The sequence below is a fragment of the Capsicum annuum genome, chromosome 7 (genome assembly GCF_002878395.1).
Source record: "Capsicum annuum cultivar UCD-10X-F1 chromosome 7, UCD10Xv1.1, whole genome shotgun sequence".
Classification (NCBI taxonomy): Eukaryota; Viridiplantae; Streptophyta; class Magnoliopsida; order Solanales; family Solanaceae; genus Capsicum; species Capsicum annuum.
Genome location: NC_061117.1, coordinates 146,546,099 through 146,618,187, shown reverse-complemented (window position 1 = coordinate 146,618,187; position 72,089 = coordinate 146,546,099). Strand labels below are relative to the sequence as shown.

Sequence of the window (72,089 nt, the reverse complement as noted above, 5' to 3'; positions counted from 1 at the left end):
GGTCCTCACCTACTTTTGACCTAAAGAATCTAAGAGAATTCATTCTCATGAAGGAACGAATTTTGACTACAGCTAAATCACCATTATGTTGAAGTGGGACTACAGCCTAATAGATTCCCTGAATATTAGCAGTCACAGCTTGGGCCAACGCCTGAAAGGTTGCCCAAAATTCAGCGTGGGATACATTCTTATTTAGATAATCAATAAGATAGGGTGGCTAGTAATTATTTCTGCGTGAATTAGCTCGGCGAAGAGGCATATTCTATCATGTAAGAGCACGAGTTAAAGAAAATAGTGAAAACTATAAGCATGGTAGATTCATGAAAGAAAAGAATGATTTCCTAAATCATTTCGTAGCCTCTTGCTCATAAATGTGGTGCGCTTCATACCTATGATCAAGACTCTACGTAACATGACTTGTCTAACTCCCTAGGACTCTTTAAACCTTAGGCTCTAATACCAAGTTTGTAACACCCTAAAAATGTGTCCCTAGATTTCACACGGTGTTTGGGACTATGAGTAGACCCAACCTAACCCTGTAAGCCTTCTACAGGTTCTAAAACTCTAAACAAGGACAATATAGGCATGTGATAACACTAAAATACTGAGTACTATCTAAACTGAACTGAATTTAACTGAACATAATGTCTAAATATATTTAACATAAAAGTCTAGACAATTAATACTTGAAATCTAAAACATAACTGACAGTCGGACAAGCCTTTACTTCTACTAGCTAGAGATCCACTGGAACAGACCCCCAGCTGACTCAAACTAAACTAAAAGCAACTGGTCAAATACTATAATAAGCTGAAAATCTGAATAATTGGGTCCTCAAACTATGAGGACTCACCAACTGTCGGGATGTATATAGAGATACTCGAGGTCAATCACGATACTGGAACTGAGCACCTGAACCTATATTATTAAACAGTGTAGCACATAGACATGTATATGGATCAGTATTTTTTAGAATGTACTGAGCATATAGGGGTGAATGCATGAGTAAAACAAAAGTTTAATATTCGTACAAAACTTTCACAGGAGGCATGCTAAGTGTAAATGACTCACCTTGGCTCAAACAAAACATGTACTTCAAAATAATAAAACATGAGTATGTAAACATAGATAATCTTTGTGAGCTATATCACTTAGTTTTAAAAGTTGTACTTTTCCACTTTCTATTGGGAGTTTCTTCTAATCGACATAAACCATGTTAGTTGCCATGGAGTCCAATGTGTTACCCACATTAGGGAGAGCTATTATACCCTTGCTATCAGAATAGAACCTTGTCTTACCTATAGTGGCATGTAGTTCTGGGGCATAAGACCTTTGGAATAATACCCAACTTAGTGCTAAATACTACTCTCATACTTATCGCTCAGACTTTAGGAAATCCACCTTAAATAGCACAAGGGTTTGTAAGGAAAACCAGCTATGCTCCTCTTTTTGCTTTAAATCATAAACTATATGAATAATGTGGATTCCTTATCTTAGTTTAGGATCAAAAATCACATCTTTCTTAAATCTTAGTAAACAACTTATAAAAGAGGCTTAAGATCATAGTCTTCTTGAAATCTCAAAACTCATTCTTGGGTTTAAAGCATATGTGCTTAAATTTTTAGAATTTCCATAATAAAACTTCATCCTCAACAATCATCTCAAAATCATTTAACAATCTCAATTCATGATAAAGAAGTGAAATGCATGGCATAAATCTTCCTGTCCAAGCATTAATAACTGAGATAAACATGCACTCCAATACCAAACCACTTGTAAACTCATAAATTTAAAATAAAATAGTATGGGTATGAACCCTAATTCGCAAATAATGAAACCTTAAGTTAAAATCAAGTTTTGGAAACAAGAATGAAAGAGTAGCCTTGTTCATAACCCCACATACCTTATTAGGTTAATTTGATGAAAAACTTGACTTTGGATTCCTATTGATGTTTTTGAAGGCTTCTTCTTAAAGTTCTTAAACCCAAAAACTTGGATTCTTGATTATCTTCAAAAAGGTGTGATGAAGCTTTGGATTTATTAAAGTTAAATTAGGGTTTCTTAGAGAGAAATTTGATGAATGATGAGTGCAATTTTCTTAGAATAACATCTAATCTTCTATTTTTATGACTTAGGATGGGGGAAAATAACCTAAATACCCTTCTGGGGTTTAAAGTCGCAACTGAAATGCCATTTATGGGTTTGGCGTGATGCAGTGACCGTCTCACTGCTATTACTGGCACGACGTAAGCTAATTGTATTGAGCTACTAAAATTACATTCCAAACATGGCTCAAACCTCGTCTAAAAATTCCAAAACTTTTTTGAGACATGCTCCTTACACCCCTGAACATGAATCAACTCAAAAACCATCATCTCGGAGCTCGAAAGGTCAACTCAAAAATCTTCTAAGTTAAGAGGTCAAAAATGAGACTAAGTCCCTAACACTTAGTTTATTTTCAGGTTCTAAGTATCATAAGTAAGTACTAAAGGCTGAGCTAAACTAGTAACATACAGGGTATTACAGGTCTTAAGTATGAAAATATTTGTATGATTGAAGTTTAGATAAAAACAGCTAATTAGTGTGTGTAATAGATTTAGGAAGTGTATCTCCTCTAAAAATAGCTTGTGCCACTCCTAATATATCATTCTAAATTATACTCTATCAACATTGAAAAACGTTACTAGCTAAACTATTAGGGTCCCCAGTACTAGATCTATCTAATGAAAAAACTATCTCTTTAATTTCTTCTATTCTTGGGATTGAACATATATTGTTGTTATCTTCTTCTTTCAATATATTTAAGGAATATGCTAGAGTAAGCTAAAGTTTGATCCTTCTTTGTCTTGTGTAATTGAGACTGGTAAATATTAATTGGTAATATTAATAGTAGCTTTGACTATCTCTTGTTCTCCTTCTATCTGATCATTTTCTTATGAAGTGATGTTACTTATATTCAACCTTCTTCTTCTACGTTTAACTAGACTGGAAAAATTCAAGATCCTTCCTTCTTCAACATGCCAAGAAGTTTTGGCCTTCTGCTTTTAGAATTCTTCTTCATAATGGTGATATTTTATCAACTCAGCTTGTTCTAATTGAAGAACTTGCCTATTAGTAGTTGAATTATCCCTCAAATAATTTTTTCTTAATCTGAATAATTTACTTGCTAAAAATCAATTGCTTGGATATATCTCTACATGTTTTCTTGCTTTATTGTAAAAGATCTTTCTTTACCTGCTTGATTTTATGATTGAAAAGCAAAAAAGAAATGGCTCTCAAATCTTTTTTCCAATGTTCCTCCGCCACATCTTTTAACTCTACATGTTCCAACCAAAATTTTAAGAACCTGAATGGCTTTATCATATTATGCACAGTACCTCCTAAAGAAATAGATAATGGAGCATAGTCAAACCATGTGCTTAGGATATGTTCTACTTCATCATGAGCAAATAAAATCAAAAGATCTTGATTTGCTAGTATTCTATATAAACTTTCAAATATACAATCCTACCATTACATTAAGTGGAGGGTTTTCCTTTTAATCACACATCATATAATTCACATAAGTTAATATAGACAACAAAATCATTTACATCCTGAGGCTGCAAAGTATTTCCCTCAATCTTTTTCTCTTTATTTAGAACAATATCAAAATCCCCACTCACTAAAGGAGTTTAATGTTACTAAATAATTGATGCAAATCATTCCGAAGTTGAACTTTTTCAACATCATATTTAGAATAAATAAGAGTAACAAATATCTGAGAGTTAAGGAATCATCAAGTATAAAATTGTGGGAAAATAATACCCATACGTAAAAAAAAATTATGTTGTACATCAACCACTATGATGGCTCTCTACCAGGGAAGAGTGGCACATCCCAGGTATGCTCACCATACTACCTCTATAACACACCTTCTAATAAAATTATTAGCACATATGACAAATAAGTATGACTCTTCCTAAGGATAACTACCCACATAGTGCAAAAATTTATTCTTTTAATGGAAGTTCAATTACTCTAACATCATATCACTAAACAAAATGTGAGAAAAATCTGCAAACCATAGGATTAGATCAAAAGAAATAATTACTACCTATCATCTAGAAAAAAGTCATCTATCTCTAGTTCATTCTTCGGTCTTTCCTCTTCATCTAGCCTAGACATATGGTCAACCACTTGATTTTCACATCCCTTTTGATCTTTGACTTTAAATTCAATTTTTTTAGCAATAATACCTATCTAATCAATCTTGACTTTGCATCTTTCATGGCTATTAAGTAAAGAAGAGCTATTGCAATACCCCACAAACTCGTAGCTAATTTTAAAATCATTCATCATATGTTTAAAGATCCAAAAAAAATTATTTTAAACCATACATAAGTGTCATGTTCATTCCTCTAGTGTGTAAAGTGATTTTGATGAGAATCATGGTATGTGAAGTATTTAGAGCAAAGTTGAGTTGAGAGCATTTATGATCGATTGAGTTTTAGCATTTGATTCTACAAGGGTAAACATTAAATGTATATACCTTCTATAATATATAGAGTTTTGGATCTGAAGATCCATCAAATTAAATGTATTTAAGTCCTCTTTCCAACACATCTAATTTCACTTTAATCCAATCTTAGAGTAGAAACCTATTCTCATTTTACATAAGGTGTCTGTTTCGCAAAGTTTGTTGACCTGAATTGATGAGCCATCAAATGAAGTCATCAACCTTAACTGGTAAATATAAAAAATTTCCATATATTGATGACCTGATTTAATGAACAGTCAATGGGTAAACGGGTCGTCAACCAAGTCGTCAGATGGGAAATTTCTGCAATTGTGTTTGTTTTCTTAGGGGTAGTTTGGTATTTTCCTTAGTTCAAAATTCTCTCCCATGACTTACATCACTCAAATAAATATTATTTACTCATTTTTTACTAAGTTTTCACCTCTCTTTCTGCTCATCACTCTCAAGAGAAATGAAATTAGGGTTTCCTCCTAAAGTTCAACTTCCAAGACTCCCAAATCAATTTCCCCTTCAAGATATCTATTTCATCCTTGTGCCTAAAAAATTTAGTTTACATATGAATTTAAGGATTTGATTATTAGGGTTCATACCTACTTAACATGATTTTGGAAATATGATGCTCTCTTTTGAATTAAATTTTAATTATTATGAAAATTCGTGGCTTACTCATGTTTTTACTCGTATAGTTGGTCTCATGAAGTAAGTATTAATGCTCTTGACATGAATTACCATAAGTTGGTAAATGTACATAATTTTGACATGACTCATTTAGTTGATAAGCAATTCAGACTTATTATTTCTTATAATGGACCATTACAACATGATTACAGTTTTAGTTAGATCTTATGATCTTAGACATGATACAAAATTTACATATTTACTTATGAACATGATTTATCAATAGTAACATAATTGGTTTTCTGACTTATAAATCTATATGCTTATTTTATGATAAATTTTGTATATTATGAGCACTAGTATGTTTTAGAGTAGTATAACACTGAGAAGAGGCGAGTTCAGCAAACCCAAAATCCCAGCCCTATGTGCTATTATTGGTAAAATGGTCCTTGCAAGAGAGTGTCTCCCTTTCCCAAATAGGATCAGCTTTGTGATGAGTCGAGTCATGGTTCTATATCGATGGCCAAGTATAAATCAGCTCCACTCAACGTGCGTTAGATTTTGGACTCCATGTTTCTCACATAATTTATGTCGGATGTAAGAATCTCCCACAAAAATGTAGATGTTACTAGATTCACTGACTTTACTAGATTATACTTTACTACTTATGATTTATGATATTGTAGATTTTAGTTTTATTCATAAACATGGTGATTCTATCTACACTTAGCATGTATTTTTAAGCTTATGATTTATAAAAAATTTTACTTATTGCATTCATACCAATATACTCACTACATTTTAAAGTACTAACTAAATATACATCAGCGTGGTTACATTATTTCATATTGTTGGTATCGGTTGTAGCTCACAGAAGGATGATCAGGTTTTTCGCAGCTTTTACTCATCAAATGATGAGTTTTCTTCATTACAGTTCTAGTATTTTATTTTGATTCCTTTATATTGATTAGGGATAGCTAGGTCACATCCCGACTACCTATAGTTACCTATAGTCAGTATCAGTGAAGGCTTCATAGACAGTTAGTTAGAGTTGATCTATTTCATTCCTGTTTTCTTTTGGTATAATCTGTGTTGTAAAATTTTAATAGCAAGGTACTGAAATAGAACTATCTCCTAATTAATCTTCCACTTAGAAATTTTATCTTTTATACATCTTTAATAATTTGCTCATGCATTAGGCCAGTACCATTAGTTAGCTTGGGATTACTTATAGTCCTAAGCACCATGTGACATTCAGGGGTAGTCTTGGGGTGTTACAAACTTGGTATCAAAGCACAAGGTTCAAATGTCCTAGGGTGTCTAAATGATCGTGTCTAGTAGAGTTTTGTTTATGGATGTGTTGTGCACCACACTTATAATAAGGCTACAGGGCATTTAGGAATGTTCCTATCTTTAATACTCCAGATCATGCAGTAAAGTTGTCCCCTTAGAAACTTGTTCTAATTCGTGTGTTACTCCAAAATCTACTACAAAAAAACTCTCTAAAGGTCCAAATTTGGTCATAAATGATCTTTCGGGATGGAAAAATATTGGTTGTGGATCATCCTAATAGCCTCCTTTGCTCAAGGTCAATTGTAATAAGGTACTATAGTTGGCCGTTAAATGTCATTAAAGAAGGTATCATATTCGGTCTCAAAAATAGTTTTAAAGATTCCATATCTCATCTAAAATAGATGATTTTAATCATTAAAAAGTAGTTATTTGCTGATCGCTACACCTTTTATGTAATAAGTAACTACCTATGTCACGACCCGAACTAGGGCCTGACCGTGACGGGTATCTCAAGCCCCTTGTGGATCGGAGATCACCCCATATCCTAACAACCTGAGCACAATAAAATAATAGCAGAAACAAAACAACCAATAAGAATGATACATAAACCAATAGGAAGGTTCTAAATATCCAAAACAAATAACCAACCTACACTTCGTCCACAAAAATCTCTAAACCAGAATACCAAATTTGGTCAGAACATGCCGTCGACCGTGACAATGGAACTCTTCAATTCCCAAAATATGAAAAGAAATATTATGAAATGGTAAAGCTTTTTGGATGATGGAGGCTCACCACTTTATAACAACTCAACCGGTATTCACTCCACCAAATACTACAATGAGTAAACAAAGAATCCTCAGACCCTATATTATGAAATGATATAGCTTCCATGGACGGTCAGTGGGATAAGCAATGGTATGTAACTCGGGGAAAGGGATTAAGTAATGTGATGTCTAAAATTAGTTAAAACCACATGCACACAGTCATATATAAATATATTGATGTCGAGGTAGGGTACAAGTTGATGACCAAGAGATTTTAAAACCATTAACCTGGACTGTGTAGCTCTATCCATTCTAAGGGCACCTACAGGCTATATGGGTTTAGCTCTCCTGCTGAAAGGGCTCCGGCACATGTTAGCCGTATGATCCAAGGAAATCTGAAGGAGTTCTAGAGACACCAAGGCTCCAACCATCCAAAAAATGAATAATATATGAACTATGCATATGATCATAATGACTTGAACGTCGGCAAATGTCGTTTCTAGTATTAGTCCCCACGGGACCTCCACCTTCACGACAAGCTACACAACACCCTTTAAGCCCAAATTAAAATATTTAAACACAATCTCATTCATTAACCCTGGAGTCATTTATTAAGGCATTCACCATTGGTATCGCCATATCAATTATGCTTGCAACATAAGTCCAATTATGCCTTTCCAATTCGATTAAACCAACTGACTCCCAAGTTTCATTTAAAAACCAAACCGTGGCCACCAAGGATATTCAAATATATTTTTAATTTGTTTTTTCATTGATACGATACAATAGCTCAAAAGGTGAGTTAAGTCATGCAATTGCCATATTTTAAACCAAAGTTCATGAAGGTGGGTTGAGGATATTTCCATTGTAAAGTCAAAATACAAAAATTTGGGGAAACCCGTGTTTCAAATTTCAAATTCCTATAACCATGTACCCATTCAATTCAAGAACCACATTTTAAAGCATGAATATCATATTCAAACATGAAGAAAGCAATTCAGTAGTAAACAATCCAAAATTATCAACCCAAATACAACCCCATGATCAAATTCACATGAACACTGATTAAACATATGCCCTTATATACAAATCAAGTTTGGGAGAAAACTTGCCTTAACACCAAAGAAATTTGAAGAAAAAATCTAGAGTTTGGAGTTTGGATGATTAATCCCTTGAAACCCCTAATTTCTCTATCTTGGAATTTTAAGTGAAGAGAATGATGTTTATAATTTGATAATCGATGTTAAAAGGGACCCTTAGATATTTTAAGGTCATGGGTAAAGTATAAAGGAAGTAAAAGACCAAAATACCCTTACTGAAAATGTGCAGGAAAATTGCTCCCAATCGTTATAGGTCAGGTAACGACTTGTGTTGACTGGTCTCAAGTCATTGTCTGGACTAACAGTTGGGGCAGAAACCTTGGGCACCTTCACTATTATGATCTTGAGTCCCTCACCATGGCTCATGATCTTACCCTACGACACATGAGGACTAAGTTATGATCAAGATGGTAATCGGGGAGCACTTTACTAGTGAGACTATGAGTCTCACCCTATGACTCGTGATGATTTATAACGACTCTTCACCTGAGTCATAGTCTGGGCAGTGTTATCAATACTAAAATAAATTCAGTGTCCAAGACCTGGGGTATATAACCTAGTATTAAATTACTCTATAACGATGAGCAACTACTCATCCTAGATTAATCTTTAGAGAGGAGTGATTGCCTCATTCTAAATTAACCTTTAGAGGAGAGAAACTAACTCATCCTTGATTAACCTTTAGAGACAAGCAACTAACTCGTCCTAGATTAATGTCTAGATCAAACAATATTCATGTATCTAATTTACTATGTCCTGAAACTTCATATCTTAAAAGTATATAGTTCATTGCTAAATATAAAATTTCTACTGAAAATGTCAAAGTATAATAAATATAGTTTCAATATTTGCTAAATAAAAAAACTTAATCAATTATAACCTCCCGAGCAAGAATATTATCAATACTTTCAATATTTGCTAAACAAAAAAATTAACCAATTAACATCCCAAGATAGAATTTGATGTCGAGCTTTACATAACGTTCTTAGCAAAATAATAACGAGGTTGTGCATTTTCTAAACTTGCATTTCTGTAAGAATAAAATTTTGCAAAGACAATTAATAACTATCGATATATAATATAATATATGTAAGAATCAAAGAGCTGGAGAGTATAGTTGAATAAAGCACTCACCATAAAAGAAGCCATAAATTCATCACTTATCCAAAATCATCACCAAGATGCAATAATATAAGAAATTATTAATTAGAAAGGCTTATATGCAAAGGAAACATAATAGGTTAGAGAGTCTAGGAACATATTAAGTCATATAGTTCACACATATCATTAGATTTCATGAATTTTCAAGAATCTGGGAAACCACATTAAGTTGCAATCTGCATACTAACTTTCAAACTCTTTTCTTCAGAATTGATAGTCCACAGATATCAAACCTCATATAGTTCTCCTCTTAAGATGGGTATTCACTACAATAATTCAATCAAAATTATCCTTCTACTGAAACACAAATGCATTTCACATAGTCCCAAAAATACCACATAAAATAAGAATGGACAATAAATCATAATTCAAATGCTTAAAAAGTGTTAAATCCATAAAAGAAACTATATTGGAATCACAGAAAAAAACTTTTTGGTCCTATACGCCCCAAGCTCATGAAAGAAAAAAACCATGAAACAAAAAGAAATGAAGGCAAGAATGAAAAGGGGAAAAAAGGAAATGGTCTCTTTGGATGATTATTGATTTCATTCTTATGGAACACTATCTATTAGAAAGGTTCTTCTACTTGAGGTTAATCTAATTTAGTCATGAGACTTGTTTTTAAACCCAAATTCATTCACCTAGAAGTATTCACCTCCTTGGTGATGAGGGATCTGGTAAGACCTTTACGACACTCATTAAACTTTAAAAACAAAGATACAAATATTGGAGGGGGACATACACTCTTACTTCCTTATACAACTTATGACAAAAAAAGAAATTATAGCTATGGGTGAACCAAACAAAGCTAGATAAAGTGCATTCAGACTAGCTATGCCATCAATCAATGTCGATAAAAAAACATGGAGTATGAACTCTCTTTGTCCAATATCTAGAATCCTTTTGAAGATTCAAAGTGTTTTTCTTTATTGTAAGCCTTAGTCATCAACTAATATAGAAAGTCATCTATTTTGTTACATTTATAATGATGTATTTATAAGTGACGAGTTAGGATTAAACTAGAGGACTAAGGGGCTAATTAGCACCCTTTATGGGTCTTGGATTTATCCATGATCATGTTTATTGATGACATCTTAGTATATTCTTAAGAGTGAGAATAATTATGTCAATCGTCTTCGAGTAATATTGCAGACTCTTAAGGATCAGTGATTGTATGCCAAGTTTTCAAAGTGTGAGTTTTCGTTGAATATTGTCACCTTTCTGGGTCATGTTGTGTCTGGTGAGGGGATCAAGGTAGATCCACAAAAAGTTGGGGCAGCTAAGAAGTGGCCTAGACCCATGAATCCAACTGACATTCGGAGCTTCTTGGGTTTAGCCGGGTATTATAAGATATTTATGGAAAGTTTTTCATCTATTGTTGCTCCATTGACTAAGTTGACTCAGAAAAAGGTAAAATTTCTGTGGGCCGATGCTTGCGAGGGTAGCTTTGAGAAGCTGAAGAATAAGTTAAATTCTTCTCTAGTTTTGACCCTTCTCGAGGGTACTGATCGGTTTATTGTTTACTATGATACATCACATGTGGGACTAGATTGTGTCATGATACAGCATGGCAAGGTTGTGGACTATGCTTCTAGGCAGCTGAAAGGTCATAAAAAAGAATTATCTGACTCATTCTTTAGAGTTGGAGGTTGTTGTGTTTGCATTGAAGAGATGATGGCATCATTTGTATGGGGTTCATGTTGATATCTATTCAGATCATAAAAGCGTGTAGTATGTGTTCACCTAGAAGGAGTTGAATCTTAGGCAAAGAAGATGGCTTGAGTTGCTCAAGGACTATGACATGAGTCTTCATTACCATCCAGGTAAGAATAATGTTGTTGTTGATGCTCTTAGTAGGTTTTCCATGGATAGCTTGTCTCATATGGATAAGGAGAAGTGAGGATCGATGAAGGACATTCACTGGTTGGCCAATCTTAGAGTTCGTCTTTTAGATTCTAAAGATGGTGGTGTGATTGTGCAAGAGATGATAAAGTAATTTTTTGGTGCAGAGGTAAAGGAGAAGCAGATTTGGACCCCATCTTGATGCAGTTTAAGGATGATGTGGGTCAGCATAAGGTCATGGCATTGAGATTGGTGGAGAAGGTATCTCGAGGTACCAAGCTAGATTGTGTGTTCCTGATGTTAATGGGATTTGGGAAGGAGTTCTAACTAAGGCTCATAAGTCAAGGTATAAAATTTATCCAAGATCAGTGATAATGTATCATAACCTGAAAGAGATTTATTGGTGGAACACTATAAAGAGAGATGTAGCTAACTTTGTGGCAAAGTGTATTATGTGTCAGCAAGTGAAGGTTGACCACTTGAGGCCTAGAGGTATGTCTTAAGAGGTTGAGTTACCTATTTGGAAGTGGGAGGTGATCAACAGGGACTTTATTACTGGTCTTCCACAGTCTCGGTATCAGCATGATTCAATTTAGATCATCGTGGATAAGATGACTAAGTCTGCTCACTTTTTACCTGTGAGGACTACTTACACTTGAGAGGATTATGCGAAGATATTTATTTTAGAAATCATCAAATCGCATGGTGCTCCAGTTTAGCATTTCAGATTGAGGTATGCAATTCTCTTCTTGTTTTTGGGATTTGTTTCAGCAAGGCTTGGGCACACGAGTGAATCTTAGCACCATATGCCACCCTTAGACGGATGGACAAGCAGAGAGGACTATTCTGACTTTGGTAAATATGCTAAGGGCCAATGTGATCGATTTTTGAGGTAGTTGGGTGGATCATTTTTCTCTCATTTAATTTGTGCATAGTAATAGTTATCACTCTAGTATTGGGATGGATCCTTTTGAAGCTCTTTATGGCAGGAGGTGTAGATCTCCTATCGGGTGGTTTGATCTTAGTGAGACCAAATTGTTCGGTCTGGACTTGGTTCACCAAGCCATAGAGAAGGTGAAGGTGATTTGAGATAGACTTAAGACTTCATAGAGTTAACAAAAGTCCTATACGGATGTGAGGCAAAGAGAGTTAGAGTTTGAGGTAGGTGATTAGGTGTTCTTGACGGTGTCTCCTATGAAGAGAGTGATGGGGTTTGGGAATAAGGGAAAGCTCAGCCACCATTATGTTGATCATACTTGATTTTTAAAAAAGTGGGGAAGGTTTCTTATGAGTTGGATTTGCTTTGAGTTTGGGTTTCGTTCACCCTTTTTCCATGTTTCGATGTTAAAGAAGTGTATCAGTGATCCTTCTTTGGTAGTGCCTATCAAAAAGTGTTGGTATCTTGGATTCCTTGTCTTATGAGAAAGTGCCGATGGAGATTTTGGATAAACAAGCCTATCATTTAAGGACTAAGGATGTGGCTTCTGTAAAGGTTCTATAGAGGAACCAAAAGGATGAAGAAGCTACATGGGAAGGTGAAGAGGACATGAGTCCAAGTATCTATTCTTATTCCTAGGATTGGATAATCGTTCTTAAGGTATGGGTTTTCCTATTCTCTTTGTTTTCTGACTTTGTTAATGGAATTGTGGTCGTGTGTTTGTCTTACAATGGTGCTAATGGATGCGTTGACTTCTTATTCGGGGATGAATGATCCTAGAAGGGAGGTAGGGTAATGTAACACCCTAGATTTTTGCCTATTAAAATTTCTTGAATATAGGGCTCACTACTCAGACTATGGCTTACCTAACAAGTCATAAGGTCTCCTTATGGGTCACAGGGCTTGAGTCATAGGGTGAACAGTGAGGGTTTCCCATATTTTAGTTGTGACTATGATAGGGATGTCACGAGCCGTAATGACTCTTTGCAAGTCGTAGGGTGCTTTCCATAGTCAAACCAGTGTAGGTGCCCAAGTAACTATTGTGGTTACAACTAGGACCCTACGAGTGGCAAGGTCCGTGTACAAGTCATAGGTATGACTCATAGGGTAAAATGTGAGGAGTCCTCATATCTATGCATAGACTGCGAGTCATGGCGAAGACCATCTACCACACACCATAAGTCATTACGTGACTCATAGTCAGTAGCGACAATTTTCATATGTTTTAATTGGGGCACTTTGATCATTTCCCTCTTTCCCCAATTGTGACCCCACAACTTAAAAATACTTTAGGGTCTTATTACTGCTCTAAAAGAAATCAAAAAACACTTTTTTTCTCTCAAATTCCTCAAAGAAAGAACCAGTTTAGGATTTCTCAAGGCTGATCATCTAGGGCTCAGAGGTTGATTTCCCTCCGTATTTCTTGGTACTTTTAGGCATGTACCTTTCCCCTTAAAATTGTTTTACTTAATGCATGAGTTTAAATAGTTATTCATGTGGATTTGAATAGGGATTCTGAATTAGGTTGAGGGTTTTGGAAGGACTGTGTCACGACCCAAGCTGAGGCCCTGGCCGTAACGGGCATCCCAAACCATCAAGGACTAAGACACCTCTATAACTCGCTAACCTATTAGTGATATTATCTGCTTTAGGTCCAGGACTGCACGGCTTTAAAACGCGTCACTAAAGAGTGAGGATTGCTTACTTATATACCCAACATCCCCCCTGTGTTTTTGCTGATGTGGGACTCCTTATCCTAAGTTAGGGTGTCACATACACTACCACTTATGGACTCAGCGTCCTCGCTGAGGTTTGCCCCACCAAATGAGATTTGCCTAGACTCAGGACTGAGGTTTTCCCTACCTTACCGGAATTCGCCTATACTCAGTTTGAACTTTGGCCCACATCGATAGGGCTGACACAGTAACACCCCAAAATCTGGTTCCCAGGATGCGACACGATGCTCCGAACTACAAGTAGTCCTGAGCTAACTCTGGTTGCCTTCTACTAAATCTGAATCTCAAAATAGGGGTATACGAATATAAAATCATAATAAATGCAGAAAAAAATTGTTTGAATTATCTGAGTATATCTGAAAATGCTAATCTCATTAGTCTGGCAAGGTAAATACTGAAAATTTGAATACTGCAACTAAAATCTAAAACTGAATCTAATTGTTCTACAAGCCTCGACTGACTGAATATAGAAAGTCACTAGGATAGGCCCCATCTAACTCAAACTGTCTGAAATGAATACTGAATCAGCTACTAATAAATTGGAAAGCTGAATAGCTAAGTCCCTGAACTATGAGAACTCACCAACTACAGAGATATAGATGAGATGCTCAAAAATCACTCACGCAGCTGAGACTAAGCACCTAAACCTATATTATGAGACAATGTAGCACATAGACGTATATATAGATTAGTACTTTGGAAATGTACTGAGCATATGGGGGTGAATGCAATAAGTAAGAAATATCATCACAATTTATAAAATCATGCATGCTAAAGGTAAATAACTCACAAAGGCTGGAGTAACCTAAAAACTAAAGATCATAAATCATGAACAATAAAGCATACAGTATAAAACTTTTGAGCCATTACACTTAGTTCTGAAATCTGTATTCTGTTCTTATTCTTAAATCATACAGGCTAACTGAAATCTGTAAGTCTGTATCTGAAGGCTTATGCAAAGAAATATTTTAAACTCAAGAACTTTAAAGTTGTAGATAAAAAACTTTATCTTAGGGGTTTAGAAATCTGAAAACTTATTCTACATGGGAGGCTCTTCTAACGGACATAAACCATGTGAGCATTCATGGAGTCCAACATTCTTGTCCCCCTAAGAAGGAATCCTCACGTTAGGGAGAGGAGTCATACTCTTACCTGAAAGTATAACCTATCTAAGTGATCACATATCTATCATCCACGTAGAAGTGGGAACAATCAAAATCCTACGTCGGCACGTAGTTCTGGGTTATAAAACTGTAGTAACTACCCAACTCGGTGCTAAATACTATTCCCACTAAATCTGTATGCTCATTCTGATGGAAATCCACTTTAAAATAGTATAATAGTTTATAATGAAAACCAACAGTATATTTGTAAAGCTAAATTTGTAATCTAAATCTATAAAGTGGATTTCATAGATATTCTGAGACCAAAAGGTCAAATCTTTATCAATAATCTGAAATGGAATCTAGTCATAGGGTGCTTATAGCACAACAAATCTTGAAATAGCAATCTTTAGTTAGGGCTTAATGACTCATGCACCAAACTCATGTTAAAATATCATAATGTTCATGCTTGGTAATGTAAACATTTGTAAACTAATATAAAATATGAGAATTTCTGCAATATGCATCGAAATATGAACATAATCATGTAATTCAACTTCCAAATCACTGGAAATCTCATAAGCTTATAAATAAGAATATTGGGTATAAACCCTAACTTGAATTTCATGGGAAAACATATAATATTCAATAAATTTGTAACTAAAATAAGTTTTTGAGCACAAGGATGCAAGGATTACCCTTTCTGAAAACCCCACATACCTTAATCGATGATCTCAGATGAAAAGCTTAAATCTTGGACTCCAATTGTGTCTTTGGAGATGATTTCTTAGATTTCTTGAATTGTAAATCCTTACTCTTGAATTGCTTTGGAGATTAATGGAGGAATTGGATTTCTTGAGGAGTAAGCTTTGATGATCTAAGATTTTGCTTAAGAGTATTTTGGGGGAAAATGGGTATAATATGCTTAGGATGGGTTAAATTATCTGTTATTCACGACTTGGGGATATAGAAAAGACCAAAGAGCCCCTTTTAAAATTCTACTTGGACAGGGAAAAGTTCCCAAAATTGGTCTACGGCGCAACGCGCCGTTATCGCGGTGATAAACTAGAAACTACCAACTGGGACCTAGAAAATCTCCACGATGCAGAGCTATCATGGTACGCTTATGGATTGTCATTTTGGCCACCTCTGCGATGCACCACAATCGCGGAGGCTCACTGGAGAGAGACAATTATGAAATGGGACATCATTGCGACGCGGTGGAATTGCAAAGTCTTATGGAAATTGACAATTGGGATTTTGGACCTCTCCACGATGCGCCACAATCACGGAGTCTTACTGGAAATTAAAAATTGTCATTTAAATTGTCTCCGCGATGCGCTAGTGATCGAAATAATGGTATTTTACGACTGAAACTTAAAATCGCCATAACTTCTCATCCGGTTATAGGATTAATGTGAATCTTATATCATTAGCAAGCAAATTTAATTTCCTACACATTGGAATGTCTAAATCTGGAAAATTATACATTTATGAAAAGTCATTCACTCTTGAAGCCAATGCTTGACATTATCAATGCCAAATTGAACTAGGAAAAGTATGGGGTGTTACAATATCTCCCCTTTGGAAACATTCATCCTCGAATGTGGCTTTCTAGACTAATAATTCTGAGGAATCTGAGGATATATTATAGCATGCACAACTGAAATAAATTGTGAAACTGAATCTAAATCATTCTGAGCTTCTAAGCTAATTTTGTGAGTGCATGAACGTACACGAGGACAACTATATAGCTGACTCTGTGATTAGAAAAGAACTGAATTAAGGAAGAGTATTACGTTCGGCTAGATTTGAGCTTTCTAAAGGAACTACAATAGTAGAGTCACCGATGCACTTCTTAAGCATAGAGATGTGGAATACATAATGAACGGCTGACAAGTTTGCATGTAACTCAAGCTCATAAGACACTTTCCCAACATGACTCAAAATTCTATAAGGGCCAACATACCAGGGACTAAGCTTCCCCTTTTTTCCAAATCTCTTCACCCCTTTCATGGGTGAAATTTTCAAATATACTAAATCACCAACCTCAAACTCTAGGTCCCTTCTTCTCACATCTGCATATTATTTCTGACGACTATGGGTTGTTTTCCATCTTTCTCTAACCAACTTAACTTTCTCCATAACTTCAAAGACTACGTCAGGCCCAAGCAAAGCGGTTCACCTACTTCAAACCAACCTATGGGCAATTTACATCTCCTCTCATAAAGAGCCTCAAACGGGGCCATCTGTATGCTAGAATGGTAACTGTTATTATAAGTGAACTCAATCAATGGCAAATGCTTATCCCAACTACCTTTGAAATCAAGAGCAATGCCCTCAACAGATCTTCTAGAGTTTGGATAGTCCTATCTTCTTGACCATCTGTCTGAGGGTGAAAAGCTAAACTAAGATAGACTTGGGTACCAAGACCCTTCTGAAAGGCTCTCCAAAACTGGGAAGTGAACTGAGTACCCCTATATAAAATGATGGACAAGGAAACTCCATGCAGTCTGATTAACTCTGTGATGTACAGCTTTGGATAATCCTCAGCTATGTAAGAATGTGAACTGGAAAGAAATATGCTGACTTAGTCATCTTGTCTATAATAAACCAAATCGAATCATGCTGACGGCGCGAATGGGGTAAACCAATCACAAAATCCATATTCACTGTCAAGTAGAATACCTAACACTTTAAACGAACCACCAGGTCTTTGGTGCTCTACCTTAACCTATTGACAAGTTTCACACTTGGCTATGAACTCTTCTATATCTCTCTTCATACCACTCAACCAATAGATTTCCCGCAAGTCGCGATACATCTTGGTGGCTCTTGGATGAATGGAATAACACGCACCATGCTCTTCTTCCATAATCCGCTACCTCAATTCATCAACCCATAGCACATACAATCTACTTTGGTACCTCAACACGTCATCTCCTCCTTGGGAGAAAACCTCTACCTTTTGGTCTTTAACTGACTCCTTTAGTTTGACCAAACTAGGATCCTTATCTTATTTTTCCTTTACTTCTGAAACTAGGAAAGATTTAGAACTACTCTGAACCCAAACATTTCCTTCAACCAAATCGACTAATCTAACACCCAATCTAGCCAAATGGTGAACTTCCCGAGCTAACTCTTTCTTAGAGAACCACTGCCCATCGACAACCTACTAAGGGCGTCTTCCACTACATTGGCCGTGCCCGAATGATATAACACACTCATATCATAAACCTTCGTAATTTCTAACCACCTTCTCTATCAGAGATTCAACTCTCTCTGAGTAAATACAGACTACAAGCTTTTGTGGTCTGTTAACACATCAACATGCATACCATACAAATAATGTCTCCAAATTTTTAAAGCAAACACAACAGCAACTAATTCAAGATCATGATTTGGGTAGTTCTTTTCATGAGGCTTAAGCTGTCTAGAGGCATAGGCTATGACTTACCTATCTGCATTAGAACACAACCCAAACCAACTCTAGAGGCATTATAATACACCATAAAACCATCCATACCATCAAGTAATGCTAATACTGAGGCTGAAGTGAGTCGAGTCTTCAACTCCTAAAAACTCTTCTCGCAGGAATCTGACCACAGGAACTTAACTTTCTTTTGGGTCAATCTATACATAGGAGATGCAATAGATGATAAACCCTCAACAAAACATCTATAATATCCAGCTAAACCCAAGAAACTCTAAATATCTGACGGAGAGATAGGTCTAGACCAATTTCTTACAGCTTCTGTCTTTTGGGAATCAACTCGAATACCCTCATTGGAAATGGCATGACCAAGGAAAGCTACTGACCTTAGCCAAAATTGGCATTTTCTAAATTTGGCGAACAATTTGTGATCTCTAAGAGTTTGCAACAAAATTCTAAGATGGTCTGCATGATCATCCTCACTACTAGAGTAGACAAGTATATCATCGATAAAGACTATGACAAATATGTCCAAATACTATTTGAACACTCTGTTCATCAAGTCCATGAAAGCTACTGGGCATTAGTTATCCCGAAAGACATGACTAGAAACTCAAAATGACCATAACGAGTTCTGAAAGCTGTCTTTGGGATATCATATTCCCTTACTTTAAGCTGATGATAGCCAGATCTAAGGTCTATCTTTGAGAAATAACTTGCACCTTAGAGTTGATCAAATAGGTCATCAATTCTAGGGAGAGGGTATTTGTTCTTGACTGTGACCTTATTTAGTTGATGATAGTCAATACACATCCGCAAATAACCATCTTTCTTTTGCATACCAAGTTTGTAACGCCTCAAAATTTGGTTCCCGGGATGCCACATGATGCTCTGAACTACAAGTTTTCCTGAGCTAACCCGACTGCCTTCTACTAAATTTAAACCTCAAAATAGGGGGATACAAATATAAAATCATAATAAATGCGGAAAAAAATTGTCTGAATTATCTGAGTATATCTTAAAATACTAATCTCATCAGTCTGATAAGGCAAACACTGAAAATCTGAATACTGCAACTAAAATCTAAAACTGAATCTAATATTCCAAAAACCCTATACTAACTGAATCTAGAGAGTCACTGGGACAGGCCCCAGCTAACTCAAACTATTTGAAATGAATACTGAATTATCTGCTACTAAATTGGAAATCTGAATAGCTAAGTCCCTGAACTATGAGGACTCACAAATTGCATACATGTAGATGAGATGCTTGAAAAGCACTCACACTGCTGAGACTGGACACCTGAACCTACATGATGAGACAATGTAGCACATAGTCATATATGTGGATCAGTACTTTGGGAATGTACTGAGCATATGGGGTGAATGCAATAAGTAACCAATATCATCACAGTTTATAAAAGCATGCATGCTAAAGGTAAATGACTCACAAAAGCTGGAGTATTCTGAAAACTGAAGATCATAAATCATGAACAATAAAGCATATAGTATCAAACTTGTGATCCATTACACTTATGAAATCTGTATTCTGTTCTTATTCTCAAATCATACAGGCTAAGTGAAATCTATAAGTCTATATCTGAAGGCTTATGCAAAGCAATATTTTAAACTCAAGAACTTTAAAGTTGTATAGAAAATACTTTATCTTAGGGGTTTAGAAATTTGAAAACTTATTCTGCATGGGAGGCTCTTCTAACCGACATAAACCATGTGAGCATTCATGGAGTCCAATGTTCTTGTCCCCCTAAGGAGAAATCCTCACGTTGGGGGAGGAGTCATACTCTTGCCAGGGAGTATAACCTATCTAAGTGATCACATATCTATCATCCACGTAGAAGTGAAAACAATCTAAATCCTATGTTGGCACGTAGTTTTAGGGTATGAAACCGCAGTAACGTACCTAAATCGGTGCTAAATACTACTCCCACTAAATCTTTATGCTCATTCTAATGGAAATCTACTTTAAAATAGTATAATGGTTTATAAAGAAACCAACAGTATATCTATAAAGCTAAATTTGTAATCTGAATCTATAAAGTGGATTTCATAGCTATTCTGAGACCAAAAGGTCAAATCTTTACCAATAATCTGAAAAGGAATCTAGTAATATGGTGCTTATAGCAAAATAAATCTTGAAATAGAAAACTTTAACTAGGGCTTAATGACCCATGCATCAAACTCATGTTAAAACATCATAATGTTTATGCTTGAAACATTATCATGTAATTCAACTTCTAAATCACTGGAAATCTCATAAGCTTGTAAATAACAATAATGGGTATAAACCCTAGCTTAAATTTCATGGAAAATCATATAATAATTAATAAATTTGTAATTAAAATAAGTTTTTGGGCACAAGGATGAAAGGATTATCCTTGCTGAAAACCCCACATACCTTAATCAATGATCTTAGATGAAAAGCTTGAGTCTTGGACCCCTATTGCGTCTTTGGAGATGATTTCTTAGAGCTGTTGAATTGAGAATCCTTAATCTTGAATTACTTTGGAGAATTAATAGAGGAATTGGATTTCTTGGGGAGTAAGCTTTGATGATCTAGGGTTTTGTTTAAGAGTATTTTGGTGAAAAAATAGGTATAATATGCTTAGAATGGGTTAAATGATCTGTTATTCACGACTTGGGGCTAGAGAAAAGACCAAAGAGCCCCTTTTAAAATTTTACTCAAACTGGAAAAATTTTCCTAAATTGGCCTACGACGCGACGCGCCGTTATCGCGATGACCTACTGAAAACTGCCAACTGGGACCTGTAAAATCTCCTTGATGCGGAGCTATCACGCTACGCTTTTGGATTGATATTTTGAACACCTACGCGATGCGCCACAATCGTGGAGGCTCACTGGAAAGTGACAATTATGAAATGGGACATCACTGCAACGCAGTGGGATCGCGAAGTCTTACTGAAAATTGACAATTGGGATTTTGGACCTCTCCGTAATGCACCACAATTGCGGAGTCTTACTAAAAATTGACAATTGTCATTTAAAATGTCTCCGCTACGCACTAGTGACCGAAATGACGGTGTTTTACGAATAGAACTTAAAATCGCCATAACTTCTCGTCCGGCTATCGGATTAAGGAAAATCTTATATCATTGGCAAGCTAATTCAATTTCCTACATATTGAAGGGTCTAAATCTGGAAAATTCTACATGTATGAAAAGTCATTCTCTCTTAAAGCCAGTGTTTGATATTATCAACGTTAAATTGAACTAGGAAAAGTACGGGGTGTTACAGATTGTTACTTGATTTAAATTCCCCTGGCTTTAATGCAAGTTTTCATGTTTTATTTATGTATTTTGAAACCCATTGGGATGCATGGGTATGGTGAATGTGATGGGGATCAAGGTATTCTCCCAAATTGATGATTTTAGTTTTGGAATTTGGTTTGGAAATTGTGTTTCCCTAATCCACTTGCATAATTGGATTTAAAATATGGCTAATCACATGATTTGGCTTATTTTCCTAAACTATTTCATTGCATAAATAGTTAAACGAATAAAAAGGATTTTGAAGGCATTATTGGCTTTATTTCTGATTTTAAACTTTAATTAATGAATAAAGGGGGTCGTGGAATTCCCCCAACTTGATTTAATGAACAAGGGGGGCGTGATATTCCCCTCAAGTGGATGGAATTGGTATGGCATGATTATAATCTTGCAAGTACAATAGTATAACGATACATATGGTAGATGCCTTAACGGATAATTTCTTGGTTAAATAGATGGATTATGTTAAACTTATTTTAATTGAGCTTAAAAGGGGTTGTATAGCTTGTCGTTATAGGTGGAGGTCCCGGGAGGACCGATACTGAAAACCACATTTGCCGGGGTGTGGGTCTTTATGACCGTATGCATTATTCACACTTATTATATATATTTTAGATTGGCTAGGGTCGAGGCATTCCCTGGCTCATCTTTGGATTTTCCTAGTTCGTACGGCTAACATGCACTGGAACTCTTTCAGCAGGGAGAGTTGAACCCATATAGCCCGTGGGTGCCCTTAGGACGGTTAGAGCTACAAAGTCCAAGTTAATAGTTTTAAATCTCATGCTAAAACTTGTTCCCTTTCCGATCATCTTATTTATATATGTATGTATGCATGTATGTGAACATAGACACTGAGTTTGGACTTGATTTTGAATTGAGTTACATTTTAGCACTTACCCTACTAACCGTCTTCGTACATTATATCCCCACATGATGCAGGGAACGAAGGCACTTCTACTTTCCCTATGCAGTGATAGGTGATTTTTGGATAGCTTGTGAGTCATCTTTGAAATGGTGAGCTTCCATTCTCCGGAAGACCCTCATTTCATGGTCTTGTTTCATTCACGTTTTGGACTATTCTTTTTGGACTTATTTTTCCTATGGTCGGGGGCTTGTCCCGACTTAGGTTATTCTTTGTTACTAGAGGCTTTATGGATTACTTTGGATTAGGGTGGATGTTAAAGTTCTTAGATTTCTTTCTGAGCTAGTTGTTTAACTATCTTGTTATATGTTCGGAACTCAGCTCTATCATTTTATATGTTTGGAATTCATTGGCTGCAGGTTGTATTATGTTTTGTTTAGCTACGCAAAGAAGGTGTCTCCGGTCTTCAATGGACTTGAGATACCTGTCACGACCAGGCTCTGATTCGGGTCATGACAAAGAACGTGTTTGATGAAGGGCCAATTAGATAGAATTATAATTAGAGTGATAATTGATGAACTTTTTATAGTACATGCAAGTTTGAGGTAATTTTAAAATTTGAAAAGAACACATATTAGATTTAGACCCAAAAACCATTTTTTCTAGATTTTGAAATCTTAGAAAAAAAAACCATTTTTTGACTATCAATTCAACTGGGATGTTTGAAAAAGGCTATAATGCAACATACATAGCAATGATTCCTGAGAAGATCGGAGGAAAGAAACTCAAATACTTCAGACCAATCAGATTAATTGGATCTTTTACAAGTTGATTTCCAAGGTGCTGAGAGAAAGGTTGAATAAAGTTAAGGATAAGTTAGTAGACAAACAGTAAATGGCTTTTATCAAAAGCAGACAGATAATGGATGTAGTGCTCATAGCTAATGAAGCAATTGATTCTAGAGTGTCCCAAACAAAATCTGGTGTATTACACAAACTCGAGAAAGCATGTGACCATGTGAATTGGGAATACATTCTAAGTATGCCGAGACAAATGGGATTTGGTGGGAGATGGATCGGGTGGATCAAGTTCTGTATGTCTACTGTGAAGTTTTCAGTGCTTATCAATGGGTCACATGAATGTTATTTCAATGCACACAGAGGGAATAGGCAGGGAGACCCCCTATCCCCCTTCCTATTCATCATAATTGTGGAGGGGCTAAACAACATGTTGAATATAGCCAAAATAGCAGAAAGAATTCAAGGATTAGAGTAACCAAGCTTGTTGAAACAGTATGGAGATCACACATTTGTAGTATACTAACGATACAATAATTTTGATAGGGTTAGGGAGGAGCAACTGATAATCTTAAGACATATCGATTTACTTTGAAACCATATTTGTACTTCATATAAATTAGAACAGAAATCATTTGTACCCAATTAATGTGATTTCAAAAATGGATCACCTTTTTTGAATTTTAGGATGAGTGGTGGAAAATTTGTCATCAATATACTTGGGAATGCCTCTAGGGGCAAAATCAATGTTCATAGAAATGTCAAAAGAAGTTAGCTAGATGGATATCCCAATATCTATCTTTGGGGGCTATACTAACTCTGATAAACTCAGTTCTAGATGCTCTTCCTACATCTATATTATTTATATTTCATATACCTCAGTCAGTAGTTCAGAGGTTGGACAAAATCAGAAGAAACTTCTTGTAACAAGGCTTCAAGGAAAGGAAAGGATTTCGCTTAGGTCAAATGGAAGAACATCACTAGTAGCAAGAAACAAGGTGGCTTAGCTATCAAAAACCTCAAAAATCAGAGCAAAGCTCTTACAGTGAAGTAGCTATGGAGGTATCATCAGGAGTAGCAAGCACTTCGGTGTAGAGTGATCAAGAGCAAGTATGAGGAATTGAACAAATAGGTGATGAAAGAGGTAAATACTTCTATGGTGTTAGCCTTTGGAAGTCTATCAGAATCTTCTGGCCTTTCCTCAATAATCAGTCAATTATCAAGGTTCTAGACAATAGAAAAATAGTTTTAGGGCTAACAAATGAATGGGCGCTGAGAGCCTCAAAGATCTCTTTCTCGACAACTTTGTTTTGGCTCAACATCAACAGAATACAGTCACTGAACTATGGTCGCGACAAGTATGGGATTTGGTCCTGAGAAAATGATTGAGAAATTCCTAAAATGATTGAACTTTACAAGTTATTGGAGAGTTTTCATGGAACACAAACTGGTGAGGATTATTTATGGTGGTATGAGCACAGTAAAGGTAGGAACAGGGTAAAGACGGGATATAAACAAAAAAGTCTTAGTGATAATCAAATGGCCTTAGAAGCATATCTGGAGAATCAAAGTACCACATAAAGTGGCATGTTTTACTTGGTTGCCAGCTAGTGTAGTGAAGCAGTTTTGATAATGGATAATGTTGCTAAGAGAGGTATCTCTCTATGCAACAAGTGATCCTTATTTGGCAAGGGTATAGAGACAGTGAGACACCTCTTCCTAGACTACAATTTCACTAACCAGCTATGGCAGATTTTCCTTAATCTTACAGGCATTTCCTGGAGTATGCCTAGTAAGATTGATTCAATTGGTAGGAGACTGGACTTGGGGCTACAAACAAAGAAAGATGGAGGATGATCCCTATTTGTATATGGTAGACTATAAGGAGAGAGAGAGAAAAATGAAAGATGTTTTGAGAATAAGGACAACAACCTACAAGATTTGTTATTGATGTACCAATGTTTACTCCAATAAGACCGAGTCAATCATAATGTTTTAAGGTCCTACTTCTTTCTCTTATTTGTAAATATGGTTTTTCAGTATTACCTAAGTACTGACCGAAATACAATGTTACCACTGTCACAAAACAAATATTAAAAAAAAAATTAGCCAAAACCAACATTTTATGGTCAAATAAATTTTGGGAAAGAATTCCTCAAAAACTAGTTTGCACAGATGCAATATCTATGGTCAAACGGTCCCAAGAAATGTAGGAATAATTACCAACATTAGCTTTCCAATTATAATGTCTGGCTTGACATATGTCAAATGACCAGGGTGTGAAGACCTATCCAGCAACGAAGAATAGAAACCTCAATGAACGACATTTAACTCGGAACTGTAGCAACGGTTACGTGACCTTACTAGGAATTGTCCGCGCTCACTATTGTTTTTACGAGAGATTCAAATGTAAATCATCGTCAAACTTGGGCTTGCATCAGTTAAACTACAGACACAACCTAAAATAATCGTGGCCTTTTCACCCAAGGCTCTAAAGTTCATCCACAAAATAACTAGCCTCAGACAAATGACGTATTTACCAACGCACGAGGATAAGTTTTCCAAATTAGCCGACTTGACTGAAAAAACAAAAAAAAAAGAGAGAACCTCGGCAGACTGCGACCGCCAAAATTTCTTTATAGCCATTACATGACCGGTAAATAAGGATATCTGTCCAGAATGAAGTACAAGTGCAAGGAAAAAGAAGTGCACAGGCAACCCCTTCGACTCAACACATCAACCTCCACTTCCTAACGCCTTTATCTCGAGTTCCTATTTTTTTTATCTTGTAAAATATGAAGACAGCAGCTGAGAATACAAGTATACAGGAGGTCACCAAGATTTAGAGCAGAACAATCTTTCCAGATTCCAAGTGCAACTATCAAGTGCTACAGCAGTTCTAATAAGTGTTTTTTACATAAACACTGTTGTCAGTGAAAACTTTTAACGTTGAAACATTATGAGATGTCAGATGCAGGAGTCAGCATTCCCCTAATATATGCTCGTAAAACTTATTACTCAACTTTCTCCATCTTCACCAAGCTCACCATCTTCTAGCTCTTCATTACCACCATTTCGACGTGATCCATCCCTCTCTCTTCTGTGTCTTTTATGCCGACTTTCACCATCTGATTCAGGTGAATGTGCATGCTGTCAGAAAGCAGAAAAACAATATCAATATTGCAGACTGCCAAGAGCATAATAAGAACAGAGAACTTTAAATGGAGAGATTAGGACCTTCTTTGACTTTTTACGATCACTGCTATGTCGGCGGGACTTTCTAAATTCCTCTTTCTCGTCCCTGTCAGATGTCACTTCATCGTTAGAGTTATGATGACGCTTCCGGTGCTTCCTTTCTTTGTCTCTTTCAGGCTCCTCTTTATCATCCTTATCAGAAGTCAACTCATCGTTAGAGCAATGGTGTCGCTTCCGATGTTTCCTTTCTTTTACTTTTTTCCTCTCTTCTTTGTGCTCATAGCTGTCAGTTACATCCGTAGTCACGCTATCTGGCTCATCTTTTTTTGATCGTTCTTTTCCCCTTTCTCTCTCTTTTTCATGCTCTTTTTCCTTCTCTCTCTCTTTTTCCCTTCTCTCCTTGTCCTTTCTCTTATCTTTCTCCTCTTTTTCTCTCTCTTTTTTGACCTGCAAAGTAGCGAAATCTAAACAATGAACTGATTATATAGAATCTAATAGTAGTTCAGGAGTTTGTCAAGTATAGAATCCAGGCCAAATACATTAACACCTTAAAGTTGGCTCCAATTTTCATTTTGAAACTTCAACTAAGATCAGTTTCTATTGAACACTCAACCTTACAAAAACTGTGCCTATAAACACAAATTTGGCATCCCAATCCAATAGAAGGGGTGCATGAGCGCACTCTGTTATATCGTCGAAAACCAGATAAATTCAAAACAAAATATACATATCAGTAACAAAAGTTCAAAAAAGAAAGAGGAGACACAAAGATACATATCAATTAGACCTGCCTTGGGTGCTCATGGTAGGCATCCTTCGATCAAATCCTTCATGCCAAAAGGATAAAATATCAATCGATTATTCACCACAATTTAGTGATCTAAAGTGATGGCATACTGAGGGCGGGTATATTTGGAATTGGAGCATAATTTTGTGGGTCCACATTTCCTTAACACTTGCGTATCATATCTTCTCGATGAGCACCTACCTCTTGTGGATGCGTGGAACTCAATTAAGTATCAAATTATATTTTTAAGTAGCTTTCTTTATTATTCTAACATAGGATTTAAGTGTCCTAGTTCCATAAGGATTAGGGTTAGGGTTTTATGTTTCCTACTTTCATAAGGATTAGACTTTCTAGAACGGGGTTTTATGTTTCCTACTTTCATAAGGATTAGACTTTCTAGAACGGGGTTTTATGTTTCCTACTTTCATAGAGATTAGACTATTGATGTAACATGATTGAAGAATAAATCAATGAGTCAAATTTCAGCAAACTGCAAGAGATTGGAGTTCTCTTTATTGAACTCTAAGGTTTCAACCTCCCTTATACGAACTGAAGAGATCGGAGTTTACATTGAACTCTAAGGCTTCAGCCTCCCTTTAACGAGCTGAATTTATATATCGCTTTGTGACTCGATCCTTCTCTAAAGATCCTAACAATTTGGCACCAAAACCTAACACAATAGGCGATGAGATCAATTTCAGATTCCAGGAAGAGCATGAGATTACAGAAACCCTAATGGACTTTAAAATAGCAGCAATGGAACAACACACCTGCGAATGAATTGTCCAAGTCATCCAAGAACAATTGTCAAGCTTGGGAATTGGCTCCACAAAACCAGCAATCCACAGACTTGAGTCGAGTAGCACCCCGACAATTGGCACATCAACAATTTATTCTACTAAAGGCAATACATCGCCTATTCAACTAGCCGATCAGAATCATCCAACAAGTGATAATTCCCATTCAACCGTACCAAAGTATGCAAAGATGAATTTTTCTACTTATAACGGCACCAACGATCCATTAATTTGGGCACATCATTGTGAACAATTTTTTGGAATGGCTAAGTTTTCCATGTTCGGAAACAGCCTTTCTACTTCTCTTTAAGTAGTGGTATGGACTATGTACATCCAAGACCACACTATGCGGGAATACACTGGGTTTGTTGTTGTTGTAAGTTTCCCATGTTGGGAGAAGCGCAATTATGGAATTATCAACATACGGGCAAATTAGTCATGTCCCGGCAAACTGGTACAATTGAAAGTTATCAAAGTTGGTTTCTAGATAAGTTAGTTGGGGCTGGAATTGGATGATTCAATTGACACTATTCCAGAAGTTTGAGATGATTGCCATGAAATTCATCTCTTGCTTAGAATTAAGGTCTTTCAAGTATCAAATTATATTTTTAAGTGGCTTTCTTTATTATTCTATAATAGGATATAAGTGTCCTAGTTTCATAAGGATTTGGGTTATTGAACTCTAAGGTTTCACTAGGGTTTACATTTTCTACATTCATTAGGATTAAACCCTTTAGAAGAGGATTTAATTTTTCTTACTTTCATAAGGATTAGACTATTGATGTGACATGACTCCTATTTAAAGAAGTTTATGAAGAACAAATCAATAAGTCCTATTTTAGCAAAAAGCGAGAGATTGGAGTTCTCTCTTCCATTGAACTCGGAACTCTAAGGTTTCAGCTCCCTTTAACGACCTGAATTTATGTATTGCCCTGTGACTCGATCCTTCCCTAAAGATTCTAACAACCTCACTGGAATTCTTTCTTTTTCTCTCCTCTATCTTTAATGAGAAACTGGGCTCTCCAACACAGACTAATTCGCAAGCAACTTGTCCACTAACTGAAAATCAGTTAAGATCACGATGCGGTGATCATTTCAGTCATGTCTACTTAAAGCACCTCAAATTCATTGCAACTTCATAGTGTTTATCCCTCAAGTTATTTTGCTTCTGTTTTCTTTAAAGCACCTTATCATTTTATGAAATTGTTCTACGATGAATACATAATTTGTTAAGGATTCCAAGATGTTACATTCCACTACTTTCTCATGGCATCTGTTGAAGTATTGAGTTATTTATTGTTAGTGTTTAGATATTTACGGTTAAAGTTTCTTTTTAATCTGGTACTTTACTTCAAAAATTTACTTGGTTAGTTGAGATAGAATAGGAGTTTGTTTAGTACCCTAGTTGAAATAGAATAGGAGACGTGAATGAATAATATGAGCAGAATATTTTGGTTCTCGTATCTTTTCTTCTTTTTCTTCTTCTCTATAAAACAACAAATGGTATCAGTAGCTTTTTGATTCCAAGGGCTTTGAGTTAAGAGAAAACCTGCGCAAAAGCCAATTTTGTTATGGCTTCAAGCAATTTTCCAATTCCTTTTGCCCCAATTTTTCTGGAGAGAATTATCCATTTTGGGTTTTAAAAATGAGAACCTATTTGTGCGCATATGATTTGTGGGAAGTGGTAGAGGTTGGAGGAGAGACAAACCCTTTGCCAAATAACCCAACTATAGCACAATTTAAGAATCGCATAGAAGAGGTCTCAAAAAATCTTCAAAGGTCTCCCTTCCGTACTCTTTCGAAAGTAATTTTCACAAGAGTTATGGCTAAGTGAGACTGCATAGGAGGCTTAGGACAAGTTGAAAAAAGAATCCCAAGTTACAAGACCAGGCAAATAAAAGTGATAAACCTGAGAAGAGAGTTTGAAATTCTCCGAATGAAGAATTCAGAAAGCAGTAAAGAATTCCCTAACAAGTTGATGAAGGTAGTAGACCGGATCAGACTACTGGGGAGACTACTGGGGAGACTACTGGGAGAAGAGCTTTTAGATAGAAGAATCGATGAAAAAGTTCTTTAGAGTCTACCTGAAAGATTTGAAGCAAAGATCTCTTCACTTGAAGATTTAAAGGATCTCACAAAAATGTCACTTTTAGAACTTGTACATGCTCTTCAAGTTCAAATACAGAGAAATCCTTTAGGCTAGAAGTTGTTAAAATTGCTCTCTAAGTACGCAGATGCAAAATGAAGGTAAAATATCAGATACTTCTATTGATTTTAGTAGAAAAAATCAAGGTGATATTCGCAGCGGAGTCAAGAAGAAAGAGAACTTCCCACCATCTAAGTATGGTAGAAAAAACAATCATAAAGAGGATATTGGCTTAAGTGGGGAGAAACCACCTCTTCAATGTAGATATTGCAATAAGCTTGGCCATGTTGAAAGGTTTTGAAGAATGAAGGAGAACAAACAAACTCAAAAAGCCAACATTTCAAAAATAGAGAAAAGGAGGGGCTTGCGATTACGGCTATGGTAGCAACAAGATTAGATGATGAAAGCTCATGGTTTTAGGAGAGTGGTGTAAAACCATCAAATTAGGCATCTAAAGGTGTTTGGTTCCTTATGTTATACTCGTGTACGAGTTGCCAAACGGAGTAAGCTTGATGAAAAAGCTGAAAAAGGAATTTTGGTTGGTTATAGCTCTATCTCTAAGGACTATAGAATTTACTGGGAAAGATTTTATAAGTCAAAATGTGAAGGTGGATGAAGATGCTTATTGGGATTGGAATCTCTCTCACGTCAGAAGGATGGTTGTTGAACCTACTTTTCAACATTCAAATGAAGACTTGGAAGCAGAGAATGATTAAGATTGGCTGAAATTTACGAAAGATGTAATGTAATATTGTTGTCTGGAATCTTCAAACTTTAAAGCTGGCAGTGGTATTGAAGAATGGAAGCAAGCGATGTAGGAGGAAATAGACATGATTGAGAAAAACGAGAGATGGAAACACGTTGACGGACCTAAAAATAAGCAAGTTGTTGGAGTTAAATGGGTGTTCAGGGTGAAGCAGAATGCGGATGGATCTATCAACAAGCACAAAGCAAGACTGGCTGTTAAAGGTTATTCTCAGCAGCCTGGAGTTGATTACTCGAATACATTTGCACCTGTTGCAAGGATGGACTCCATCAGAATTTTGATGGCATTGGTAGCACAGATGAAGTGGATTAGGAGATTTATGTCACTCAACCAGAATGTTTTATATCCAAGTTCAAATTGACCTTTGCACCATATGAAACAAATAACACTTCGAATTAAAGTTAAAAAATATTTTTTTCTTCATTCCAAACACACCTTTAATAAGTATGCTTTAGAGGTTACTACATCTTCACATACTTTAAGGAGAATGTAATGGGTGGATACTCATGGGTAATCCATATTTTATGATAGATAATATGGATTGATTCATATTTAACCCACTTTTAAATGGTTGGATACCCAACCCATTCATAATGAGTTGAAACAAGCAGATAATCATAAATATTATCCATTTTGCCACCCTTATTGGGAAGTAAGGCTTAAGCAGTTCAGGCAAGGATGCACCCGCTAGGCGGCATGAAAGGTTGGTTGTAACAAAAGTTAGGAGAGGTAGAGCTGAAAAAGAAACAGGGGGTTACTAGACAAGACTTGGCACATCTTTAGTTTACTGAGAACATGGCCCAAGATAGGAAGATATGGAGGCCGAGGATTACGCTGATACGAATATAGAAAATCTATACAAAGTTAGTAGGCAACGGGTTGTTGTTGCACTTTATGTAGGAGAGGTAAGGCCTACCCCTCCTTTCCTCTTTTCACTATTGGGAGTATTATTAGTAAATATGTAGCCTCTTGTTCTAATATGTATGGTAATATTTGTTGCTTCATTTGCTTTGTATCTTGCTATTTGGTTTGTGATACGAGCCAAATGACCATTATAGCTTTTGAAGACATCATTCGAGGCCAACACGCGAAGGATCTGGTTGTGGTCACATTGAGGGAAAGAGAGTATGCATGGAAAGGCCATTTTGAGCATTCCATGAGGTAAAGCCGCATGTGGAAGGTGGCTTGGGGGCTGCTTGAAGAGCCATGGCCTTGGAGCATTGAAGAGCACCTTTATTAAGGGTGTTTTAGGAATTTCACATGCCCAATTTACACTCCATAGGTGCCCACCCTTCATTAAGGGTATTTTGGTCTTTTGTCCTTCAATTGTAACAAGACTATATATAGTCCCCCTTTAATAGGTCTTTCATAGTGGGTTGTTTATTGATGTAAGACATGAAATACTTGTAACACCTAATTCTCTCTAAGTTTTGAGAGTTTAACACCTTAGTTGTAGGGCTTGAAAAAGCCAAAACCGAAATGAGGGCTAATTCAAGTGTGGATTCACTTGAGTTGCAACTTGGCTTGAAACGTTGGTGCTTGAGGCGGTAACGTCTCTATTGTGTCTCCGTAAGAGAGTGGTAATTGCGTGTGTAGGTGTTAAGGGTCCTTAGATTTGATATATCTTAGGGTTCTTAGGGTTTATACATCCATTTGTCATTCTATCTATCCTTTAATTTATTGCAAATCGTTCGTGTTTTTTGCTTCTCTTCTTGGTGCCGGTTTGTGTCTTGTTCTTTGTAGACTGTTTTGTGACATTTGTGGACTGTTTTGTGTCCTTTGTGGGCTGTCTTGTATCAGTTTGAGAGAAATAAAGAAAATAGAGGAAACACATAAAGATACCACTAAAGTTATCCCAAATTTTAAAAAGGCATTTTAAGTTTGCGAGAGTCCTATGCCCCCTCCCCCCAACCCCCAAAACCAAAAACAAATTTTGAACTCATCTTAATACACCATTTTCGACCACCTAGCATAGTGAGTGTGTATCTTACGGAAAGTGAGGAACAAGAAAAATAAAAATATTTTTATTAAATGAGTTTTTCTTACTTTTCTCTTTTTATTTTATTTTTTATTTTCTTCTTTTTTAATTTCATTTTTGTTTCTTCCTTTCTTCTTCGTTACTAGGCTATTGCCGTGGGTTTCATCACCGGCAGCTTTTATTTTTTAATAGAAATGATGATGAGATAAAAAGAAAAATTGGAGAGGAAGATGATTTGTCAACCACCATTTTTCCGGTGAAAAAAATATTTCCAGCGAAAAATAAATTACAAAGAGTAATAGTGGTTAGCCATGATAGCTAGAACTAGTGTTCAAGAAAGCATGATGTGACAATAAGACAGTATATATAACCAAAAGTTTAAATGAAACACCAAAATCACAGGTTTGATCATCGAAACCAGAGGAAAATAGAGGGAAAAAAAGAAAATATAGCAAAACAGTAACTGATCGTAGAAGAGAAAAAAAAAGGGAAAAAACAGTGGAGTCGCAGTTTGTGAAAATAAGCAAAACAGAGAAGAAAGAAGAAGAAAAATTACCATAAAATCTCAGTGAAGAAGAAAGGAGGTCGCAACAGTGAAGTCGCGACTCTCTTCAGAGCTAACGCTAAAAATTTGCAAAAGTGAAGGCAAAAGTGATCCCAATTTTTTTGAACTTTAAAATTGACTCGACTCTTTTATTTTTAATTTAAAAGAATGGCCCTAGAAATAAAATCAACACGATGCGAGCGCATCGACTCGCATCTCGCATCACGACGCATCTCACAGCACAAGGTCATGCGCCCGCATTTGTTAAATAGCCTCGCATCAGTTAATCGCAGCGAGAAAGCCTTGCATCACCGCTCGCATTCCAGAACACTGGCTGGAACCACTTGTTATGTAAAGTTATTTGATAAATTTTTTAGCATAATTTCTAAGGGAAAGAAATAGCATAAAATGGGGACCATTATTCTTTCCTCATCTTCCCTACCCATTACATTACCCGTTCAATTTTTTTATCACGATAAAATATTTATTTTTTAATTATTGAAATCTCCACCTCTTAAAAAAGGAGATTGAAAGTGGTGAAGATAAGAGATGAGGGAGGGATGGTAAATTTGGGGATAAGAAACTCAAGAACATGGTGATTTAAATTTTAGATTTTATTTCAATGATAATTTTAGTTCTTTGGAGAGTAACTGGTAAAGTTGCTGCCATGTGACCAGGAGGTCACAGGTTCAAGCCTTGGAAACAGCCTCTGGCAGAAATGCAAGGTAAGGTTGCATACGATACACCCTTGTAGTGGGGCTCTTCCCAGGACACCGCGCATAGCGGTAGCTTTAATGCACCGGGCTGCTCTTTAATTTTAGTACTTTGAAGATTTTATTATTTAAATAATAATTATTGGTGATTTGGAAACTATTTGAAAGGGCTAAGAGGAATTGGTGGTTGCAGCTATGGATGAAAGTTTGAGTTAAAGAAGAAAGAAAAAGGAAAAGTTAAAAGAAGGGAAAAGGAAGAAAAGGAAACAAATAGGAAAAAGAATTAAGAAAATGAATTAAAATTTGACTTAACACGTGTCAGTTAATAATTGGTGTGTGATTAACACTTACTCTTTATAAATTGCCCAAAAATGGTGTAATAATACTATTTTAAACTTGTTTAGTGGGCAATAGGAACCCCGCAAACTTTAAGTGTTTTTTAAAAATTAGGACAACTTTAATGGTGTCTTTTAATCTTTTCTCAATAAAATAATATTAAATTGTATCAAAATTATTACATTGAGACTCTATTTATGAAATACTCCCTCCGTCCCAAATTATGTGTCATCATTTCCTTTTTAGTCCGTCCCAAAATAAGTGTCGTTTTTCCTTCTTAGGCAACTTTTTAAAGACACAATTACCCTTTTACCCTTATTGGTCCCACTTAATTAAAAAAAAAATATTGGCACATTTTTTGATAAAGGATAATTTGATAAACTTTACCAAGTCTTCCCTTTTTTCTTAAACTCCGTGTCCGGTCAAATAGCGACACATAAAATGGGACGGAGGGAATACTACATTCGACTCTTTTTCCAACTAGGATACTGACATTACAATCTTTTTCCAAGTGATACTATATACTATTCATATTCTAACACTTTCCCTCAAGCTAGTGCATACAAGTCATATGTACAGAACTTGTTACAAATCCAATTAATACGAGGATCAATGAGGGACTTGGTGAAAATATCTGCAAGTTGATCGTTAGAATCACAAATTTTGTAACAATATCTCTAAAAAGTATCTTCTCTTAAGTGACAATCAACCTTAATGCGGTTAGACCTCGCATGAAATACCGAATTTGATGTGATATGAAGAGTCACTTGTTTGTCACACACAAGTTCCATTTCACTGAGTTCTCCAAATTTTAACTCTCTTGGCAACTATTTAATCCAAACTAGCTCACAAGTAGTTTCCCCTATTACACGATATTTTGCTTCTGCATTAGATCAAGCAACCACACTTTGTTTTTTACTCATCCTGGACACCAAATTACCTCCTACTAAAATACAATATCCGAATGTAGAACATCTATCACAAGGTGATCCTGCCCAATCAGCGTTTGTATATCCAACAATCTACTCATGACCTCGATTCTCGAAGAGTAGTCCTTTACCAGGAGCTCACTTACTATTAATAGACCGCACAATGCGAACAACTGTATCCCAATGACTATTACATAGAGAATCCTTAAATTGACTTACAACACTCATGGGATGGGATATGTCAGGTTTAGTCACTAGTCACTGTGAAATAATTCAACTTACCAACTAGACATATATATCTTCCAAGATCATTGAGTGGCTCCCCATGTCCTAACAGGAGTTTAGTATTCGGATCCATAGGAGTGCTAATAAGTTTACATCCCATCATTCGAGTCTCCTCGAAAATGTCTAAGCCATATTTGCGTTGCAAAATAACAATACTTGATCTGAACTGAACAACTTTAATACCTAAAAGAATACTTCAATCTGGCAAGGTCTTTAGTCAAGAAATGCTAAAAGAGTTGTTGCTTCAACTTAATGATACCATCTTGATCATAGCGGGTAATAACGATATCATCAATGTAACCACTAAATAAATATATAGATTTGGAACAGAATGTCGATATAACACAGAGTAACCTACTTCACTACGAATCATGCCAAACTTTTGAATTACTGCGCTGAACTTTCCAAACCAAGTTCAAGGAGATTGTTTTAGACCATAAAGTAAAAGATGCAATCAACACACCAACTAGACTCCCCCTGAACAACAAGTCAGGTGGTTGCTCCATTTAAACTCTTCTCAAGGTCACCATGGAGAAAAATTCTTAATATCCAACTGAAAAAGAGGCCAGTGTCGAACAGCAGCCATGGAAAGAAACATACTAACAAATGCAATTTTAGCCATGGGAGAGAAAGTATCACCACAATCAAGCCCAAATATCTGAATATACCCTTTGGCAACAAGGCGAGCCTTAAGTCGATCAATTTAGCCTTCTGGACCAACTTTCACTGCATAAACCCAATGACAACCAATAGTTGATTTACCTGAAGAAAAAGGAAAGCCTCCCAAGTACCACTTGTATGTAAAGCAAACATTTCATCAATCATAGCTTGTCACCATCCTGGATGAGAAAGTGCTTCTTTTGTGGACTTAGAGATGAAGATAGAGTACAAAGATGATATAAAGGCATAATGGGATGATGATAGACGATGATAACTTAAAAGGGTATAATGAGAGTTAGTATTACGAGTGGATCATAAACCTTTTCAAAGTGCAATGAGAGGAGACAAAGTCTGTAGTAGGTGCAGGGTCAAGTGCAGGACGAGAATCATCTGAGCATGATGTTGTACGTGGACGACGATGATAAGTCAGGAGTGATGGCATTATAGATGGAGTTGTAAAAGGTATTGTAGATTCCTCAAAAGTCGGTGCAGTAAGACTGGCGGCACTATGGATGAAGATGTAGAAGTAACGGTAGGATCCTCAAAAGTCGATATAGATAAGACCTTGGACATGTTAGGATGATCAAGATCAGAAGAAGAAGATGTAAAGTAGGGTTAAGACTCAACGAATGTGACATCAGCTGACATAAGGTACCGACGAAGATCAGGTGAGTAGCATTATCGATATCCCTTTTGCACTCGAGAATAACCAAGAAAGACAAATTTGAGAGCCCTAGGGGTTAATTTCTTTCCCTGGGTGAAGTTAGAACAAAACATATACTCCCAACGATACGAAGGAGAATAGAGTAGACGTGACTGAGAAAACAATATTGAATAAGGAATTTGATTTTGAATGGAAGATAAGGGCATCCAATTAATTAAATTGTAAGATATGATAATTGCATCGCCCCAAAAAATGCAGCGGAACATGGGATTGAATGAGAAGAGTGCGAGGAGTCTCGGTAACGTGCCTATTCTTCCTCTTTGCTACTTCATTTTGTTGAGAGGTATATGGACAAGAAGTCTTCTGAATAGAATAGTTCCTTGATGAGTCAAAAATTGTTGAAATTGGAACATATATTCGAAGGTGATATCACTATGAAAGGTACGAATGGAGAAACTGAATTGATTTTGTATTTTAGCACAATAACTCTATAACATAGGAAACAATTCAGTGCAATCTTTCATCAAGAAAATCCAAGTATATTTTGAATAGTTATCAATGAAACTAACAAAATAACAAAACCCTAAGGTTGAACTGATTCTACTAGGACCCAAATATCAGAGTCAACTAAGGAAAAGACAGACATTGCAGATTCCCAGTACTACGTTGAAAGGTAGTTCGAGTGTGTTTACCAAGTTGACACAACTCACAATCTAATGTGGATAGACTAAACAAACTAAGCACCATCTTTTGTAATTTGAACAAACTAGAATGTCCCAAAAAATTGTGAATTATGTTCGAAAAATCTAGACATGCTATGGAGGAGTTAGGAGAGGTAAGGTAGTAGAAGCGTTGTGATTCATATCCTATACCAATTGTTTGTCCCGTACTACGATCATGCGTGATAAAAGAGTCCTCAAGAAATAGTATGCCACAATTTAGGGCACGCGTCAACGACCGACTAATGCAAAATTAAAAGGACAACCAGAAACATAACAAAAACATTCCAGTGTATTCCCACAAAGTAGGATCCGGGGAGGGTAGAGTATATGCAGACCATACTACTACCTCATATAGAGGGGTTGTTTCCGATAGACACCCGGCTCAGGACAGATAACAAAAATAACAAAAAACATAAAAGCAAGCAACACACAAGGGGTGGCACACCGCTAGATCATAAAGAAAAAAAGACACCCACAAAGTAATATTATAAACTTGCTATACGAAATCCTAGACATCACCAAAACACCATGAACAAAAGGCTACAAGACACTACATGCACCAATACGAACAGAGCACTCTTTCCTACTATTACAAACGTACTCCTACCTACTAGCCCTCTACCATAATCCGCGTCCTCCACACCTTCCTATCAAGAGTCATGTCTTCCGTAAGCTATAACTGCACCGAAAACATAAAAAACAGAATTTAAAGTGACAGAGGATAGGGAATTAGCTTGTCCAACTCCTTTTGCTTTAGTTTGGTTACCATTGGCTAAAGTGACAATTGAAAGAGACTGCGAATAAAGAATATTTGATAAGTGATCTATCACGAGAAAAATGATAAAAAGCGTTGAAGTCCACAACCCATGACCAAAGGTATGAGATTGTGCAGCTGAAGCTACTGGTAGCAACATCTGTTTGCTCGATATTGAAGATTCCTCATTATATTACTTTTTAGATAAATACACCCATTGATTACTTGTGGTGTTAGACTGAGCAACATAAGCACTTTTAGGTGGTCGATCATGCAAAGAATAGCACATTTAACGAGTATGTCCAAGCCTATTACAATAACTACACTTTGGTCAAGAATACCATAGGTCACGAGTGTGTCCAAGCCTTTTACAATAACTACACCTAGGTTGAGATCTTCCAAAACGACCTTCCCCTCGTCGATTCTTCATGAACTGTGACGTTTGATTTTTTGATCTCATCCTTCATTAAGGGTTCAAATTTATAGACAAGACTAAATCAAGCAAAAAAATAAAAAATATGTTTCGGAATCAAAAGAACAGGTGTCGGTCGCCCGAAAATTAACTTCATGAAAAGCCTCAGAAAGAAAAGGCGACCTCACTGGAAAAAAGAGTAGTCAGAACTAGATCTCTGAAAGTCGCCAGAACCCTAATTTCGATGATCCAAATTTGGAAAAATACTACCAAAACCTGTAAACAGTTGTTTTGGAACTGACACCAGATCTGGACGACTCCAAAACGATCGAAATCTCTGGCGCATGACACAGATCTCGCAAGAAGATCACACCTTCTCTGGCGCGTGAGGTGTTGTTTTCCGGTGGTTCTAGTTGGGGTTGCGTCGCCTAAGATTTTCGAGACTGGTGAAGTGTTGGTTTTTCACACAACACTCACCAAACAAAAGATGACTCAAGTCAGTCACCACAAATTGACGTACAGTGACTGAGATTTCTTTTTTTTCTGAAGTTTCTCGCTAATGCTCTGATGCCATGTGAGAAATAAATAAGAAAATACTGTTGAATTGTGTATCTAATTTATTACATTGACTCTATTTATAGATATTATATTCGACTCTTTTTCCTACTAGGACACTGAAATTACAACCCTTTTCCAAGTAGGATTTTATATACTAGTCCTATTTCTAATTCTAATCCTATTACTACTCATATTCTAACATGGTTGTTATATTATCCTTGCAATCCTGCTGCGATAACTTTCCTTTTTAAGTCGAGGGTCTATCAGAAATAGTCTCCCTATCCCACAAAGGTAGGGGTAAGGTTTGTCTACATCCTACCCTCCCAAACCTCATTTGTGTGATTACACAAACACTCTGGTAGTTCAAGGTTGAGATAGTGTTGGTCAACCAATTAATGTCGCTTGTGAGATAGAATAATTATTAGGAAATACTCGAGTTAGGGACCAGGCGATCGGGGGCATGAAAGAAGCAGGTTGATCTGGATATGTGTTTACACCATAAAGAAAGAGAAAATAAATTTTGTCATGAGCAATTTTTGTTCAAGGTACTCGCTCAATTATTGAACATCTTTATTCGGCTGTGTAAGTTAATTAAGAGAAAGTTACAAATTTTAATGATTTAACATTCTTCTGAGCACACAAAGCGTCATATGCTAAAATTTTTTTTTTTTTCCAGACAATATATTAAACAAAAATTATGATAAAAAAGTTTATCTTTATTATTGTTGCCTATGTTAATCAAAATGTACTAATACTCTTTAAGTAAAAGTGAATACTGTTCTAAAACAACTAGAAGGATGGCGGACAATGGACTTAGGATGTAGTAGTATAGGTTTCCAAATTATGGGGTCGATCAAGAGTCTTTCTAAATGATATCTGGTATGACGAGTTAAAGGTAACATTACACTCTTAACATTAGTTATCTTCCCTTCCTTTTTCTTTTCCTTCTTTTCTTTGGGCTAATTGAAAAAATACCCATATTGAGAAAAGTACAACATCCAAAAAAGAAATCCTAATTACAATTTACATTGTTCTTCTAGGTTTGGCTTTTTACTTTCCAACCTTTTGCATCAAGCTCCCACTAAAGTTTTGTTTGTTTCTCCTACAAACTAGATTTGTACTCACAATTGATTCAAACAGCTAACCTACTCATGATCTCCAACTTCATCATTATTAATTTCTATAAAATGGATTACTTTCCCCAAGGTGATGGTTGCTACACCAATTTCTTCCATTCCACATGAATCCCTATATTTACGCAACTCTCCCACTTAAATTCACTAATGCTGCAAAGAAATTTTAGTTATCTGTCTTTGTCTTTATGTTATAATTTATACTGAAAATATGAGCGACATAAACAAGGATCGTGATTGTGCCAACTGCCAAGTCCAAAGATGCCCCTCGAGAACATGCGTTGACATTGGAGGCACAGATAGAATGCTAAAAAAGCATACATGATTTCATATTCATGGGTGGCATTATTATTTAAAAACTCTTTAACTAACAATGATATTTGTAAATTTTTACATAATACTATTAATCTATATAATACTATCAGGACGGCAAAGATGCCCGAGGCGTGGAGGTGGAGTACCATGATCCCTCTCTATAAGAATAAGGGGGACATTCAGAGTTGCAATAACTATAGGGGGATTAAGTTATTGAGTCACTCTATGAAGATCTGGGAGAGAGTGGTCGAGGTGAGGCTGAGACGGATAGTGTCCATCTCGGAAAACCAGTTCGGATTTATGCCCGGCCGCTCGACGACGGAGGCAATCCACCTGGTACGGAGGTTGGTGGAGCAGTATAGGGAAAAGAAGAAGGATCTGCACATGGTGTTTATCGACCTGGAAAAGGCTTACGACAAAGTCCCCAGGGAGGTGCTGTGGAGATGCTTGGAGGTGAGGGGAGTACCGCAGGCATATATCAGAGTAATTAAGGATATGTATGAGGGAGCGAAAACCCAGGTGAGGACGGCGGGAGGAGACTCAGAGCATTTCACTGTCCGGACAGGATTGCATCAGGGATCTACTCTTAGTCCCTTTTTGTTTGCATTAGTAATGGATGTGTTGACGCGGCGTATTCAAGGGAGGTGCCGTGGTGTATGCTCTTTGCGGACGATGTAGTTCTGATTGATGAGACTCGAGGGGGTATAAATGACAAATTAGAGATGTGGAGGCAAACTCTTGAGTCTAAAGGGTTCAGGGTGAGCAGAAGCAAGACAGAGTATGTGGAATGTAAGTTTAATGACGTGAGGCGAGAGAATGAGGTAGTAGTGAAGCTGGAAGCACAGGAGGTATGTAAGAGGGACAAGTTCAAGTATCTCGGGTCCGTGATCCAGAGTAACGGTGAGATTGACGAGGATGTCTCGCACCGTATTGGGGCGGGTTGGATGAAGTGGAAACTCGCGTCGGGGGTGCTGTGTGATAAGAAGGTGCCGCCCAAGCTTAAAGGCAAATTCTATAGGGTGGTAGTCCGTCCGGCCTTGCTGTATGGAGCGGAGTGTTGGCCAGTTAAGAACTCCCACATCCAAAAAATGAAGGTGGCAGAAATGCGGATGTTGCGCTGGATGTGTGGACTGACTAGAGGGGATAGAGTTCGGAATGAGACTATCCGGGAGAAGGTTGGTGTGACTTCAGTGGAGTGTAAGATGCGGGAAGCACGATTGAGATGGTTCGGACACGTGAAGAGGAGGGGCATGGATGCCCCGGTCCGTAGGTGTGAGAGGCTAGCGTTGGATGGTTTTAGGCGGGGTAGGGGTAGGCCGAAGAAGTACTGGGGTGAGGTGATTAGGCGGGACATGGAACAGTTACAGCTCACCGAGGACATGACCCTAGATAGGAAGGTCTGGAAGAGGCGAATTACGGCAGAAGAGTAGGGCCAGATTGGGTCGCTAGTGTAGGGAATTACTTGGTGGGGGTTTTTTATTTTTTTATTCCTGTTATGATTCCGTATTCAGTGTTCCATGCTTATTACGAATCTGTGTGCTTTCCTCTGCTTTCCTCTGTTTTATAGTCCGTATGGGTGCCTTATTTATATTATTGTCATCTGCTTCTGTGCTTTACTATGTGTTTGTGTGATATCTTGTGCCTGAGCCGGGGGTCTTTCGGAAACAGCCTTTCTACTTCATCAGAGGTAGAGGTATGGACTGCGTACATCTTACCCCCCCCCAGACCCCACTAAGTGGGAATACACTGGGTTTGTTGTTGTTGTTGTTGTTATACTATCAATCAAATATCGGGTAAATTATGATATGATTTACCTTTTCCTCCTCTCTTCTGTGATCCTTTTCCTTTGCTTTTTCCTGCAACCATGCAACATATTCCTCAAAGACTTCCCTTGAGATTGTCTCTTCACCAATAGCTCTGAAAGTAGTGAAATTGCCAGAAGGTATTATGATCCGTATAGTGAAACCAAAAATGGAGTTCTAATAAATAGGAACACCCATATAAAGCAACTAAAATGAGGGAAAAAGAAATCACCTGAACTCTGAACAGTCCTCCACAAATTCTTTGCTCTCCTCCCAACAAGAGGAATCAGTTATTTCCTATAAGATCCCAGATCACAAAGTGAGCAACAAATATAAAGGTGAGGTAAGAAAACAGGATAACTCAATAAATCCTTTCCACAATATTTAACATGCCTTGATAGTACTAAGCTTGTCGGTGAAATCTTTAGCAAACCGTTGTCGCTTTTTAGCTTCTTTCTCTTCCTTTTCCTTTGCTCTCTCAATTAGATCCTCAAAAATAAGCTGCAAGCAAGCACAACAAAGACATTTAGCAAATAGCATAACAGCAGCAAAGTCCTTCACTTCATAAATATAAACACAGACAGCAGGCCTTATCTTTGAAGGAAAAATTAAATTGTTCAATTGAGTGAAATTCACAGACATGTGCTCCTACAAAATAATCTGCCCCAAATATTGAAGCTATTGTTTCAATAGTTTAAACAGCTGGAACACTTAGCTGTATATTCTGGTCAACAGATAAGATGGGATAGCATTCAGTTTCCCCCAAGTATGTCTTAAGTAGATCTGCAACTTCAAGAAACTGAGAGGCGTTTCATAAGCACAATCCCCAGATAAAGTTACTTGGAAGCTTTACACATGTTCGGGATTATCCCGACCAAGCAAACGAGGTATTAAGCCCGTGAAATGTCCTTAGTTTCCCCTTATTTTTCATTTAGAGTGAGCCAGCTCGCTCCCTCATTTTCCTCTTTACCTCTTTCATCTCTCTCCCCTATAGAACACACCATCTCTAGGCAAAAAGAGACATCCAACACAAGGTAATGAACTTCATCATGCCCTGCTACAAACAATAAAAACTTGTAATATACCACCAAGTATAAATAAATGATTGCTGGTTAGGCATCATTAATGGGCCAGTAGAACTTTTATCCTTTGGGACTCCTCAATTAAACATTCCCCAAGCTTACTCAATGAATTAAGCCAATAACTGTTACATTCTACGCACCAGTGAGGGAGGCACTCTCAGTTGAAAACTTGGAACGAAGTGAAGTCAGAGACCTGAAATGTTGCCTCACTACTACTCTTGTGGTCCTTGGATAGAAAGAAATAGATGATCTTCTGATGGGATAAAGATCGACTATGTACATTTGACGAATAGCCTCATATTTCAAATTTCTTATTTGTGCACCCATGAGGTTCCATACTCATTGAAATCCCTTATTTCTGTGTCATGAATTGGGTTTCCACCTTCTCTATCATCCACTGTTTAAGATAGAATTGAAATCTCCCATAGTCACTCATGGCCCTAGTTGAGAAGTCTCTATTCTCCTTAGTTCAGTACATAGGCTCTGCCTATGTTCAATGGTGACCATACACTATAATTATACTGAAATTCCAGTCCATCCTTGGTACTGAGACCTTCCCATGTGTATAGGAAATAGAGTACCGTTTGTAGAGTAGAATTAAACTATGTTGTAGATTGTTTACTTTCAGGTTTATCACTTCTCTTTTTCCTTTTTTTTTTTTTGGTTTTGATCAGGTAAAACACATCCCCTTGCGCCTCCCAACTTGTTCTTCCTCCTAACTTGTGTCCTCCTAACTTGTTCTTCCTCCTAACTTGTTCTTCCTCCTAACTTGTTGAACAGACTCATTCCTTTGGCAAGATACCCTATACAAAATCGGGAATTCATCCACACCACTTATGCCCCTAAAAACTAACTCTACTCTAGGGGTGTACATCGGTCGGTTCGGTTCGATTTTACATATTATCGGTTCAATTTATCGATTTTCAGTTTTTAAATATGCTAAATCAATAACCAAACCAATAAGATATTTTTTATCGGTTTTTAGTCCTTAACGGTTCGATTTTCAGTTTAACCGATAAGAAAATACTCATAAAATAGAAATAGTAGTAGCTAACATGAAAAAAAATCGAATCTTAGTTGCAAACAAAAATCCTACATAATTTGTTTTAATTTACAAGAATCTTCAAGTTTGAACTAAATGTTTTTAGGAGAAATTAAGAGTGTATAATTGAAATAATAGGTTTGTTAATTTGTAGAGATTAAAGAGAAATTTATAATAAGTCATATCTATCTATCTATCTATCTATCTATCTATATATATATATATATATATATATATTCTTATTGGGTTATCGGTTTACCCAATAACCCAATAAGAAAAAATCAAACCGAACTAATAACCCAATAAATTATTTTAATAAAACCATTAAAAAATTGTTAACCCAATAACCCAATAACAATAAACCAATAATATTTTTATCGGTTCGGTTTATCGGTCGGTTCGATTTTTGCACACCCCTACTCTACTCCCATCCTCAATCATAAAACCAATGTTGTCATAAAAGGCTTCCCATCCTTTTATAATGTTCCTCCACACACCACACTAAAAGGCATAGTCATCTTATTAGTTCTCAATCCCCCTTCCATTACTCCATGTTTATCAGTTATCACCCCTCTCCATAAAGCACCCTCAACCCCAAAATCTCCACAACCATTTACCCTAACAAATCCTTTATCCCAAGACCCCCACCATCACCACCACCACCATTTAGGAGGTCACGACAGAATAAATGGAACTTCTTTGACCGATCTGTCGCATCCCAAAGAAAATTTCTTTGCAACCTGTCCAACTTCCCTGTAACAATGAATGAAGCGTTGAACAGAGGCATGCAATATGTAGGAATACTCGATAAAGTACTCATAATGAGCACTTCTTTACCCACCCTTGGAAAGAGAAATTTTTTGCAATCCAGCTAACCTCTTCTCTACCCTCTGAATGACCTAGTTCCAAACACCAAGATCCTTGTTCAACGCACTTAGAGGTAAGCCAAGGTAGGTAGTAGGAAGCACCCCACCCTGCATTGCAAAACTGGGGCAAGCACATCAATGTTATCCACTGCAACAACATACCCAATATATTCCCACATAGTAGGGTCCAGGGAATGTACGCAATCCATACCACACTACCTTAAAGGTGAGGTAGAGAGGCTATTTCTGATAGACTCCCGGCTCGATTACCACCAACAATCTATCTGAAACCACAAACAACTCCAAAATACTCCAAGAACAAGATACTAATCATGAAACGCTATAACTACTAGCCCCCATCCTACTAACCTTCTACCCTAATACATGTCTTCCACACCTTCTATCTAGAGTCATGTCCTCGGTAAGCTATAATTCCTCCATGTCATGTCTAAGCACCTCCCTTCAATTTTTCTTTGGCCTACCTCTACCTTGCATGAGTCCTTCCATAGCCAACCTCTCGTATCTCTACACTGGGCATTTGTGCCCCTCCTCATCACATGCTCAAACTATCTCAACCTTGCTTCACGCATCTTGTCTTCTACCGAAGTCACTGCCACTTTGTCAATATAATCTCATCATTTTTGATCCTATCCATCCTAGTAAACCCACACATCCATCACAACATCCTCATCTCTGCCACCTACATCTTTTGAATCTGAGAGTTCTTAGCTGGTCAACACTCCGCCTCATGCAACATTGATGATCTAACCGCCACTATTAAAGCCAAACAAAGCAGCCTTGTAGCGCTTCTTACGACTGAGGTTATGCAGCATGAAAGCAGCACACACTTTTGTCCAAGAAGCGATGACACAATGAAGCGATTTCTATTACTTTATTTAAAGATAGCTATTTCTAAAAGAAAAGAGCAAGGGTGGGGACTTGGTAAGAAAAAAGAGAAAGCAACCGCTTCTTATATATGACTAGGGTTCTCACTGTGACTTCTTCATTGCTATGCGTCTCTTCTATTGTTACGGCTTCTTTTTTTACTTTTTCTTTGTCGTCGTTGCATCTGCTTCTTAAATTCTCCTCTTTGTTTCATTGCCTTTGCAGCTTCTACCTTTTTTTTATAACCGTGATTTTCGGGCCAGTTTGTGCACCTCAACTAGATCCACGGGATACCTGCTAACTCCCACCAGCAAGAGATACCACGTAACTCTGTCCACCAAAGCTAGGATAGATGGAAAGAACCACCTAGTGTTTTCTTGTCTCTACTGGGGTTGGAACCTGAGACCTCGGGTTTGAAACCCACTTCATTGACCACTAGACCACACCCTTGGGTGCCTTTGCAGCTTCTACTTTATTTTCTTCATTCGCTTTCTTTTAGTTTGTTAACTAATTTAATTTGGTTTTTTTCCTTTTTCCACATAAATCAATTGGGCATAGTTTTTCATTCCAATTTCAAATTATTTTGCTAATCTTTTGTTTAATTATAAAAAACAGCTTATAAATTGATTAATATTGAAGATTTTTTCCTTCTTTTTCTGCTTCCAAAAGTTTGTATACCGAAAAAGAAGCCCAAAATAGCTTCAACTTATTCTGCCAATCTTTGGTTTAATTATAAAACTAGGCTAATAAATCTTTTGTTCAATGATGATTTTGAGAGTCTTTTAGAATAATGTTTCACTTCAATGAAGCCAGTGCTTCACTTTTCTCTTAACGCAATGGCATCCCTTGTCGCTTTTTTCCACTGCTCGTAAAAACACGGATGAGTGAGTTCATTTGGTTGGCAGTAGAAAAGGGAGTGATTTTTTTGTTTTTTTGAGCAGTTAACATATCTCTATAAGCAAATAACTATACTAAAGGTGTACTTCAGTAATAATTACTACTAGTCGTATGAGCAAAACCTACCACAAGGGCGGACCAGTGCACTATAGCTCCCGTACCACCACAAGGGTGTGTTTGTATGCAGTCTTACCTTGCATTTCTGCAAGAGGTTATTTTCAAGGCTTGAACATGTGACCTCATGGTCATGTAACGGTAACTTTACCGTTACTCCAAAGCTCCCCTTCAAAAATAATCTAAAACACTAGGAATGTCCTCTGCCTCTTGAGTTATTCTTGTACACACCAAAAGTAGAAAAGCACTAAACAATTCATCTTTATCCTCGGAGGAGAAATACTCTTATTTTAAAAAACACCTTGGCTTTCTCTCCTTCCAAATTGTCCAGCAGATGCAAGCAAGTTGGGACAATTACCATCTCTGTTGCATCATGACAAATTACCATCTCTATTGCAGCAAAGCTAAAACTTCCAACGTACTCTGTGGCATGATCCACCTGATTCCTCTCGAGGTGATGAAAACCTGCCAAAGTTGTTCGATTTTACAGTGTAAGAAAAGATGATTTATTGTCTTTGCTTCAGCTTCACAAAAAATAACGTTTCGAACATAGTTGCATAACCCATTTCATTAGCTTATCTTGAATTAAGACAGCTTGTTTTGCCACTATGTAAATTGTAAGGCATGCTACCTTATATGAAATCTTGACTTCCCATATCATCTTAAAAGACCAAAACACAGTTTGAGAATTTGTGTTGTGGAAGCACTTGTATGCAGATTTGACAGAGAATCTTCCTTGCTTATCTTATAGCCATCATCATTAGTGGAGAAGTCTTTGAACTGTTCCAGAGTGTTGCAGAAATCTGTACGTTTCCACTTCCCAGTCATTGGGAAGTCTCCTGTAACTGAGTTTCCACCCTAAGTTATCACTTACCTCCAAAATTGTAGCCTTTTTCTGTTGGTTCGGGTAGTAGATAACAGGAATCAGTTGTTTCAAAGTATGTTGACTACCCATACATCATCCCAAAATGAGATCCGCCCCCCATTACCTACTTTTATCTTGGAATGTGTTTGAGCCATTAGTTCCTGATGGATCTCCACAAGCCAACACCATATGCATTCTTCACTTCCTTGGTAATGCAGTGATCTTCCTCCCATACCTTGTCAAGATAGTTTCTTCCCACAATGAATGTCCATATGTTGCTAATCTCCAAAGTCATTCCAGTGGGAGGCTATGATTTTGTCCCCGGGTTATTAATTCCCACTCCACCTTCCTTCTTGTTGGTTATAACTGTATCCCATTTAACAAGTATAACTTTTTGGTCTCACAATTTGCTTGCTAGAGAAAATTCCTTCTGATTGCATTCAGTTTCTTGATAACATTCACTGGCATGAGGAATAAGGACATCATATAGAGGTGGCATGGAATCTAATACACTCTTAATTAAAGTCAATCTACCTCCCAAAGAGATATTGGCTCTTCTAATTATTAAGTTTCTTTTCACATTTCTCCAGTACAACATTCCAGATATTCTTTGATTTATTGATTCCTGGCACCTCATTTACTGGATAAACAGAACTCATCTCACAATTGATGTGAAGTTCAAAGATATTTCAAATAAGAACAAAAATTATTCTCAAATATTTCAATTGATCACTCTCTGCATTACAAAAATCTAGTCAATCATCTGTATATGAAAGGTGAGAAATTGATAGCCCGTGATTGTCTCCAGGATTAACTTTGACTCATCTGATCCTATTATTATCTTTGAATGTTCTTAACATATCATTGAGTCCCTCCTGGCCAGAATGAAGAGAAAAGGGTATTGGGGGTCCACTTGTCTCAACCCTCTTTTAGAAGAGAAGAAACCAGAGGGTGAACCATTGATCGGTACAGAAAACTTTATTGTACCAGAACAGAACTTAATCCAATTAATCAGGCTGCTATCAAACCCCAGCCTCTCCCGTGTTCTCCATGGGAAATCTCAATATCAGTGATCATAAGCATTCTCTATATCTAACTTACATAGAATGGCAGGGAACTTGGAAATCTTCCTCACACCCTTAATTCATTTGCTATCAAAATGGCATCCATAAGTTGTCTTCCTTTAATAATGTCATTTGTTGGGCATCCACCAACTTAGACAAAACTTTCTTAAGCCTTTCAGCAAGGGGGTGAGTTTAACAACTAAAAACTTAAGGAAGAGGAAGTAGTATCTTGCGTGTGGGAAATCTATAAATGCTTTGTTGGTCTGTACTTCAACAAGTGATGCCACGCATTGTGAAGGGGGCACTATTCAACGGACATTTAGAAGAATGAGAAGACTAAAGGAGAGAGATTACTATTTACTACCACCTGTGCGAACTTCATGGAAGATAAAAATAGAGCCTTTGAAAGATGGAGAAATGATAATTTACATTTGAGGAAAGCCTCTTTGTCCTTATTTCTTTAAGTGCACCCACTGGAAAGAGGGGGGGGGAACCTTAGATGTTCCATTTTGCCAATAAATTATACTGATACACGGGTCAAATAATGTTGTACACACTCAAGAGATTCCAATTTGTATACAAGATTGGATATCTTTAATAGAAGAATTGTGTTTTTCGCACATTCTCCACCTTTTATACCACTTGTATATGGAAGTTCTCATTCAGTTATATAATTTTATCTTATAAAAATAAGAATTTCCTGTTATAAACCACCATACAATACTGGAAAGAACATTCCATCTTATTTTGGAACACGTAAAAGATTCGTACTAGATTTGCGGCCTGACATGCAAGAACAACAACTATCTGGAAAGAAAATAGAATATTCCATTTTATTTGGCACACATAAAAGATTTGTGTTAGATTTGCGGACTCAAATGCAAGAATAACAACTATCTGGAAAAAAATAGACTAGTTTTGCAGCTATAAACAGGCTGAAATGGTTCCTACAAGTACGGAACAAAGCTTAAAAGCACAGAGGCCAGCAAAATATATGATAATCCCACATATCATCATCTAAAACCGAAATAGCATACTAGAGAATCAATCACATTCCAAGTTTAACACCAAGCTCAATCATTGGAAAAATAAACCTGTCCACAATCAAAAACTAAGGTCCTAAAACTTCTATCTCCCACACAGAAATTGTACATCCAAGAATACTACCAAACATAACAAGTTTTGAATGCTTAATCTAAAAGAGGGTAATGCCTTCAATCATTAAGCTACGGAATAAGCTAACCAAAACCAATGAAATCCACCTCTTTTTTTGGGTTTAGGGCAGCACACAAATAAATACCTGGAGATTAACATCATTAATGGATGGGGAACCAATTCCTTCCAAAATAGCAACTTTAAAGTCATCAAATGTCCCTGTTGATGAGATTGTGATCTGAAAATTGAAAATACAGACAGAAAATCATACATCAGCAGGTATTTGTGAGGAGGAGTAAATAACAGTACTCAAACATACCTTTTCTGATTTAACTACATCTTTTACACGAATCTTGTCTTCATGATACTGTTAAATAGAGCAAAAAAAAAAAAGTTAAGTGGAAAGAGCACAACTCACACTTCAAATTATAGCAAGCACAAACAAACATATATGCGAGACCCAACACAGATAGCACAGTGCTGAATGCCACATATGGTTCGGTGTTATCAAAAGCCAAAAAGCACAAAAAATAAGCACAAAGCACAAACAAAGTGTGCGCTTTAATAAAAAAGCGCAAAGGGAGAAGAAGTACAAATATATGTGTAGTCCAAGACTAATAATTATAAGCATGAATGATCAATATATGTGAAGAGAAATTGAAAATGATCACGATAAAGTGAAATATCAATTAATTAGGATCGCCTCATCAGAAGAGGTTCATTGGCAAGGAAAGTTATGCCTTAGAACCTCGATGATGACACTAAAGCACAGCGCTCAACAGATTTGAGTCTCGCTTCACGCTTTAACGTGCCTTTGACAACACTGATATGGCGTGACTATTTTCTCAACAAATGTATCTGCATCCACCCAATATCAATTGAACAAACTGCTGGAAACACACAGTACCACTTCCATTTTTTCATATGGAAGAGTGGTCTCTGACATCTAATGAGTCCAGCAACAAATTTTGAAAAAGAAGTCGTTTTACCGGTTAAAAAGAAAGTAGGATTATGTCACCTATCAAAAAAGAAGGCACAAAAATAGTGGGACTACGTATATTGGGACCTGTTTTTCCAACTCTTCAGCGGCATCTTCAAACAAATCCTTTGGTGTCGAACCAGAAGTATTTGATGCCACAGCCTGATAAGCCACAGACTCCTTAACCTACATATTCACGCATCCACAAGTCAACCCGCGAGAAAGGTGGAACTAATAAGAAACATAATGAAATGATACATTATTAGAGACTAAATTTTCCTAAAATAAAATAACTTTTCTTTTTATCGTTTAAAGGTGTTGAAGACATACAACAACAACAAACCCAGTGTATTCCCACATAGTGGGGTCTAATATACGCAGTCCATACCACAACCTCCGAAGAAGAAGAGGGGTTGGTTCGATAGACCCCCGGGACAAAAGACAGTAAACAAAGTCGTAATAAAACATGAAACAAGATGGATTAACCGAAATAAGACACCCACAAAGTAATACTATACACTAACAAACCAAAGGCACACACCTCACCCAAACCCTCCTAACTAGAAGCTCCAATCCTATGTACAAAGCCCTAAGACGTGTTGAAGACATAATTAAATAAATAAAAGTTTGTTCCCTCTAACAGCTTAAGCTTTTCAATAAGATGATCACATATTTCAAAAAATGGTATCAGAGTAGACGGAGGGTCCTGGCTTCGAGTCTCACCACCAACCACTTTCCGAAAGAATTTTCGTGTTGAATGAAGACATAATTAAATAAATAAACAAAAGTTTGTTCTCTCTAAATGTTTAAGCTTTTACATATCTGTCACACACAACAACCAAATGTAGAAAAGTGGAATACCATCTGACAATAATGACGCCAAGATGTTTTTGCAGTAAGCATGCCTACAGCGATATGCTCCTCCATCATCTTTCGGAATGCATCCCGGTTCTTGCGCTCTGCGCGCCTCAGTTGCTCCTTAAAATTGAAAAAAGTACACTTAGCCAGTTGATCAACCAGAATGAAGCATAGAAAAGGAGGTTAAACTCCCCAACATCGCCCACCCACCCACACACACAAATAACAAAAAGGAGGTGTCAGAAAGAACCTTTTGCAATTTTCTCGGTTCTTCGTCCTCCTTCTCCAGGTCACGAATGTATTCCTTCAGAGAAAAAGACATCAGGTAATCAATGATTACAAGATGGTGTTTTTTCCCTTCTAAAAGAAGATCAAGAAGAAGATACTAGAGAAGAAATGCAAACCTCAACAGAAACTGTAGGGCATCAATTGGTTGAACTCTAAAAGAAACGTGTACATTTAATTTCACTTGTGTGAATTCGCCTTTTAAAAATTTGAAAAAACCAATGCTACATTTCTCTTACTAGAACTCTGCATTCCATTATAACTTCCTGACTTTCCATTTAGAATTTCTTTTTCAAAAGTTGTGCCCTCTTTCTTACTAAAACTTTACCTGGAAAATCTCTAAGCGATCAAGTTTTTCAAGGCGCAAACATCTTTCATCATCTTCCAAAAGATCTTGGACTTTGCGCCACTGGGTATCTACCTGTGGCTCCGAAGAGACAAAGTAGGATGAACTTCAGAGAACGAAAACAAGCAAAAGATAAAAGTCATAGAAAGCTCTAACCACCAGATCCACTGCCCTTCGGAGAAGGAGGTGAAGAAAGGCTTAGAAGTAACAAATACCTTTATAAAGCCACAAGTCTCCAAAAATTGTTTGTACTCCAATCTATTCCGTCTATACTCTTCTTGAGCCTTTGACCTCTCCTGGAATAACATACCATAACACGACAAAAGACATGCATAATGAGTAACAGCTGCACACAATAAAATTACAAATGCTCAAGGAACAGGATGTGCAGGATGCACACAGGGTACATATACAAAGAAATTAACCAAACCACAAACTGTTCAAAAAAAAAGGGGTTGCTCTTTCAATTGCTTGTTTTTTATTCACATATTTTTTGAGCAAAAAACCAAAAATACAGTTGTCAACTTGAACAGCTTTTATGAATGATTCATGCTAGATCAAAAATCTGAGCCATGTTTGTTGCATGCATTTTCAAAAGTGAGAATAGCAAGAGCTTACCTTTTTCTGAAGATCCACCAAGTAGTTCCTGAAGAGATCTTCACGATCAGCCTCTCGTTCAACAGCCTTGAACCGTTCATCATCCTCAAACATTGTTACTGCCTTACTGGTATCACAATATCACAAGATCGTTAAAGGCGGGAAAGCTTCTTCTGTTACTTCAGTTGGTAAGTATTAACAAAAGAGACACCTCTGTGACCACCTACCTCCATCTTGTAGATGAAGTGAGTTCTTTGGACTCCTGAACCAGTTAAAAGTCAACCAGGTTAACAATCTATTTCACAGTTGTATACAATAAGTGATGTTTGACATGATAGATGCACACCTAGTAAACAAATTCTTGAGACAATTTTTGTCTATAGAAAATTTATTGATCAATTTAAGTATTTTTAGAGAAAAGATATTACATGGATTTTTACGCTTTCAGGAAATCGCTACAGTTGGATAAATAATTCAAAGTTGGAGTAGGAAAACCAGATTTGTATATCCTTTCATTCTATTCAGGCCCATTCATTCCTGTACTATAATCATAAAAGATATGTAGGATGCTAAAATGGGATTCTTCCAATACATAAGATGAAGGATAATCTAATTGGCAGTACGGTCAGTGGAAAGTTTTTAAGTGTTATGTATACATGGCTACTTGCAACAAAAGTAGACATAAGAGCACCAACCCACCGTGAAAACTGTATCAGCCAGGAACCTTTAAGGAGATATTTTACCTCTAACATCTTGGTGAATTCATCTTTCGCCTTTCTTTGTCTAAGGCGCCTCTCCTCAGCCTCCTGTTTCTTCCTTTGCATCAAGTACTGTAGGGCAGAAAAGGTAGATCGACACTCAGAAACCAACTGGTAATACCTTTAAACCTCCACACTCGAGATTGACAGCATCATACTTGATATGTCATACATCACTTCCCAACATATGAACCAGCAGTAACAAAACCTCAAGTGTGTGTGGGGTGTTTGTGTTTTTCTTTTCTCAGTGATTACCTCATTGAAGGCCTGTTTTCGCTCACCAAGAGTTTTCAGAGCCCCATATCGTTTATCATTGATTATAATTCGCATTGTCTGGTACAAAAGTTCACTGTCAGTCACAAGTGTACGGGTTTTAAACTAAGATAGCATGTCCGACTAACCTGCTCCCATGTCCAATCAGATTCAACATTAGCAGACTCTAGTAGAGCTTTGAATGCATTTTTAGCCTCCTAAAAAGATATAAAACAAGTAATAGTGGAATATTAAGCACTAAACAAACTTAGGACCCATTTGGCCATGAAAACCAAAAACATATTCACTTTATTTAGTATTTTTGAAGTTGAAAATAGAGTTGGAGTTTTGTTTGGCCATAGTATTTTCAAAATATTTTAGACTTTGGATGTACTTTTTTACAAAGTGATCGGAAAAATTGAGTCCAAAAACTGTGAAAACACCACAAGATGTGTTTTTAAAAAAAAAACAAAAATTGTGAAAACATATTCCGGAATACGTTTTTAGTTTTCATGGCCAAACAAGTATTCAGGAATAAAGTGAAAACGTATTCCAGAATATTGTGAATAATAAGCCAAATGCCTATTTAGAGGAACACATTCAATCATTCTACCTGCTTGGTGGCATATAAAAAAGGTTCTTCATCTGCTGATTTCTCCTCTGCAGGTACCACATTGATCTTCCCAGAAACTGCCATGACTTTCTTTGCCTCCTGGAAGTCATGATTTAAAACAATTAACAAGACAACAATAATTTATCAAAATCTATTATGCATGGGAGTCCATAATTTGGCCAGAGAGGAGGAGCATTTCCAAGGTATGGCAGCGCTCATGCAAAAGAGGTGGAGCATTCTCAAACCCTAGTTAGCAGCCAGTGCTGGAGCGTGGAATTTATGTGAGGGGATTTGAAAAAATATTAGAATGTGAAAAATGGGATTTGGACTAGAGACCTAAAGTAATTGTTGAACCTACTTTTGCCAACTTCTTATGTCAAGGGGTTTCAACATGACTCAAGATGATTTTTGTGCAATTAGCACAGTTCAATTTCCCAACAAAATCTGTTGGCTCTACATAGCTCCGACCATACCGACAATGGCAGGGGAAGAAAAGTTAAAAGAGTCTTTTCGACAATGCATATGCCAGCACAATCAAATTTCAATTAGAGCTGCTGAAGGAATTGGGCATACCTCAATATCCTGACTAGAAGCTCCACTTAAGGAACTGGCAACTTGAGGAGATACATTTCCAATACCACTCCTAGCAATTGTCAAGATTCATCTTGATATTTAGACATAAAATGATGACAGACAACTGAAAGTGAAACCACCTTTAGAAAAATGAAAGGATCCATACATTTGTGTCAGATAGGCATTAGCTAGAGCAGCAGATACTGCACTCCCTAAAGCAGCAGGTGAAGAGACACCAGCTGAACTTGTCACAGCAGGGCTCACAGTAGGAAAGGCTGATGATCCAGAAGCCACCAGAGGTGGAGTACTAACATCAGAAAGAGCAGGAGTAACTGGAACAGGGCTTGAAGCAACTCCAGAAACCGTTGAAGAAGGGGTGGAGCTAACCAGGGTGACAGCAGATGGTTGTTCTGTTGGGGTCACAGCTTCACTGACTTGCACACCAGGATTCGTGCTTGTTCCAGTCTGAACTACTTGACCAGCAGTTTCAGCCAGTTCACGTGCCAACTGATGGTACATGCTGATGAATTAGTTACATAACATAAGATAGAAACAGGAATATCTGACAAAAGGCAATAATTTCTTCATGAACCTTTAGTTCATCAGGAATTGTCCACTTAGACTGTTTTGTTTCTTTGTTGTAGTAATACCTGAAGATCCAATAACACAAATCATTAAACAAAATTAAAAAGCATAAAGCAGTAGTCAATAGGACCAAAATGCTTTTACTGGTAAATCTTACTTCCGACCATCAGCAGTGGTGAATTCTTTCCATACCGTCGAAGCATCAGCTCTCTGTTAAAGAACAAAGCATATGCACCGTTTAAATGTACATCTCAAACTAAAAGAGCAGTAATGAACATCTGAACAGCATTGAAAGTAACCCAACGTTCTTGCTCCAGGCACTAATGAACGAATAAACATGAGCAAGCGCAGCAAAAATGAAAATAAAATTCTATTAGCAATACATAAGGCAACATACATGGTAATGTAAGCAATGACATAATAGGTTGTTGCATATGCATATAAATTTACGTGATAATTAGTGAGGTAAATGTTTTTTGATCAAGCATAATTTGTTTAATTTCCCATTATTTTCCCTCCCCGGACTCCACTTTGTGGGAATATACTATATACTGGGTATGTTGTTGTTTTCCGTTTTGATTGAAAAAATAAATGATCATTAGTGAAGTAAATGCTACCAGGTGTTGTTATTAAATCTGCCAAGTGCACGCATCTGTTAAATACAAATAACGCTTATCTTCTCATGTCAACAAGCTTACGCAATAAGATAAAGAGCAATGCTGGGAAATTCCTCAACAATCAATGAATGTCAACAAGATGAAATAAAAGTAGAATGCTACTTCATCAAAAAAAAAAAATGAAAATAGAATGTCGTGAATTTCCTCCTCGTTGAATACATGGAAGATGGTGCATCATCTTCAATGAGAAATTTATAACTGCCAACATGTATGACCAATTCCACATAATATCAAGTCCCTAAATTGCAACATGTATGACCAATTCCACATGATCTCAAGTCCCTAAATTGCAACATAAGATGGAATAACAAATTATTGCCTACCTTGAGAAAGTGAAAGCGCTTTCAGTTTGAGCACTAATCGCAGTTGTTTATATGCCATGACTTGCCATGATATCTACAAACCAGTGAAAGAACATGCAAAGAAAAGTAGAATACACAAAACGGTTTGAACTATTTAATATATATTGCAGTTGTTAATGTGAGAATTAATGGAGAAAAATATTATTGAATGATGTGTTTACATAATTACATCGAGACCCTATTTATAGACACTATAGTACAATCCTTTTCCAAGTAGGATTTTGTATATACTATTCCTATTTCTACTCGTATTCTAACACTCCCCCTCAAACTGGTGCATACAAATCATATGTACCTAGCTTGTTACAAATGTAATTAATACGAGGACCGGTGAGGGAATTGGTGAAGATATCTGCAAGTTGATCACTTGAATTCACAAATTTTGTAACAATATCTCCTGAGAGTATTTTTTCTCTGACAAAGTGACAATCAATCTCTATGTGTTTAGTCCTCTCATGAAATACTGGATTTGATGCGATATGAAGGGCTGCTTGATTATCACACTCAAGTTCCATCTTACCGGTTCCTCCAAATTTTAATTCTCTCAGCAACTGTTTGATCCAAACTAGCTCACAAGTTGCTACAGCCATTGCTCGATATTCTGCTTCTGCACTAGATCGAACAACCACACTCTGTTTCTTACTCTTCCAAGACACCAAATTACCTCCTACTAAAACACAATATCCGGAGGTAGAACGTCTATCAGAGAGTGATCCTACCCAATCAGCATCTGTGTATCCAATGATATGCTCGTAACCTCGATCCTCAAAGAGTAGTCCTTTACCTGGAGCTGACTTTATATATGACAGAATACGAACAACTGCATCCCAATGACTATCACAGGGGAAGTCATAAACTGACTTACAACACTTACAGGAAAGGATGTCAGGTCTAGTCACGGTGAGATAATTCAATTTTCCAACCAACCGCCTGTACCTTTCAGGATCACTGAGTGGCTCCCCTGTCCTGGTAGAAGTTTGGCATTTGGATCCAAAGGAGTGTCAATGGGTCTACATCCTATCATTCTTGTCTCCTCAAGAATGTCTAAGACATACTTGCGTTAAGAAATAACAATACCTGATCTGGACTGAGCAACCTCAATACCTAGAAAATATTTCAATCTGCCGAGGTCTTTGGTCTGAAAATGCTGAAAGAGATGTTGTTTCAATTTAGAGATACCATCTTCATCATTCCCGGTGCTAACGATATCATCAACATAAAACACCAGATAAATACACAAATTTGGTTAAGAATGTCGATAAAACACTAAGTGATCAGCATCACTACGAATCATGCCAAACTGCTAAATTATTGTGTTGAATGTTCCAACCAAGCTTAAGGAGATTGTTTCTGCGCAATCGACATACAAGGCTACTAGACTCCCTCTAAGCAACAAAAGCAGGTGGTTGCTCCATATAGACTTCTTCCTCAATATCACCATGCAGAAACGCATTACTTCTTCCTCCTCAATATCACCATGCAGAAACGCATTCTTAATATCCAACTGATAAAGAGGCCAATGACAAATGGCAGTAATGGATAGGAAAAGACGGACAGATGCTATTTTAGCCACTGGAGAAAAAGTGTCACTATAATCAAGCCCAAATATTTGTGTGTATCCTTTGGCAACAAGGCGAGCCTTAAGCCGATCAACCTGACCATCTGGACCAACTTTGACTGCATAAACCCAACGGCAACCAACAGTAGATTTACCTTTACCTGCAAGAAGGGGAACAAGCTCCCAAGTACCACTTGCATGTAAAGCAGACATCTCATCTATCATAGCCTGCTTCCATCCTGAATGAGAGAGTGTTTCACCTATAGTCTTAGGTATGGAAATAGATGACAAAGACAATACAAAAGCATAATGGGGTGATGATAAACGATGATAACTCAAGAAAGTATAGTGTAGGTTAGCATAACTTTTCTTGATGACTCTTTTCTAATGCAGGACCGCAGTACGGGACAGATAATTGGCGCAGGACATGAATCACAAAGCCTTTACCATCTTACCTCTTCAAATTCCTTCACAGCATGCTCCATTACAGACCCTCCAGACCTAATTCACAAGCGTTTGGGACATCCGAGTCTATCCAAACTACAAAAGATGGTGCCTAGTTTGTCTAGTTTGTCCTCATTAGATTGCGAGTCATGTCAACTTGGAAAACACACCCGTGCTACTTTCCCACGTAGTATTGAGAGTTGTTCAGAGTCTATTTTCTCATTAGTACATTCTGATGTTTGGGGTCCTAGTAGAGTCAGTTCACCTTTAGGTTTTAATTTTGTTAGTTTCATTGATGATTTTTCAAGATGTACTTGGGTTTTCTTAATGAAAGATTGTTCTGAGATATTATCTATATTCAAAAGTTTTTGTGCTGAAATACAAACTCAATTTGGTGTTTCTATTCGTACTTTTCGTAGTGACAATGCCTTAGAATACTTATCCTCTCAGTTTCAAGAGTTTATGACTCATCAAGGAATTGTGTCCATACAACCCTCAGCAGAATGGTATAGCAGAAAGAAAAAATAGGCATCTTCTTGATACTGCTCGCACTTTCCTCATTGAATCCCATGTTCCGCTGCAATTTTGGGGCGATGCAGTTCTCACATCTTGTAATATAATTAATAGAATATCATCTTCCCTTCAGAATAAGGTTCCCCATTCCATATTGTTTCCACAGTCACATTTCTACGTGGGGCTGATTTTCCGATGGTTTGGGTCGGGTTTGCGTTGCCTGAGCTTTTCGATCCTCTTGGTGGTGTTGTACTTTTCACAACAACCCACAAAATAAAAAATGACACAAATCAGTCACAGGAATTGACGACTGTGGATAAGTTTTTTTTTTTTCTCTTTTTTGAAGTTTCTCACCAACTCTCTGATACTATGTGAGAATTAAAGGAGAAATATTATTGAATGATATGTTTACATAATTACATCTAGACCCCATTTATAGACACTATAGTACAATCCTTTTCCAAGTAAGATTTTGTATATAATATTCCTATTTCTATTCATATTCTAATAGTTAACATCCACAAAAAGGAAACAATACTTGCATATTTTGAGAAGCAAAACAAAAGATGTGCTTTCCACTGAACAATATGTAAGACATCAATAATCAAAGCAGCAGGAACTAAAGAGTATAACTAACCTCTAAAGGTGTCATCAGCTCCAAAGGCTTCTCCCAGCTAGATTGCTTTGTAATCTTGTTGTAATAATATCTATATAAGCAAACAAATTAAAAATTCACTCAACTACACCTTAATCCCAAACTAAACAAACAGGAAAAAAGGAACCATCGGAGAGTTCTATCTTTGTACTGCAAACAGCATAGGTTGAGTTCTGAGAGATGATCAAGTAACATGATTTAATTGATAAAGAGCACGTTTCGAAAGAATGACAAAAAAAACAACTCACCGTCTTCCATCAGCAGCTTCATACTCTTGCCAGTCGGATGCAGTCTGTTGTGAAGTTGTGCTCGCCTAATTACAGTGCAACTTGGTAAGGCAATAACAACATGAAGACTAAAGCTAGTATAGATGAGAGGATTAAAGTCAAGTACTTAGAGAGCGAAAAGTTCAATTTCCAATTATGCTATTGAAGCTCCATTTGCAATTACAATGAATATCCAGAATACTAAATTCGCCATGCTGCCACGCATTAGAGACTCTTGCAGTCTTTTCCATGGCAAACTACGCTTGAAGTTTGAGACAATTAGTTGAAACGATACATCCAACAATCTCCAACTTGCTAATATCCAAATAATACAAATGATCTACATGTTTAGTCAATTATGATCCAGAATGAGAAACGGTTTTTGAGGTTATGGCTCTTGAAATATGAATCGCTTGGATTATGAAAACATTATGTGAACCTTTTGAAAAATGAGTAGACCAAAATGACAAGGCCTTTTCTACATCCAGAGAAAGCAGTAAAGGAGAATTGTAAAAGTCTTTGCACTCAAAGAGTGTGGCTTAGTGGTCGATGAAGTGCGTGGAGAACCATGAAATCTCCGGTTCAAATCCCATCCGGAAGAAAAAACACTAGGTGTTTTCTTTCCATCTGCCTAAGCCTTGGTGGGCAAACCACCCAGTACCTTACTTTGCTGATGGGAGGTAGCAAGTACCCAATGGAACGATCGAGTGGCACGCAAATTGTCCCGGCCACCACCATCATCAGAAAAATAAATCAGGGAGTCTTTATTATCGATACAACGTAAGATTGCATAATGAAAGATCTCCTAGAGACAACAAAAATTTCATTGGCACCAATAGAAAAGCTATTAATAGATTGTCATTCAGCTTTCTAAAGTAATCTCTTCACATCCTTAATACTCCCCGTCTGTCTCAACATGTGATGCACATCGACTGGACTCAAAGATTAAGAAAGAACAAAAGGCTCTTAAAACTTGTGGTCGTAAACAAATGATAGATATTTCTATGGCTATAAATTATCTTATTGCAGGTAAAAATTGGAGAGTTTAAAGTTGAATTATTTCTAAATATAAAACAGTATCACTCTTTCTGGTTCTGGGACAATATAAGCATTTAGCAATCAGCTCTCATCTATCTGTACTTCTATGAATTACTTGGGGCTAACATAATTTGAAAGCATAAAGTCAACTTTCTTTCCCTTATCCCCTCCACCATATTACCATCCTAGGCAGTACAATAAAGGCAAAATCCAAAATCCTCACTTGACCATGTGGAATTTACAACAAAGGATTACTCTTTTATCTACTTCCAGATAATCTACAAACTGCTCATCATTTTCATTGTCATTGACTCACCATGGACAGTGAGGCAGCACCGGATTGTACAACTAAGGAGATTTTGTTACACTAGCTTCTCAATCCCAACTTTGGTTCATGGTGGATCTAACTAGGATTGAGATTAAATTCTTTGAATGAGAATATGCGCAAGAGGAAAATAAATAGTGGGAAAATATATGTTGTTGATAGTTAAAATGTCTTATGCAGACAATCAAAAGTTACTCATCACAATACTTGTCAAGAAGGTTACTGCCACACTAAACTAGGGTCTAGATACACAACTAAACACAAATTAATAGTACACTAAGTCAGGATAAGAAAAATCCCTATATGACGAAGAATTACTACAGAAGAGGGGATTTTGACTATGCAGCAGGTATTTTATGTGTGATATCAGGAGAGGCTCCTATTCATCTACTTCTTCTATGTTAACTTACATGCTTGGCAAATTTGGCTATGTTTTTAATATCTTTTGAGTAAAATGGATTAGGCCGTATGAGGTAAAGACAGTGTTGTCAAAGGCGCGCTTAAGCCCTGAAGCGAGGCTCAGAATGTGTTGAGCGCTTCGCCTCGTTTAATGTGCTTCAGCGTCATCATCAAGGTCATAAGGCATACTTTTCCTTGCCTATGAGCCTCTTCTGAAGAAGCGATCCTAAACAACTGGTATTTCACTTTATCGTAATCACTTTAAATTTCACTGTAGATATATTTATCATTCAGACTTATAATTATTATTTATTAGCCTTGGACTAGACATATATATTTGTATTTTTTCTCCCTTTGCGCTTATTTTCATTAAAGCCTATGCTTTATTTGCGTTTTGTGCTTAAAGGCCAAACAGACCTTAAATTTCTTTTGCACGTTTTGCTTTTGATAACATTGGGTGAAGAGTCTTCCTGTCAGCTGGAAAGGACAAGAATTTGATATCAGAATTTAAAAGACCTATAGAGCTGCATCGTTCATACATTATGTGGAGTACTTGGCTTGAAAGGAACAGAAGACATTTTATTGGAGCGAAGCAACAGATCTTTGGCAAAATATAGGTTCTTACTGAGTTCATATTTTTGGTGCAAGGAACATATTGTTAGGGAGGTCCCACAACTTGATTTATATAAACTTTTAGCTGAATGCTGCCTTGTCAAAGAAATAATAATCCTTTAGTACTTTTTTGCAGTACCGCCTTTGTACTAGCTTATAATATAAAATACCATTATCTTCTAAAAAAGTTAACAAAATCACCATAAATGGTTGTGGCCACAACGAAAGGCAGACATAAGGTTAGGGTGAAAAGGTGGAAAAAGAATAAGTGATTTAGATGCTACTACAGAGCCTTCACCCCTATTGTTCTTATTTTGAGGAGGTGACCACAGGTCCACATTGGAAAATCAGTATATGGGATGAATACCAGAAGCTCAATTTTGGAAGCACATTCCATTTTTTACGCTTGCCAGAAACTCACTGACTCTGAGTAAAAGTCAGTAATAACCTGACTTTCAATTTCTTCGTAGCTGTGATTTAGCTTCCATGTCTTCGAATAATTATCTTATGCCCCAAATATCAGAACAAGTTGAAAAAGCCATTAATGTCAAGCATGTATCATACTCTTTTAAAAAAATGGTGGTATCAACTATCAAGGGCAGCTTGCGCAAACCTCAAGTAGTCCACCGGGTACCCGCACCCTTCCACCAACATAGTATCAAGTAACATTGCCCACCAAAGCTTACGCATGTCGGAATAAGAACCCGTGGAGGGGCTTATAGCTTTTGACTTATAAGCCAAAAGCCATAAGTTAGGAATTACAACTTATGGCTTTTTGCTTATTTTATCCTTTTTAGCTTAAAAATAAAGCACTTTTTATTTTACCCAAACACTATAAAAGTTCTTCAAAGTTATTTTGATTTAAAAGCACTTAAAATAAGCTTATCCAAACAAGCTCTAAGTCACTTAGAATTTTTGCCTTTGCTAAGTCGAGCCTTTGCACCACTTCATTTCCCACAGCACACCAAGTCACATGCACCAGACCTAGAAAGGGATTTGTAGAAAGTATTCTTCCACTGCTTTTGGCAGGTTTTACCCTGTGTTGTTTCACATGTAGTGCAATCCTTTTGTTATAAACAATGGATTTACACCAATGTTTGCATGTATAAGTCCAATCCAATTAAAGATGAGGATGATACACATGTGTCATCCTCATCCAATTAAAGATGAGGATGATACACATGACGCACAACATACAAATATATGGTTAGGAAGAAAAGAACACTAATAGCATTTGCAATGCTTCATTCCAATTGATAATATGCAATATTGCACAAAGCTTTTTTCAAGAGAAAATTCATTCTTGTCAATACAGGTTTGTTTTCCAATATTGTGCTTACCTATAAAAAATCTCATATTATCTAAACATTTTCATTGTCTTTGGTGTGATACTTCACTCCTCGTATCCTTACACCTCTCACCAATTTGAATAACAACTTACTCTTCAAAGATATAAGTGTGGGAAGTGGAATAAATGAACATCTACTTTACCACTAAAACTGTAACAAAAGAGCCTTATTTACTCATTTATATTCTTAATATGGTTCTAACAAGATTCTTGCTATATCCTAGGCCAAAAAATTCTCCATAAAGTGATTTCCAATCATAGTGGAACCTCAATTATCCAGCTATGGTTTTAGTTTTGGATGCCATTAATAGCATAGTTTCTTAGATGCCTTTCCTCTAAAGTATTAAGTCTAGACTTTGAAAAGGAAAACATACTTGAAGATCTCCTATCAAGTAACAAGTGAAGGAATGCATAAAAGATCTCATCTTACTCAGTTTCAGCCTTTACACATCACTGAGCAATGATAATTGATACTTAATAACAATACGCATCAGCAATAAAAGATTTACAAAAAAGAGGTATCTACAACAATAGGTCTCCACCATTGTAAGTTTATCAAGGGGAAAACAATGGCTACAAGTTCAAGACTGGTCTGGAAAAAAGATAATAAAAATATTAAAAATGCATGAAGATGAGGCATAAACATTCCCCACGTAAATCAATTGATACCCACATACTGGTAACACCTTCTCCGCTGCAAATAGGGAAACCAACAACTTATACAAATATTTAAATGATAAAAGAACTTGTTCCGTGCAGTGTTAGCCAATGGTAAAGAATAGGATAAAGATTTTATGTGCATCAGATACAAACAGAGCCAAAATCTTGGGCTGACTTAAGAGAGAAGATGAACAAACAGCAACCTCTTGCAGAAATATGGTAATTTAGAAATCCACACTTTGTTCTCAATTGAGTAATGTTGAAATAAATTTCAAATAGGTGCAGGAAAAGAAGCATACAGGAACTGCTGGAGCTACAGCTGTTGATTGGTGACTAGTCAACGGAGTAGGGGCAACCAACGGTGCGGTTTGACTTCCAGATGACAACCAAGGTTGTCCACCCGCAGGGAAAGTAGGAACATTCATTTGGGATGAAGATTGAACCTGAGAGAGTAAATTCAGGCCACTTTATGTCTGGGTAAAAAGGAGGTGGCGGAAACTCAAAGTAATAAATAACAATAGAAAGAAGCCAAAAGTCCCAGGAACCTAATGCTATTTCTTACTGTATATGATGATGAAAATGGATTTCCAGCACCACTAACACCAGGCATGTGATTATTCAAAGGGGGATTGACTTGTTGAGTTTGTGGCATACTTGATTGGATATATGGCATCTGAATTGCCTGAGATGAATGTGGACCATGACCAGGCTGGCTGGACCTTAGAGGAAACTGCTGCATTATTTGAGAAAACTGGGGTATTTGACCTTGACCAGGAGGCATTCCAACATTTGGTGTTTGTCCAACAGGCCGATATTGTGGAGAGGCTGAAATTGGTGGAACAAACTGCTGGCCTTGCTGTGTAGATAGAGCAGGTCGAAACTGTGACAACAGACACAAGCATGGTGCACTTACAGTAAGTCTCCGAAGGTAACAGATAAACCAATTTCATAAAAGCAAGTTGCATAGCTTACTTGCATAGGAAACGAACTAAAACCTTGAGGTGGTGTGGATCCAACTGAAGGAGGCCAGAGAGGCTGTAAAAAGGAAATATCAACATCAGAAGATTACAATCGAATAACAATGATAAACTTCTTTCAACATGTAGCATGATAGTCACAACAGTTAGGAATGATGTGTAATTAGTGGTATCCGGCCATCTGAGAATGTCACAGTAAGCACAAGATTCCAGATACCCTTAAAATGGTAATATAAGACTTGAAATTAGCAGGCCCCTATTGTCTCGAGCTTATCATGTTCAAGTTCATCTCTTCTTATATTGCTCCTTCACCACACAAATCTAGCATCTCATTCTAAATATCACGGGGGGTATCTCGGCTATGCATATAAAAGGGCTGGGAAAGGACACTGCAAATATGGAACTCAATGCCTGCAGCAATCTGTGGGTGTTTTTGGAAGGAAAGAAATTCAAGAATTCGTTAGAGCAAAAAGGAACCTGTAATTAGTATAAAGTACAGATGCATTGCTTCACTGGTTTTCTTCGGTGTCACATGATCTATAATGAGACTTACCTCTGTAAATACCTTGCGACGGTTAGCTGCACCTTAATACAATAACTTCACCATTCAAAAATAAAATGAATACTCCACTTCCATTCCTCTCACAACTCCATCATTCTCATGCTTTTTGTTAGGGATGCTCTTTTTAAGTGATTAAGTTTGCCAGTAACATTAAATTAGAGATCCCTTCCAGATGGTAAGCAGCAATTCATACTCTTTTCAGCACAATAATTGTCGATGTATTTCAACAAAGGCAATACACTAGGAGAAATTACCTGTGGACCAGATGGTGGAGGATTATTGGCCATGTCTGCACATAAATAACTATCCACAAAAGACTGCACATTACAACATTACAAATACATGATTAGTAAAGGCAATATCAAATACTCCCTCCGTCCCAAACAAGGGAACATGATTGAGAATATAGGGCAAGTCATTCATCTCAATTTTTAAAATAAAAATGTACACATTTAGAAATTACATGCTACAACTCTATCTCTTTTCTTCCTTTCGTATTTATTTTTTTGATAGATAAATTTCTTTTCTTCGTTTCATATGGTTCCTCATCATCCTATACCAACCATCCTACCCCGGAGTCAATAGTGGCCCGCCCTTCTTGCTTTCTTAGACTAAAATTATATAACTTTGTTTCACTCGTCAATTTGAATCATAAGCTGATTAACTCAGATTAAAACTCAACTACGATTGCACAAGCTGAATCAGCCGGGAGAAAATTCTCATAAATTCAGCGAATTGGTAACTGAAAAGGACTTTGAGGTGGACCTGAAGAGAAAATTTCGACAAAAGTGTGGATTGTCCGAGCAGATGAAAAACACTGAGAAAAGGGAATTGGAAGACAGTGAACTGCTATAAACCCTAGCGAGCGAAAGAGGAGATAAACACCCCCGGGCCTCGAACCCGATGTGGTTCGTTCGATAAAGGAGCCCCAACTACTTATTCTTTTTTGAAAAAATCAAATCAACAGCTAATATAAGTTTTAAATTTAAAATAGTTGTATATTTTATTTTAAAAATAACCTTGTTATTAGGGTTGGAGATGGTACTGTATATATTGAATATCATATTAAAATCAAAATTTTTATATTACGGTATGAATATTATGATATTTGGTATGAGTTTTAAATTATTTTTGGAATTTGGTATGATATTTGATATTTATGCAATAAATATCAAAATACTGTATACCATACTGAAGTTTTAATAATATATAAAACTCATATATATTATATTTAATATTATTAAATATATTTATATGTCATCCATTAGCCAACTGAACATAAAAGAAATTTTTATTCACAAATAATTTTTTTGAGAAGTTTATTATTTAGAAGTAGTATGCTTAAGTTTAGGTAATGTTGTTCAGAGTTTGCATCTTGAACTACTCAATCGTGATTAAAATATTCTTTTTGTGTAATTAATTAACAAAGATAGTTGTTCGTCTAATATGATTGAGACATTTTTAAAGTTTAAAGTTATAATTTGTCTTATATTAATATATGTAAGTCGAAATCAAATAAAGTATAGCTATCGAATTACCATTTGTAAAATACCGAAATCGAATTTAAAAATATTGAATCATACCGAACTAATTTGTATGGTAATGGTATTGTTCTTTTAGATATCAAAAACCGGAGTTACCATACCGAAATTTAAAATATCGTACCATACCATATCGTACCATGCTCACCCCTACTCATTATAATCAGCTTTCACTCATTGTTTACTTTTCCGCTTTCACTCATTATTAACTTTTCCTAGCTACTAAATTAGGGTACATATTTTGCAGGCGATCTATATTTATTAGCATAAAAATTAAAAGATAATATAAATATTATCAAATATTGAGTCTAAATTATAAAATTGATTGTCTTAACTTCGAAGTTTTCATAGATAGGATTACACTAATCGGTCGTGTTTCAAGAATAGTATTTGATGTTGTGCCTACTTAGTCACTTTTGACCTATTCTTTTTGCAATGTGTTGTTTCTTGATTCCCCAAAATCTTAAGTCTAATTTCACCTCATATAGTTAAATTGAATAGAATTTCTTTTTCATTTGTGATGTATAGTGTCTGAAATTTCATATGCATGCTTTATATTTTGTTCGCACCACTTAGGTTTCATTGCTTTAACTATTTACCTAATTTTATAGGTAGAATTGCCTGAAACTTTAGCATATGTTCAATTTATAATGCCTATGGGCTTACAAATAAAGGTAATTTACATAAATTTTGAATTTTTAATGGGTTGTAACACTTTTTACTATAACTTTGTTAAATTACAAGATAGTCCGAAATTTAATTTTTGTAATAAATATATTTAGCTTTGATACATATGTATTGTGATACATTTATAACGAAGTGGTTAATCAAATAAGGAAGTAACTAATTGTCAATTATTACGGGGAGTAATTCACGCTCAAATCATGGCATATTATATCCACTTTCAAGTGAATCTTTGAAATACCCAAAATCAGTCAACTTTCAAAATTTTCTTCCTTCTACTATAATTTAAACATGTTTTGTCATTATTGGGAGTGTTCACAAACTGATCTTAAATTTTTATGTGATGGACTAGCTTTTCAGATGTATCATAAAGATACATCTAATAAAATTACTCAATATCAATTTAAAATTCATTCACACACAAAAGAAATAGTTTACATAGGTCAAGCATTTACAAATGAATCAGAAACATGAATCACTATCAAAAAGTATCCGCCATATGTATCATTAGTATTCCGACAATAAATATATCACTCAAATCTATCACCAATATATTGATAGTAAATGTATCATTCATATGCATCACCATTATAGTACAAAAATGTATTGAGAAGTTAACAACATTATATATGTATCAAATGAATTAATAAAAAATATATGTATCAACACCGAATTTGATATCTAATTCTGCGGATTATTGCAATAGTCATCATCATTGTCATAGTTCCACCAAAAACTGTGAGATTTTTTAGCTTCTACAGTATGTAGATTCTTCAAAAGAATATGAATATCTGTCAATACGAAGCATACAATAAAGCTTTCAAAATTTTAAGGAAAAAAATTAATAGAGATAGAAAAAAATTGAACCAAATTGTAAATTGCAAATTATAAGATCTGATGAAAAAAATTTAATTTGATTTTTTTAAGATATTTAAGAGATTCTCTCCCATTATTTACTCCCCTAAAACAAATGCAAATTTGTTACTTCCTTATTTATTATGTATTAAGATGAAAATGATAAATATGAGATTTTATGAAATATTTTAAAAGATAAGGTATTTTATGTATTTATACCTCTTAAGTTGTGTTTTTGTGTAATTTTTCCGACAAATAATACTGTTCTAATAGCTAATCTATATCTATATCTATAATATATTAAAAGTGTGAAGGGCCTTAAAAATATTGTTTGAACTTTTTGCCCTTCATTAAAATTCTTTGTTTTAGATAAAATCGTCTTTTCACTATTTTATCTAATACTTAAAAGTTAAAAATTAATTAAATATATTTATGGTAAGACATTTTCTTATTAGAAGTCATCATAATTTTACTATTTTTTTCCTAATTTAAGAGTTGAAAACTAATTAAATATATTTGTGGTAAAACCTTTTCTTATTAGAAATCATCAAAATTAATGAAAATTAATACTTTTTTCATTAGTTTAAAAATTCTAAATTAACTAATTTGATTTTAAGAAGATTTGAAAAATCTAGAAATAAATGTAAAACTGTTAGAATAAGAAAAAGTTTAAAGTACCAGATTTTTAAAAGTTTTAAGTACATAATAAGTATGTAATCAATGATTTTGTAAAGATAAGACTTTAAAAATAAGAAAAGATTTTAAATATAAAAAAATAATAATGATCATAACACAAACATGGTTCAAATTGATATGTCTCTCTTAACCTGTAGCAACAAGGAAAAAAGGTATTATATGATAAACGCAAAAGTGATGATTCATCAACCACTTGAAACTCAGGTGGTAAAATATACATGTTTATATATTTATGTTTACATTATTTTATTAAAGCGTGAAAGATTTTTGAAAAGTGATTTGAACTCTTACACTTTATTAAAAATCATCATAATTAGATAAGATCATTTAATTTTAAATAGTCAAACGTTACACATGTGAGACACGTGCGGTTAAACTAGTTCTACTATAAAGTGTGGAACTATCTAATGAGAGTTGACACTGATGGGTCATTCTCTTATGTTGACTAACTATAACCTTTATTTTTTTGTGGAGAAAATGGTCAAATACCCCCCAACCTTTACCCCAAATTCCAACTACACACTTATATTTTGCGGGGTCCTATGACCTCCCTGAACTATTTTAAAGTGAAATATTTACCCTCCTAAAAGCTCATGCCCAGACATTGTTTCAGGCAGTGAGCTGCACTCGCTGTCACATCATCGCCACGTCATTTTTTCTTGCCACGTTATTAATACATCATTTTTTCCCTTTTTACTCTAAAAAATCAATTATTTAACTTTTTTTTTTTTCTTCCATTGCACCACTTCTATGGCCATTCTTTTCTTTAGTTTTAATTTCACTTTGTTTTCTACCCATTTCTTCACTTTCCACTCTTGCTATTTCCAAAACTTCAAAATGGACCACTCAGTCATGGTGACCTCATCCGACCCTTCAACGTTCCCTTTTTTTTTTTTTAATTTCTCAACTATGAAAATTGATGTTGAATTTATGATTGTGAAAGACTTTGGTGTTGATTTTGATTATGGTGTTGATTTGATTTTTTCAATTTCAAGACATTGTTGGAAGTTTATGTTTCATTTCATGAGAACGATGATTCTTGGTATGGTAATTCGGTTAATGAGTATGTAAGTTTTGTAAATTAATTTTGGATTGGATTCTATTGTTGAGTTCTTGAATATGCCAAGAAGAAA

General features: G+C 36.3%; 1 protein-coding gene across 4 annotated transcripts; it reads right to left on the bottom strand.

Moving 5' to 3' along the window:
• Nucleotides 1-19,487: 19,487 nt before the first annotated feature.
• On the bottom strand, nt 19,488-68,130 carry LOC107854369 (pre-mRNA-processing protein 40A). Of its 4 annotated transcripts, none has more exons than XM_047393768.1 (29): nt 67,946-68,130; nt 67,435-67,497; nt 66,614-66,676; nt 66,204-66,521; nt 65,941-66,084; nt 61,242-61,306; nt 60,976-61,045; nt 56,942-56,994; nt 56,792-56,849; nt 56,366-56,706; nt 56,200-56,269; nt 55,627-55,725; nt 55,163-55,231; nt 55,017-55,094; nt 54,747-54,833; nt 54,231-54,265; nt 54,025-54,130; nt 53,622-53,702; nt 53,389-53,481; nt 53,026-53,079; nt 52,779-52,895; nt 52,005-52,103; nt 51,258-51,305; nt 51,084-51,176; nt 43,362-43,469; nt 43,201-43,265; nt 42,981-43,083; nt 26,710-27,114; nt 26,072-26,622 (listed from the first exon to the last, which is right to left on the bottom strand). In XM_047393768.1, exons 2-29 carry the CDS (start codon nt 67,465-67,467, stop codon nt 26,491-26,493), a joined length of 3,087 nt encoding a protein of 1,028 aa, XP_047249724.1. In that variant the 5' UTR covers nt 67,468-67,497; nt 67,946-68,130; the 3' UTR covers nt 26,072-26,490. The 4 variants fall into 4 exon arrangements, with proteins under 4 accessions (XP_047249727.1, XP_047249724.1, XP_047249725.1 ...); XM_047393769.1 differs by lacking the exon at nt 67,946-68,130 and adding an exon at nt 67,644-67,917; XM_047393771.1 differs by lacking the exons at nt 26,072-26,622; nt 26,710-27,114 and adding an exon at nt 19,488-19,817 and having other exon boundaries at nt 67,946-68,127.
• Nucleotides 68,131-72,089: the final 3,959 nt, after the last annotated feature.

Excerpts from the sequence above, each read along its gene's own strand:
- LOC107854369 (XM_047393768.1), bottom strand. The coding sequence starts at position 67,467 with ATGGCCAATAATCCTCCACCATCTGGTCCACAG. Across the intron at positions 54,834-55,016 it reads GAAAACAGGCCTTCAATGAG|TACTTGATGCAAAGGAAGAA; the intron begins GTAATCACTGAG and ends TCTGCCCTACAG. Across the intron at positions 43,266-43,361 it reads ACAAGCTTAGTACTATCAAG|GAAATAACTGATTCCTCTTG; the intron begins GCATGTTAAATA and ends GGGATCTTATAG.